The sequence below is a fragment of the Bidens hawaiensis genome, unplaced genomic scaffold (assembly GCF_021521415.1).
Source record: "Bidens hawaiensis isolate Kalapana, Puna unplaced genomic scaffold, B.hawaiensis_p1.1 tig00008125_1, whole genome shotgun sequence".
Lineage (NCBI taxonomy): Eukaryota > Viridiplantae > Streptophyta > Magnoliopsida > Asterales > Asteraceae > Bidens > Bidens hawaiensis.
Window position 1 is genome coordinate 286521 of NW_027491578.1, and position 72089 is coordinate 358609.

Genomic DNA, 72089 nt, shown 5'->3' on the forward strand with positions numbered 1-72089 from the left:
GTAGTTACAATGTTTATAAGGGTATATATGAAATTAATGATTTGTCGAGCCAAGAATGGCATGTGTTAACGGTTCGGTCTGGCTACCAAGTTTGTGTTGTTTTTTTTAGAGAGAACTGCGGTTTTCGTGCATGTGGTTTGTCTAAATATGCGGTTTTAGTCAAATGGTTTCAAATTTGCGATTTCGAACATGTGGCTTCATTTCACCTGCAATTAAACCCGACTCCACTAACCTTGTTAAGTCTGGTCGTTAAACTCATCGGCGTGCCCCTCACGTGAGGGGCAGTTTGTCCTTTTTATCCCCAAATAAACCTCAACCCTAATTTACAAGCCCTCTTCACATGAGGGGCTGGGTTGTATTTGGGAAATAAGGACAAAACTGCCCCTCACGCAATGGGCATAATGATAGGTTTAACGACCAGACTTAACGACGTTAGTGAGATTGAGTTTAATTACAAGTGAAATGAAACCAAATGGACGAAAATCGCAAATTTGAAACTATCTTACTAAAACCGCAGATTTGGATAAACCACAGGCACGAAAACCGCATTTTACTCTTTTTTTTGGCATTCATACTCATGTTAATTTGCATATAAATTAATCTGATAATACTCATATACATTTGTTTTATAGTTAATAAATTTGCTTAAACATATATGTATGATAAGATTAGAATAGTCATTAAAAAATATAAAATCGAACAAACATGTATTAAAGGACATAAACGAACACCTTATCGAGCGTTCACGAAAATAATTCAATGAACATAGCCTCTTTTCGTGTTTGTTCGTATACTCAGTCAAATGAAATTATTTGTTCATGTTCGCTCATTTACTAAACGGACGAACATAAACGAACTCCTCGCAGAAAATTTCACGAATAGTTTGCCAAACGTTTGGTTCGTTTACAACCCTAATTAAACTTCTTGATTTTTTTATCATACTAAAAAAATAATTTGACATAAATACTCATATTGTATTAAATAAAATAGCTTAGAGCTATAGAAGATTTGAAGTAATAAAGCAATATGTAATTTGTCACACATTGCATCATTATATTCATCTCATTTAATTATCACTCACGATAAAATGATTTGAGCCGAACTCAAACAATATTTGTTTCAAGCTCTATATCTAAATACTTACGCCCTCGTAGTTTAGTGATATAGTGTGTCTTTCCACAAACATGACAATGAGTTTAATTCCTTATACATACAAGGTTTGATAGATTTAAGGTGAGCAAAAAAACGAAAATGGCTATATGTCTAAATCTTCAGTTCGACTCGTTAGTAATTTTGAATATTGTCTTGGGTTTGGATCGTTCATGTGGTTGTAGTTTAGTGATCTAGTGTTTGTCTTTCTAAGTGACTATAAATTTAAATCCGTACAGATACAAGTTTAATAGATTTAAGATGGAAAAAAAATGTTAAAAAAAGCTATATGTCTGAATCTTGAGTTTTGCTCGTTAGTAATTTTGAATATTGTCTTGGGTTTGGATCGTTTATGTAGTTCATTTTTTATTTGTATGCATTTGAAAATGGTTTTATATGCACTTATAATTAAAATTTGTTATATATTATAATACATTATTTAGTTCTTTCTATCATAACTATAGCATAATAATATATTTTTATTTAATGTATTTTTTTTATTAAATGTTTATCACGTTAATTAAAAACTGATATATATATAATACACCTTTTGGGCTCCCAATCTTAACCAAGATCGATATAGGAAGCTTGATTTGTACTCGCTCATTAAATAAGCGTCAATCTAGTTTTGAGACCGCTTCCGAGTTCGTCTAAGCTTTGTTATTTACTTATTTATGCTCTTCTATTTTAGTATCTAAGACACGGCCTCTACTTTATACATAGTTCATTTCTAAAATTATCATAGATGCACTTCAAAAGATTTGAATTCACAACTACGTAGTTGGAAAACATACCACTTGTCAAGTTAATTTGATTACATTTTTAAAAGTTTAATAAACTAACTGAAAATATAAAAACAAAGTAATAGTAAAAGTTCAAAAGTAGTTTAAAAATGTTTTATTAGTTATTCTAATATACCAATTTTAGAGTCAATATAATTTACAGAAATATTATTTTTTATATCATAAAAAGATATTTATTATTATTATGAACAACAAAATTATATATAAATGTTTAAAATAAGAAAAAATTGCTTTTTGTTAAATGTTAATAAACAAAAGTAAAAGAGTGGGACACGCCACCACTTCATAGATGTTTGCTTTTAAGAGGCTAAAAATACTGTATGCCAATATACAAAAAAGAAAAAAAAACAGACAATGTGTTTTTTTCGTTAAAAAATATTCAGGTTAATTCTTATATACGCTCTTTGATGTACGAAAATATATATATGATAATCACGAATCGTAACTAAGCTTTAAAAACTAAACAATCTATCATAGTTCACACAAATGGCAAGTGTACCGGTCGCGCATAGCAAAGATGAGGAAAGTCCGGATATCGAACTCAAATATACGTGAGAACGGCTCAGATTATAAGCCCCAATCCAAGTCCTACCTTAATAATTAATTGATTTTATTTTAATTTATTGAATTTTAACTAGTTTAACTAACTTACTTGACTTAATGAAACTAACAAGAAAACTTAACGGCACTAACGGAGCTCTCAAATATGATGAAAGGGAACCACCTAGGTAAGGTATCTTAACGACTATCAATGATGCTCGGGTGACAACGAACACATAAAATCGGGTTCTAAAGGTTATCTAACTAGACAATTATAAGGGAAAATAGGTCATCACGGTCAGTTTTACTAAAGACCCCTAAAAACGCCTAGAAAGAATAATAAAGTACGGTTGATTTTCTAAGTACCCAATTGATTTATTACTTGGTCCGTATCAAAATCACAAATTCCTCTAAAGCTCATAATCATAACAAACCTAGGGAATAAGGGGTAATCCAATATTAAAGATTAAATAACTCGGCTTACAAATTAACCTAATCAACGGCTAGAAAACCGCACGTGGTCTCGCAACGGCTAACTAAATCAACTAAACCAAAGAGATAAACCAACTCCTAATGTCTTGGTTCGACTAAAAGGAGGTGAACTATTGAGATAAACAAATCTAACCAATCAAACCGTATGGTGACATCTACCACAAACAACCAAAAACACCAATAAATTAGTCTAACATGCAATCCTAAACCAAACACGAAACTAATTCATGTAAAGATAAAATCACACAGTGTTTAATTAATAAATTATTGAACAAACTCAATAGCAATTATAGAATAAAATCACAAAAATATGAACTTGACAATAGAAAATCAATTATATATTCGTTACTCAACCCAAAATAATTGTCAAAACATCGTCAATAAACCAAACCTAGGTAGTTCTAACAGGTTTAGCTACTCTTACTCAGAAACAAAACAAAATAATCTTGTTCAATAGGTGAGTTCATAATAAAAAATAGTAAGATAGAACCCAAAAATAATAACGCTTGCTTCCCTTTCTGATTTGCTTATGCCCTCCTTGTGGATGCTGTCCGTCAGCTTGCTCCGGTCCGTCTGTAGGATTCTTTTTCTGTTTTCTTTATTATGACCAGCCCTTCATATATATTATTCTTTCTTGTCGGTTGTCAATCTCAACATATTGTCAAAAAAAAAAACCTACAAATAACTTCACCACATGGGCTGGACTTTTTAAAGACTTCAAACCTTCTATTAATTCCCTACGTAAATGGATAGCATCAAAAGAATATTTAATATCCATGCTATGAATTCATATTATGATGCAAAACATACGAATTATATTTCATTTTTGTTTTTTATTATTATTTAAATTATTAATAATCAAAACTTGTTTAGAGTTTTATTTGTCGACCTTAAGTTTAGTGAAAACACTCTATTTTAGCTCTTTGTCTCATAAAACCTTAAAAACTCACATATGAATCAATTTAAAATAATATTTAATAAAAACCTGGCTCAAAAATACTTAAAAGTGTATGAAATATTTATATTGTTGATGTATATTTTAGGCCACATCACTCTTTCTATTCATTTCTTGCTATATTGCAAAAGTGATATGCCAAAAAGTTAGCAGTTGGTTCAAGATTAACCAAATTTTCCAAGGGATTTGTTAAAATCGTATAGGACGGTTTGGTTATCACAAAAGGAAATTATGCATGATATCGTCATAGCCACGTGTAAAATATATATGAAAGGTAAAGAAATTTGTCTTAAAAAATAAAAGAAAAAAAAATACCCCATTCGTTTTTAGGCCCTATAAATTATTAGTTCTATCTAAGATAAAAGTCAGTCGTTAAAAAAACACTAAGTAGAGTCTTCGACTCCTATCTAGGCTACCAGCCCAAATGGCAAACAATGTGTTATATAACAAGGAAGAAATAATATTTGGTGGTCCATCTCATATGTCACCTGACTTTGTAATCAAAAGTTTGTAATTACCTTGTAAGAATATATCATTTCTCTTAAATGATTTATGTTTTTGTTCACTTTTTCTGACATATTCGTAAGATTTTAACACACAAATTCATATCTATTTGATAACAGTTTCAGATTAAGGAAAAAAAAAGGGAAACATGTGTGTATGTATGTCAACAACAAAAGTTTGAAAGGTGCACATAACCACCACTTAATCGAACCGACAACTAATGAGTTGGTCAACAACCCGAATTGAAACCGAAGATGTTTGAAACCGAGTGTCTAGGAACCGGTGTGGGACCGGTTTGGCATTTGCAAGATAGAAATTGTGTTTAAAACTTGCGGTTCATGAACCAGTTCTTGGAACATGATCAACATAGAAGGCAAAGTGGTTCCGCAACAGCAAAGTCTACCTATTTAGGATTGTTTGTACAAAATGATGGGGATATAAATAGTGACGTAGCACACCTCGTCCAGTTAGGTTGGCACATGCTGAGAGCAGCTATAGAGGTATTGTGTGGCATGAGGTTTCCAACTAAATTAAAGGGGAAATCTTATAGTATTATTGTCCAACTCGCTATGTCATACGGAACATATTGTTATGTCATCAAGAACACAAACAAATAAGTTGGAAGTAGCAAAGAAGAGGATGCCAATGTCGATGTTTGGGCACATAAGATTTGACCAAATAAAAAAATGAGGTTCTTCGAGAAAGATTAGGGATGACTAGTATATTAGATAAGATAAGAAAGAGAGATTGAAATGATTTGAACATGTTAAAAGGAGACAGACAACGATGTTGCTTAGAGCCATGGAATTTTTCACTATGGAGAGGAGAAATATAGGCAGATCCACACTGATTTGGGGTGAGTGGGTTTGATAGACTTGCATCTCTATGAGGATATGATCGAGAATAGAACTTTGTGAAGACGTAGTATTAAGGTTCATGACTTATAGGAGAAAAAAGTGCAGATGTGTCTTAGCAATGATTTACTTGCTATGTGTGAGATTAAACTAGATATTGTTGTTATTGTTGAAGTGAAACTTTAAAATAATCTTTTCATCTATTAAAAAATAGACTTTATTTATGATCAAATGAAAGATCTGATTTGAGGATGTCTGGTATCACCCAAGTAACAATATTAGTATAGTCGCTATAACATTTGAAGTACTCGGCAAAAGCCATCCTGATTCTTATTCTTCATTATTTGAAGTAAAATAAATAGTTTTAAAAGATGGATCTACTATAAAATAGCAGATTATTACGGATAAAATGTAAATTTAATAACTTTTTATGAAGTATTCGATCTTTAGCTCAAACTAGTTAAATTGTTGTAGTCTAACACCTTCTAGCGAGCCCAAGAAAATTATAGAAAGAGTTTGAAACTAAATACATCCGACCCAATCTGCTTTTGCGTGTGAAATGAACTCGGTTATAAGACATTTTGCATTTTATTGACCTGAACTCGAGCCTACATCGTTAAGGGTTGTTGAGCTGTCAAGTTGGGTTCGATATTTACCACTTAAAAGTTTCACCAACCAAAGAGACAGACCGACAGAGTGGACACTGGGTTGCACTTTGGTAGTTTGTAGCCCCATATGAATATCTTGACACTTGGCCAAATTCTAAAGGTCAAGTATGCCATTTGAGCCTGTGGGCACTTGAAACTTGAAAGTTGAATCATCTTTAGACCCCACGCGGTCAAGCCACTCAATTTCTTCAAACAATTATACTTGTGATTTGATGATGTTTCATCACATCATCGTGCATCTAAGACTAGGTGTAAACGAAATCAACTTTGTCAAAGAGGTTCTTTGATAATCTTGTTATGAGATATTAAGAGACCTGACCGATTAATAGGTAATCTCTGAATCGTTCAAAATATTTCTAAAACTTAACTATTAACAGACTTGATGAATCATTAAGAGGTGTGTTTTAGGTGAACCAAAATCACACTCTACCTCTACCTATGAACGATTCAAAAGTAGTCTTTTAATGGAATCAATAAGATGCTACCAAAGAACCACTAAAACTTAGTGTAAACAAAGTGGATTGTAAATGACTCAAGATTGACTTGCTAAAACTTTGAATCAAAAGCAAGTTTAAACCGGCTCATTTGATACAGAAGCCCAAACTCAAGTTATGCTTGTCTAGCTGAAATTGGCATGTGAACAGTGAATCTATCATATAAAAATAACAAAAATAATACATACTAATCAATTTACTATAGCAAATACCATGTTATATATACATGTTATAACTGCAAATACAGATAAGATGACGAAATAAATGATTCAATGTTTTTCTAATAAAATCACTCATACTTCTATTGAACTATAAAATAACTCAATTTTCATTTATCGTTGTTTCGTTGCTGCGAATACGCTTTATAAATGATGATTTAAAAGGTTTAACGAAACATAGATGAAACTTAACATACAAATGAAACTTAATTATTAGTTAGTAACTTTTCTTTTCACAATTACTTCATAAAAATTAAAAAATATTCCATTAATATACGTAACTTTAAAAACTAATTCAACATTCATAGAAAGTTTCATAAGACCATATGTAGTCACAAAGTCCCACCCCTGGGCGTTATGCGTTACGTGACGCCCAGTCATAATTATGGATTTTTACAAAAACATTGTGTAGTCATAAAGTCTCCATAATTTTGTTATTTGTTTTTTTTTTTATTTTTTGTGCCTTCCACCTGCGTTATCTACAAAACGCCACAAAAAAAAACGCCAGGGGGGGGGGGGTGTGCCCCGGATTTATCCACCATAAAGCCATGACCACACTTGGTCTAACAATATACCAATATTAACACTTGACTAGTATTTGTTGTTAAAATTGTGAAAGACCTTAGTGGACTCCTAAAGAAACTAAGTTATTATTATGTGAAATATTCCAATAAAGTATATAAATATATATAATAATTGTCAATGTATATATATATATATATATATATATATATATATATATTATATAGATTAGATCATTAACAAAAAAATAAACAATCCAAGCTTGGGACGAGCTCAAGCTTGAAAAATTGCCAACAGGCCAAGCTCAAGTTCTCTTCAGTTAAACGAGCTAAGCTCAAGCTAAGCTTGAGCTCGGTACATTTACACTGCTAGTGTCAAAAATGTTTAACCAAGGGTAATAGACTAATAGCAAGGTACAAAACGATGGCACGTTGGACCTTTTGCATTGCATATGGCAGCCCTGCCCCGACTCTTAGAAAAAAAAATCGCATCTTATTCAATGCTACTCCATGAAATTAACCCTCATTTGCCGGTTGGAAATAGTTTGATGTCCTAATATATGTACAATGTACAATGCAGGGTCAAGATAAGTAGATTATTGGCAAACACACACTTGAAAATGAAAAGAAAAAAAACTGAAAATTATGGGCATATAGAATAAAGGTTTTATTGTGACAATCCATTTACAATACTAAATCCCAGACCAAATACTCCATTAGAGAATTAACACACACCTGCCAATGATCTTCATAACTTTTATGTAATCTAACAGATATTATTTCAACTGAATCAGCTGCTGATGCAATCTCCATGTCATTACCCCCAAATGCAAGCCCTACAGAAACAAGGCACCAGGTTATATAACTTCATAAAGCTCTTAGTAAGTCAGTCGTCGGTTTTCTAATCGTAACCATATAGACACATAACGTATCGTTAAATCTTAATACAAGGGTCCAAACGTTTTAAACCTATTTGCAAAAATTACAGTGTTAGTGTATAACAAAGTTGTATCTAACTTTTTAATGCATCCGAGTTCAGAAGTTACAAACATGCTTCCCCGTAAACTTGAAATGCTCCTTTTTTATTAGTTTCTTTTCTTTGCCCATTTGACACGTTAACATAACACGCATCCACATTCATAGAACATCTACCAATTAACCAAAATCCACAAGGAAAATAATATACATACACAACAATCATAATAATGTCATTTGACGAGGGATTGCATAAATATACACACAATAAGCAACAGACTCCAGGGAAAACACTCTAGACTTGCTTCAAGAGAAAAAGACACAAGAAAATAAAAATACACAAATAGATATTATTCCCTCAATCTTTATGCATCCAACTTTAAGTCATTTGTTTCCATGATAAGTGGATTGGATAGCTAAATCAATGAAAAATATGCATACAGCTTGAAAGTTTAACGACATTTGCGTGCTAACTTTAATAGAAATTCAACATTAGGTTGAACCAAGCACAAGTGAACAGCTGTCTGTTACTCCGTTATCGGTAATTTACTACAACTATTTTTAGTACTCATGTTTTGGTTTGTTTTGTTTTACGCCACGCCTTATGTTATCTGGTTATCTGAATACTATACTTCACATGTCAAAAAAAGGTTTTTGGGCCACAGGTCTCAACAAGTGCAACCTCTAACAGGTGTCACACTTTATGAGTGGTATTTTATTGAGTACGTTTACGTGTGTGTTAGATTGCGCATATATAATCAAATTAAGTAAAAACTTTAATACTTCAAATTAGCAAAATACAAACTCTAAGAGACCATAAAATAGTAACTGACTTAACAATGCATGCCACTCACACTTAGCGATAAGGAACTTTATCTACTAAAAAAGCTAGAAATAATAACGAGGAACATCGAACACTAACAGAAGCAATGTAAAGCTTTGAGGCAAGGAAGACCAACATTAAGTCACTAACACAGAGTAGGGGTATGTTTGGCAGGAAGCTTTTAGGAGCTTCAAGCTTTTAAGAAAAAGCTCCTACTCAATTGAAAGCTTTGTTTGGTTCAAGGAGCTTGAAGCTTTTAAGTCAGGAAAAAAAGCTTAAAGCTCCTACTAGTAGCGTTTAGAAAGAGCTACAAGCTTTTAATATATTAATTTACTTAAATAACCTCCCAAAATAAATACATTTACTATTATTGTTTTTAGTTATGCCCATTTTAGAAATTTTATACGTTTTATTAAAAGCTCCAGCTACTCTGCCAAACATCGAAATATATCTAAAAAGCTACCAGCTACAGCTTCCAACGATCAGCTAACAGCTTCTAGCTACAACTAGTTTTGCCAAGCATACCCTAGGTAATTAAGCAAAAACATTAATGTGTAACGGTTTACACAAAAAGAGCAACTTAATTAACATGATCTATAAATAAAGATACGAAAAAATATAAAGAAAGTAGATTTAAGGTATTAGAATAACAACCCGAGACTCCCAATACTATTAATCGGTTCCAAAAGCTGTAACTGAAGCTGTTGTTGTTGTTGCTGCTGCTGCTGCTGTTGTTGCGCCTGTTCCGACTGCCCCAACTGCTGCCCGCCAATCCCATTACTCACTAAAGCAGCTGCAGCCGCTCCGGTGGCAGGAGCACCCTTCGCCTCCACCAACCGCCACATATACCACGCCCCAACCGACCTATACGGCCGCCACTTCGCACAAAGCTGCTCCATTTGCGAAGGCCTCGGCAACTCATCCAACATATACAAAACCTGCACCCCTTTCCTAACCCCCAAATCACTTACCGGCAACACGTCCGGTCTATGCAACGAAAATATCATAAACATGTGCACCGACCACGACCCGATCCCCTTAACCATCGACAGCATCGTAAACAACGACCGATCATCCATTTTCACAACCAAATCATCCGACAATATCCCGTTACTATACTTATTCGCTAAATCATACAAATAACTCGCTTTCCGCCCCGACACCCCAATTTGCTTAAGCTGTTGGGGCGTAAGCGAAAGCACGGTTTCCGGAACAACCCCGTCTTGCCCGCCGCATAAATTAACAAACCGGGTGTATATCGAGGTGCCGGCTTTATATGCGAGTTGTTGGTAAAGTATGCTTTTTGTTAATGCCAAGAAAGGCGGTTGGTTCGAGTCGAAGGTGGGTGGCGGGTGGGTGTCGATAAGGTTTCCAAGTAACGGGTCGACGGATCGGAGGTGATCGAGAGCTGCGGTGATCTCGCCGGGTGCGGATAAGGGTTTGATGACTTTGGGTAAATCTTGGGTTGATCGGGACGGGTTACGGCGGCGGTTTCTGGTGGTGGTGGTGGTGGTGGGTGGAATTACGATGGTTTTGGAAGCGTCGGCTTCGGCGATGGTGGATTGAGGGTTAATTGGTTCGATTGATGAAGATGATGAAAGTTTTCTGATTTTTTGGGGGCGAATTGGGATTTTGGAAGGGTTTGAAGGGGTAATTTGGGGATTATTATCGGAAGTGGGTGATGAGTCTTCCGGTGGTGGTTTGGGTGGGTCCATGGGGAGGTTGCGGTGGCCGGAGGAAATGAATGTGGCGGTGAGTGGGTGGTGTGATGTGATGAATCAGGTGCGGTGGTGAATGTGTGTTTTTAGGGTTAAGAATATGAGGATGGTGATGATGGTATTATTCCGTTTATGGTATAAAAGTTTTAATCTAAGTTTTATATAATTTACTATAAAACGATTACAATAAAGTGGCAGGCAAACGGGCAACAAGCTGCGCCGCAACCCCCTTTTGAACAGCAAAGCCAATCCTGCTAAAAACGAAGCTTTGGGACCTAGAAGCTGAAGAGGTTCCGTGTACCACGCGCTGAACCCTACTAAAAAATTTCACAGCCTCTGGAGCCAGAAAACCAAATGTATCAAAGGAAAATGACAGAAAGACATGTTGATTATCTAAACAAGCTTTCTCGTGTTTAACAACTTTGCCCGATTCAGCCTTCAACGCAGCCTGACCCACAACAAACCCACGGTCCCTGAGCCCAACAAGAGGAGACACTCCTGTAAGATCCACACAGGCGTGTTTCCCCCCTGCCCACCCGAACACAAGAATATCAGCTGGTCGTAAAGTAGACCTCCCTTCAATAAGATCCGTGAGAAAGTTAACAGGGGCCTCCTTTTTAGCAGAAATCCCTGCCCGTTTAAGAACATCACACATAACATCCCTAACCAGATCATGTCTGTATTTAAAGCCAGGCAATTCTTTGCAATGCACCGCATGGTCACCAAAAGAATCCAAACAGACCTTGCGACAAATTGGGCAAGGTTCATCCGTCGGGAACATAGGGATCATTAACCGGTACTTAAGGATAGCCCGATACTCCAAACCCGACATACGTTGGCCTAATCCTTCAATGGGGATGGCCGTTAGAAAATCCTGAGCCCGAGGAGCCCGAAGGCATTCAAACACCGCCTTTTGGCGAGGGGATAGATCAAACTTCACTTCTAAACTCTTGACGATTCCACTAAATAAGGCACTCGCCACAACATGTTGGGCTTTAGGGGGGGCGGTGTCCTTATTAGAGAACCCGCTAAGATCAAAATCTGGAAGTGAAGTACGTAAACGATCCATCGCACACCCATAATCAGAGTCCAACTCATAAATATCACAACCCCGAAGAATATGGTCTTGCAAACACCACGACTGTGCTCTCGAAGTCACAAAAGCATATGTAGATACATCCTCGGCCGAACAGAGACCCAACCCCCCATAACGGATCGGAAGTGATGCCAACCTCCATTGGAGATCCCCACAGAACGGACCTCCACAAACCACGATGTCCTCAATCGCCCTTCGAAGACCATTGTCAAATATAGAAACAGCTTCCCCCACATACATAGGTTGGCATGTTCTCAAACCGAACAAAAGCTTGGCGACTCCCATACATGAGCGAAGCAAAAGAAGCTCGCATTGAGGATCCCGAAGTCTTGGGAGACAGCTCATCAGTTCCACAGTTCTAGATGCCTTTTTTATAGCCAAACTGCTGATAAACCCCGCATCCTGGCTTACAGCACCACCAAGGAGTTTCACGCCAAGCACCGGCCTTCCAATCCCACAAGGGAACAACCCCTCCTGTGCCTTCACCCCATTGCATGTTGGCCAAAATAACTCTGTTTTCTTAACGTTTAATTCAAGACCCAAACGAGGCCCCTCGGACCTGATAATATCTAATGCTTTGGCTACCTCTCTAGTATCCCCGATAATCGTGCCATCATCCAAGTACCAAGCATGAAAGAGAAGCTTGCACCGATCTCTGATTTGGTGAACAAGTGGGTGCAAATCTAAGGGAAAAAGGAGAGGCCCAAGAGGGTCCCCCTGTTGAACCCCAGTGGTGGATTTAATGAAAGTATCACCCACATATAACCTAGCCGACTGCCCATATAAAAAATCCACCCAAAGAGAAATGGAAGGACATCGACTCCGAACCTCATGTAGAAGGGTCGTCCTATCTACTAAGTTGAAGGCGTTGGAGAAATCAACAGTAAGCATAGCCAATGACCCATCCGAATGAAACTGATTTAGAAACCTGTTCGCGCTATGAAGCACGGCCTCTACTCCACTGGGGACTCCCACCCAAATTGAATGTAATTTAGAAAACTAACTCAATGTAATCTTCTATGTTTTAGGAAATTTCTTTAGGTAGTGAGAAGTATTTATACGATTTTAATAAATCACGAGTTGAGAAAACATAGATAGACGATACGTTACATAAAGTAGCAATAATGCTCCAAATTGATTGCGTAAACTGGCAAGACACACATATAAGATAGATGATCCGCCCGCCAACTTCACTTCCTCCTCACAAATCCAACACACCATTGATCCAACCATCACACCAAGTTAAGTCAAAGACTCAAAGCTAATAACACTAGTATTCTTTCCATTTCCGCTCTCCAAATCCCCACCTTTTCTTATACAAAATTGTTCCATTCCACAATATAATTATCCCTCAACATAAGAATATGTCCATCTGCACTTTGTTCTTTTTGATCGCAAGTGTATTTTTGCAAGATAAATTATAAGATAACAAAAGATCATATGTAAACGATGTAAACGGATAATATTGCTTTTGCTATTTAAATAGTTTTATAATTCTTAAAACGAAAAAAAGGTAAGTCAAATATACAAAGGTCATTAATATATATTTTTAACTATGTGAAATGGTTGGAGTACTTGGCTTTCTTGTTCAACAACTTTATCATCTTCTACCGTACAATTTTCTTCGTTGATGGCTACTAGCAACAACATCCATACCTTGATTTGGACAAACTTCTTCATGGAGTATTTAGTTTTGCTGTTCAATACAATGTCACCTCCCACTTCCACCTATACATACATTGCCTACTCCATTGACATATTCTCTTATCAAACTTGTTCCTCTTTTTACTTACGTTTTTTTTCTTTCTCAATTTAGATGTTTTTATGTTGTATCCCTTCTCTAAATTGTCATTGCATCCTATGTATATTGGCGTAACTTCCATTGTTTTTCAGTTTCATATCTCTTTCTCTTAATTGATGGTCCACGTATGAGAGCCGGCTCAATAACGAGAGAAGATGATGAAACTAGGGATTTTTACAATAAAGTCATAGCCCATGTATAGGCCATTTTGATCACTTTCAATTAGAACATTTCTATGTATGAACACTTACAGATTTTATGATACGAACCGTGTTCGTTGATCAAATGGTTCAAAAAAAATAGATAGAAACCAGAATAAAATTAAAGAAAGATGATTAGATAATTTTCATATTTTCATTCCTAATCATAAAGAAAACACAAGGGCTTATATAGCCTTACAATCCAACAACTAACCACTAATTACCCAATACTCACATATACTAATTTAAAGAAAATAACCATAAAATAAACTAAAAATATGCATGGTGCATGACAACATGGGTTGAGGATAGGTCCACAACATTTTACTAATGGGCTTGTAGCCAAAATTTGTTGATAGGGTTAAAACCAACAAATTATGTTTTTACAATGTGAAATAAAACATCAGAAAAAATGGGCTTGTATCTGGAACCAAGTTTTTTAAATACCGAAAATTGAGTTTTTCAAATACCCGATTTATACCCGTAAAATATATGAAAAATTCCTAAAAAAGCGCAGCCCATTAAAAAATCAATCTATACCTAGAAAAACCCGAAGATAAGTTTTTTTAATACCCAATTCTATACGCGATTTGAACTCGATGTATAGAGTATGGTTTTTAAAAAAAATACCCAAACCCGAATCTGACATGATTGTTGTCAATACCTGATCATACCAGAACCTGGTTCCATATTTAAAACCGGGTATTACAAAAACCCAATTTGTTCAAATAGCCCAATAAGCAAGAATTATACACATAAAAAGGCCCAATTTATAAACCTCAGTAAGAACTTAAAACCCTTGTACACCGTCCTACAACAACCGCCAACTCTTTCTTCTCGCTACCGTTGTTTCCGCCATGGCTGCCGCCGATGAATACACGGACACCATGAGCTTAAAGGTAGCTGAGATTATGAAGGAAGTCCAGCTCCATTACTCATCTGCAACCACTAAAACCGTTGATGACGTCATCTCATCTATCAAACAATGCATCAATAAGATACCTGAAGATACAAAGGTCCTTAAACCCTAATTCTTCATTTTTGAAAAAATTAATAATAAATTAAGTACAGGAAATTAAATTTAATTTTAATATTTGTGAAATTGGTAGGTTACTGCTGACCTGGCACCGAAATTTATTAGAGATATTGGTGCAGACAAAGTTGAGTTCAAGTTTAAGCGGCCGAAGTCGATTCAAATTGGCGGAAGTTATTCGATTCAGTGTGTTGTGAAACCGGATGTCAATGTTGATCTTTACGTCCGTATGCCGAAGGTAATTTTATATCTTTCTGTGCTGAATTGATTCAATAGGTTCATAAAGATAATATTTGTATTGAATTTACTCAATTTATTGTAGAGATGTGGGCCAAGTTTTTTCAGGTAGATATATGATAGAAGTAATAAATTATTTGATATCCTAAGACTGATTTAGATAAAAATGATTAATTAGTATTGTTAAGGCAACCAAACAATTACTGTAATTGGGAAAATGAAATGGATAAGTGCTAGGGGTGTGCATGAAACCGAAAAATCCAAATCGATATAGCCGAACCGAAACAAAAACAGACGGTTTGGTTTAACTTTTTTGTAGAAACCAAAAATTCGGTTCGGTTTTGCGTGTAACTAAAATCCAAGTGAACAGGAATTATAGGTTTTTTATTTTAGTTTTTAAGTAATTTATAATATAACCCAAATATTTTAGTCTAAATGTATAATAAACAGTTAATTTTTCACTAACAAAATTTAGGCTCTAATTAATTAATTTTGGCTAACCTTTTTTTTTTCCAGCCACAAATTTTCAAAACGAAATGGCAAAACTGAAACCGAACTGGACCCAAACCAAAATCCAAAAAAAGCGAAACCAAACGTTTTTGAAATGGCAGAAACTGACATTTCAGTATTTCGTTTGGTTTCAGCCCAAAACTGAACCGAACTGACCCATGCACACCCTAATAAATGCACAAAAAATAGGATTAAATGTTGATATTTTATATAAGCAGCATGTTTGTAAGGTTGTTTTTCATTTTTATATATTCTTGTTTCACATTCTATGGTATTTGTGTTTGCAGGAGTGCTTCCATGAGAAAGACTTCTTGAATCATAGATACCATGGCAAAAGATGCCTGTATCTCTGTATTATTAAGAAGTATCTGGAATCTTCTTCGGTAGCTGAAAAAATAGAATGGTCTTTCTTTCAAAATGAGGCCCGAAAACCTATTCTTGTTGTCCATCCTGGTCAGTAACTTGAGTTATTAATATATTTTTGTAGCTTTACAGCAAGTTTAATTTCAATACATTTTATTTGAAAAAATATTTTCTGCATACTGTAGTTGTGAAGTCAGCTGGACTTCCAGGAATTTTTGTAAGGTTAATTCCAACAGCAGAATCCCGTTTTAATGTCCAAAAGTTGAACATAGAGCGCAACAATCTTCAAACTTTGAGTGAAGGTAGCACTTATTATTATTATTTGAATAAATCTTATATCATTTGCATTTGAGATTATACTCACCTGATGAATTTATGTGCTCTTAAGGTGTTTCTAAAGCGACCCCTTTGTACAACAACAGTTTATTAGAGGACATGTTTATGGAACAAGGTGCAGAGTTTGTTAAAACAACTTTTATAGGATGGAAGGCATTACAAGAAGCTTTAATTTTGCTTAAAGTATGATAATATTCAACTAAATTTTGACTGTTAATACACATTTCCATGATAATGTGAAATAAGGTTAGGTTTTGTTTTAATAATTTAGGTATGGGCTCGACAAAGAAGTTCTTTACACACTTATGACTCTATAAACGGGTACCTTATATCAGTCATAATGGCATACCTTGCCTCAGAATCTGGTAAAGCTCACCTTAACAAGTCAATGACAGTAATGCAGATCTTCCGTATCACACTGGACTTTATTGGTATGTGTGTTTCCTTGTAACTGTTGTGTTAATATTTGTACAAATTATAATTGCTAAAATATCGTTTTATGGGTTTTGTAGCCTCTTCAAAGTTGTGGGGCAACGGGATTTTCTTTAAGCCTCAGGGAGAAAGTGATATGTCTAAGGAGGTATGTGATTGACACTGCTCTTATTTTCTTGATGTTTGTTATTGTTATCTAGTTTGTAATAAAATTAGTATGACACCCTGCGTGTTGAGGCGGCTCAAACCTACCTAACAAACACTTGAGTGGTAAACAAAAAGCCATAAAAAATCATATTTCCAATAGTTCTTTGTAAGTACTGAAACCATAAATGACCCGTAATCAAATCCGAAACATTAAACCTACTCAAAACAAAATCTGATGCAAAACTGAGTCCAAAACGTTGACCCATTAAGTGCTGCTGAATCTGGTTTTGATTTTCAACAGTCAAGACAGCCACAATTCCTAAAAAGCTTCATATTGTTTCTAAGCACAACCTAACTTCCAGGTAGTTGGGTCATACATAACATAAAAGCCGCGTGCACACATCACATTGTTTTCAATCATGATTGACTCATTGACTGCGTCAATGTAACTGTGTGATGCTACTTCACTCTTGTAATATTCCTGTATTTGCTTGTTTGACCCGAAACAATATGCTTACTTACTTTGACCCGCAATCAAATTAGGCCTGCAATCTGTAGATCCCCCTTTTCAAATTGTTTTTAATAACTCGAAACAATTTGCAGCAAATCAAAAATATTATTTCCGGACTTGCCCTTGATATCAAATCTTGAATTTTGTTTGCCAGGCCTCGGCTTTTTACCAAAAATAAAAAAATAATTCTTGAATTTCCGAATCTGCCCCGTGTACCTGTAATAACAGCATCAATTACATCAGGATTTAACATTAATTGCTCTCCGTATAAGAATTTGCCATTTTTGACCCGTTAACAAACTGACTCGTTTGCCTAAGGTAGGATCAGATCTCATATACGAGAACCAGAAAAAATAGCTTTATTGAACTAAACTTATCTAACAATATAGAACAGTAAAATTGTGGTACTTTGCCCTAAAACACTAAACTTTTCTTCTTTAAGTTTGTGCCTTGCTATACACCTATTTTACAAATGGGGTTTGATTATAACTCCTGTTCCTAGAATTTTACCCCTTTTCTTTTCATCAACCAATGTATTTGTTTTTATAACGTACACCAAATCAGAGCACACTTATGTCAGGTAAATACCACTTCAGATTACATCAACTAATGTATATGTTTTCATAAAGTAGACCAAGCCATAGCACACTTGTATTGGGTAGATAACATTTCGTAAAAAAATGATCATTCAACAAAAAATTAAACCAACAACAGAGAAATTTCATCAAACAGGTTGTGAACACAAAAAAAGTTCAAAAAAAAGAAGAAGCAAACCTATTAGTCTATTACAGACAAGCCACCTAATGCAAACTATAATGATAGACAACCAACATACAATTGCATGCAAGAAAAAATAAACATGGAGGCATTTCATCGAGCAGGTTGTGAGCACAAGGAAAATTAAGCAAATCAAAGCTACTGTAAACAACCAAATAAGATTCATGGGGCAAGAATGATGAACAGCTTGTAACCATAACATGAAGCGTAAGGAAAACTCTAAGCTAATCAACAGTAATTAAAAAACATAAACATTCCAGTTAAGGATGACAACCTCAGAGCAACATAACAACGACAAGCCTTTTCATAATCTGGACCAGCAATATCATTATAAGACCAAATTAGTGCTGAGTCAAAAAGCAAGACATTTTAACCTAAATGACGTCTGTCCAATCAATGGCCCAAAGATAACAAGGAAAACTAAAACCTAAAACCAAAAGAAAGGGGCAGTATCGAACCTGCAACCCACATGCCAGCATGTGAAGGCGACAAATGTTTTAACCTACCCTGCAACACAAACAACATAAAGTACAACACTTCAATGCAGCCAAAGTTGCTAAGTGTTATATATGAAAAGTTACTAATTGTTATATATAATCTCGCTTAAAATTTGACTTTTTTGCAGGAAAGAAAGAAATATGTAGAGTATTATCCAGCGGTTATATGTGATTTATCAGCTCATTACAATATAGCATATCGAATGACAAGAGGTGGTTTAAATGAGGTATCTATTGTGCTTTGCAAAACAGTTTTTTTCCCTATTTTTACTTTAATTTTTTACCTTTTTTAATTTTAGCTTCAAGCAGAGGCTGCTTTGGCACTTAGTTGTTTTAATAAATGTCAAGAGGGAGGCTTTGTTGAGCTATTTATGACGAAGGTTGACTTTCCTGCTAAATTTGACTATTGTATGAGGTAATTAAATTATCAATTTATCATCAACATAGCTTACTTATTTGGAAGATTGTGTTGACCTTTTGTTTATATGTTATTTAGATTGAACTTGAAGGGGAAGACTGAAGTTTCTGCGCAAGGGTTTTGCTTGGATAATGAATGTTGGAGACTTTACGAGGACAGGGTACTTTCTTTGCTTGAAGAAGGCTTAGGAGAGAGAGCAAAGCTTGTACGTGTGACATGGCAGAATACAACATCAACAAGCTGTATTAATGAAGTATGTGATTTTATGCGTGTGAATATAATCATATACGGCATGTTTTCATATGCATTCCAAGTTCAAACTATTGACTAAACATGACATTTTAGGGTTTGTCGGTTCTTGACAAAGAGCCATTAACAGTTGGAGTTTCTGTCAGCTTGCCAGAAGCATATGATCAGTACACGAGGGGTCCCTGGTATGCTAACAAAGAAGAGGCAAGTGTTTTTTATTTATATTAATCTTATAAACTATTGATTGACGCTAATTGTCTTATTATTTGTTAACAGGCTTTGAAGTTTCGGAAGTTTTGGGGAGATGTGTCTGAGTTGTACCAGTTTAAAAGCGGGACCCGGGAATGTGTTTGTAAGTAATGTGCTTTCAATTGTTGTTACTTTTTAGGCTGGTTTGTTTCCTGTAACCAATAATTGATTATTTTATAATTTTGATAGTCTGGGATTGCAAGCCTGAGAAGAGATATCTTATTATAAAAAGGGTCACTGAGTATGTGCTTAAGCGACATCTCTCCTTGGCAGAAGATAAGATTACACACGCGGTCGATCAACTTGATTTTTCATTAGCTTGTGATGGTGGAGGTATTTATAAGAATTTACATACTATATGTGAATTTCTTGGATTTAAAGTAGTTGAAATTCATTACGTGATACAGATCTGGCTTCTGATGGAAGTTTGCTTGAAAGTTTTGGTACACTATCCAAACGTTTACGTCTTCTCAGTGATGTTCCTTTGAGAGTCTCCAGTGTGCAGCCTCTAGACTCAGGTTTAATACTATTTTGAGTAGTTTTATATTTTTGTCATCTTGCCACCTGTATACACCATGCAATACAATTTATATGTATGATCATCAATAAGCTGCTTTTATACCTTATGTACTATTTATATGAACATTTACAGCTTTCCGCCACACATCTGTTTTTCCTCCTCGATCACATCCATTGGCTAGCGGAACCAAATCTGGAAATAGAATCAGCTCAACCTGTATACCATCGATGGAAGTTATGATTCAGGCATGCTAGCTGTTAAAACCTTTTGAAATCATCAATTATGATTATTTGCAGCATTTTATAGACTAATTTTTTTTATAATGCAGTTGGAAGGTTCAGGGAACTGGCCAATGGATGATGCAGCAATTGAGAAAACTAAAACTGCTTTCTTGCTAAGAATTGGTGAATGGTGAGTTGATACATTTTACATACTGTGTTGGTTTGTATTGGGAGTAAGAATAACGTTTCTGATCGTGCTGCAATTGTAATTGATAGCCTTCAGAAGGATTATGGAATGAAATATTGTCCTTCAGAGGAAGGTGTTGATGTTTTCTTGTCTGGATTCGTGTTCCGTCTCAAAATTTTGCATGAAAGGGGCCTTGACTTGTTAAATGGACAAGGTAAAGAATAATTTTTTTTTTATCATTATTTGAATTTATCATCTTTGATACATATTTTTGGGGTAATTTCATATATAACCTTACAAATCTTGAAAATATCATATATACCCATGCAAAACTAAAAATATCATATATACCCAATTCATTAGAAACAATTTAAAAAATCATCATATTACCCTGGTTCGGTTAGATGTGACAAAAGGTTTACAATGCAAATCATTCGATGCGATAAACCTTCGAAGGGTTTGCAATTTTTTAGAAGTGATGAGAGAAGATTTGGTTGTCATCAAAGATGAGAAACGTTGATCAAAGTTAAAATAAAAACATAGGGTTTAAACACATTATGTAATGGATAGGGGTAGAATGGTCCATTCATTAAAAAAATTGGCATATTTGAAAGTTAAAATTTTAGAAAAATGACTATAAAGTGGTCATTTATTAAATTGTTATTAATGAATGTGGGTATTTATGATACCTTAAATGTTTTGTAAGGGCATATATGATATTTTAAGTTTTGTTTGGGTATATATGATATTTCTAATGTTTGTAATGGTATATATATGAAATAATCCTAATTTTTCAATATTAAATGACACTGATTTTTTTTTCTAATGCAGCTGAAAGTTATCAAGTAAAAAGGGTTTCACCAACAGACAAATATCTATTCCTGAGATGTCAGCATTCTAGCATGATTAATGGTCTTTCTGGTCGCCATCCGTTATACGGACCAGTCGTGCAGTGAGCACCTTTTTTGAATTATAAAATTCAATCCTAGTTTTTATCTTACCTCCAAAGACAAGTGACTAAAAGTGAATAATATCCTGTTTTGTTTTGCTTTTTGTTTTAAGGTTGGCAAAACGATGGGTTGCTGCACACTTATTTTCAGCTTTTATAATGGAGGAAGTGATTGAGCTTGTGGTTGCATACATCTTTCAAAAAGCCTTGCCCTTTTCAGCTCCTTGTTCACGAATTTCAGGCTTTCTAAGGTTTCTTGTCTTTTAAGTTTTATTTTATTTTATATGTTTAGTGTTTGTCTTCACTTAGAAAATATATTCTGGTAAACAGGTTTCTGAGAGTACTAGCTGAACACGACTGGATGTTTACACCTATGATTGTTGATATAAACGGGGACATGACATCAGATGATGAAAAAGAGATTAATGTAAGTGATCCCCTAAGTGCCAAACAACTTTCTTATTAATTGCGGGAGAATAAATTAAAATTATTTCAATGTACAGGATAAGTTTTCTTTAAGTAGAAAAGCTTATGAAGAAGGGACGGGAAGTATAATATCTTCAATGTACATAGCTACAGCTTATGATAAGGGATCTGAAACGTGGACCAGTTCAAGCCCAAACATAACCGTGAGTATATCCCTTCATCGAATGTTGCTGCATACTCGCATATGATTTAGTTTTAAGAATATCGTCAACTTTTCTCATGTTAGGAGCTCAAAAGGTTGTCTGCCTATGCTAAAAGCAGCTCAAACTTGCTGACTAGACTCATTATGCAAGGTCAACAAGATTCTTACGTGTGGGAGGTGAGTTTGACTGATTTAATTAACCTTTTAATTGTTTTTTGCAAAAGTTGAATTACTTGTTAACGCTGTTAAACATACTGTGTGATCCACAGTGCATATTTCGGACTCCATTGAACAATTATGATGCAGTCATTCTTCTTCATAGAGACAAACTGTCTCATCCTGAACGTCTTCTCTTTCCATCTGAACTTAATCAAGGTGTAATAAATTTTGTAAAACAAGTCATTGATGTAGGTTATGCATAATAATATTTACTTTAATAGTTTGTAAAAGCAAAAATGAACCCAGATAGAGACAATTAGTTCTAATTAGAACACATGTACTATGCAGGGAAGCTTGTGGCACAAGGAAATGCAAGCAAGAGTTTTCAGTCTTATATGTTGACTAAGGGTAGCACAAAGGATCTTCAAGATCAGTTATATATCAACTTTGATCCATTGAAGTGTTATGTCAAAGATTTAGAGGCAAGTTAAAACATTTCTTGCATAATACTTGATCCGTAGTAATAACTAATCGCTTCATCGTCTGTTGTTATTGCAGAGTGCTTTTCCCGACACGTTCAAGTTATGGTATGATTCTTTAGGTGGTGATTCCATTGGCCTTACATGGGAAAAGGAGAACTTGAAGGTATTAAATAATTTAACCTATTTTCATTATGTTAACTCTGGTTTTGAAGTTCTAGTAATTAATTTTGTTATCGGTTTTTGTGAAGTGTGAAATGATTTTTTTTCCTATATCTGTAGAAGAGGAAACGAGAAGGAGAAGATGAGCACGGTGTGAAGAGAAATGTGACGGATACGCTGAAAGATATTGGTAAAGCTGGAAAAGGTTTTGTGAAGAGTATATATTTGCTTAAAGCGCCAAAGTGAGCAGATATACCATACCACCATCATAACGAATGTTGTACCAGCTTTTAACTTAACTAGAATACCCCCAGTTTTGAGATGCCCGAAGGGGAGGATTATGGACATGTATATTATTTTCTTGTTTTCGGTCTATTTTTAAGAAAATTACTTGGTCCTAGGAGCATGAAGATTATATTCAAGTTTGTGGATCACACAAAAACTGTATTTCTTTTCTTATTATAACCGTTAATTTAGCTTTATTATTATTATTATTTATTTATTTTTTATTTTTCTGTGTGTAACAAATTACATTGAATGCAAACATGCTGTGAAGAAAAGTATATTTGTAATGTAAAGGACATGTATTGTTGTAGAAGGTTTTAATTTTTTTTATCTTGTAAGCAAAATGTAAAGTCTTTGTAAGCTATTATATGACACGTTGAGAGTTTGATATCACAACTTTCAAAATTGTAACCTTTTGTTTTTTTAGTGTACTAAATATCAAACATTAAAAGAGAAAGGGACGGAAGAGGAGAGAGACTTTTGTGAGGTTTTATGGTCATTAGTTAAAATAATGGATAAATATCTATAAAGTAGCGTTTGTTATGCAGTAATGACAGGTGGAATGGAATGATTTATTATGTGAGAATGAAATAAGAGGTGTTTGGTTGCACAATGGAATGAAATCATCCATTACACATGGAATCCCATTCCATCAAAACCATTCCTTCCCACCCGCCTCTTTTTATTCATTCCATTACTCTTTCAACCTACTTTCTCAACAACACCATCATCTAACAACCACCGACACCACCACTACCATAGCCACCACCATCATCTGACCACCACCGCCACCTTCACCACCACCGTCGCCGCCATCACCACCTGACCGCCACTGTCGCCATCACCACCTCCACCACCACCTTACCACCAAAGCTACCACCGCCACCATCGTCGCCATAACCACGGCAACCATTGTCACCGTCGCCACCCGACCATAACCGCCACCACCACTATCACTGCCTGGCCACCACCATTGTCATCACCACCCTACCACTGCCATTACTACTAATGCTACCATCGCTTGACCACCACCACCACAACCACCACCCTCGTGGCTTGACCCCCACCATCACCACCGTCGCCACCGCCGCCACCACCACCACCATTTTCATCTCCAGAGCTACCACTACCGTCACCATTTTAGTTTTTTTTTTTTTTTTTTTTTTGTAAAAATATATATATTTTGGGATAGGAATATTTTTATTATTTCTATTTCATTCCTAAAAAATTTTCCGGATACCAAACAAAAAAAATTAATTATTCATTTCATTCTCATATGTTAACCAAACAAGACAAAGGAATGGTAATGATCTATTTCATTCTTTTGTCCATTCCATTCCTTCTCCCATTCCATTCCCCCTTTATTCCATTCATTTCAACCAAACATACCCTAAGTTGTAGATCTTAGAATTAATCATATGGCAATTGGCCTTCAGTAATATACACTTGTTTGTTATAGACATCTTTCATAGCCCAATGTGTCGCCTTTGGTTGTCTGATAGCCCGCTCGTTCGTTCCGCTTATGATAAGGGTTATTGGTTTTGTTATTTCATATTTTTATGGAGTCACTAGGAGAGCGACCATAGCTCTAATATGTTCGATATGCAAACACTTCTATGCATGTACACGTCTGTAATGAGATCCAAACGAGCCAGTAAACCCACATGTTCAGACACAAAACAACTATCATCAAACATTTAATATGCAACATTAACCCGAGTTCTAATTTTCCTTTTCTTGTCTTGTATTATATGTTTACTTTAGATAAATGAACCTAAAATCAGAATTCATAAACATATATTAGTTAAAATAAAAATCTGGTTTGAAACCTGACTCAGGTTAAGGCTTGGATCTTTGTGATCTCAACATCGAAACTTGACTCAAGGAAGTTTTTCCATAGTGGTTGGTTTCCTCTTTGATGGTGTTCTTGAGAAAGTCAAACCTGAAGCGTCAAAATCAATATGTACGGTTGACATCCGTCTGATAAAGACTCACCCACGTAGGTACTGCTGAGTGAATCCAAACGCTATCAAAAATAAAATTTTAAAAAAAGTCAAAATAATAAAAAATAAAATAGAATTATTATACATTTATTTGCAAAAATCAATTTCTTTGCTCACTCGAAACTGTTCATGTGATTTTAGTTCTTCATAAACTCTTACAAACCTAAAATAATCAAACCCTTTACACCATCGATTTGAAAGTATTGTAATCAGATCCGAAAACCCATTTCTTGGATCCATGGGTCTCCTCAGCATCATTCGGAAGATCAAACGAAAAGAAAAAGAAATGCGTATTCTCATGGTGTATGTTTTCATTTCCCCCAATTATATTATACAATATAATATACATATATCTATATGTGTGTGTGAGTGTGTTGGTGATATTGAATTGTTAAACCAACAGGGGACTGGACAACTCAGGGAAAACAACAATAGTATTAAAAATCAATGGTGAAGATACGAGTGTTATTAGCCCTACACTTGGTTTTAATATCAAAACCATGACTTACGATAAGTACGTATACGCCCGGTATACTTTATTATTCGATTTGATGATGTTATGTGTTTTTTAGTGTTAAGTGAAAATTGTTGAATTGTAGGTATACACTGAACATATGGGATGTAGGGGGTCAAAAGACAATACGATCGTACTGGAGAAACTACTTTGAGCAGACGGATGGATTGGTGTGGGTTGTTGACAGTTCAGATCTTAGACGGCTTGATGACTGTAAATTTGAGCTTGATAATCTATTGAAAGAAGAGGTAAATTTAACTTTCACTTTCACTTTGTATATGAATTCGAATGTTTTAAGTTTGAGCATTTTTTTATAATGGGTAATGCTGCTCATATCATGTGTCATTTTTTGTTACTCGAATTTTATTTTTATCTGTACAATGTACGTCACCGTAGAAAGTTAACCGTGTTGGCAAAATGGGGAGAAAAGAAAAGAAAGTGAGGGCCTTTATAGAGTAAATGTTTTCCTTTCATTGGTTAAGTGAACTAACATGGTCGTTTTACTCGTATACATCATATACTTATTGTTATGGATTTAGCAGTCGTTTGAAAGGTTTAGGGGGCTTAACTGTAGAATAGTCGTAGTGTGAGGGATTTCATAGTTAGATTTGTGATTGTTAACTAACCTCGTTAGTTGGTTGAGATATGAGAAAACGATATTGAATTGCGACCTAGTTCTTTTTTTCTAACTTTTTCTTTGCTAACACGCGCTCTCTCATTATATCTAATTTCACTGAAGCTAACCTCTGCATAAATGGTCAATTTTTAACAAGAGGGAGATGAGTCGAAGTATAGAACGACTTGAGGGAATATAGTGGAAATGCGGAATATTGTTACTTGATCTATCTGTATATCAGTTTTGACGGTAATGCTTAGTCTTGGCAAAACAGGCGGGGTGACGGGTCAGAACAAGCCGTTTAGTAAGAAAATGACCAAAATTGTCATTATATAATCACAAATCTTTACAAAAGATATTAAACTTCTAAAAGTTGTTTGCAAAACCCATATAATCAAAATTGTAATATCAAAATTCAAGAATTACTTTCATATTTTTTGAAAGTGTTTCTAAAGGAAATAGCATATACAACCGCAAACTTAGATTAGTATTAGTCTGTAGTGTATAGAATCCTATCTCACACTCCCTCTAAATCTAACTTGCATTTTAGCTTTAGTCAGCCTTGATTTCGAGAGCAATAATTACTGCTCTGTGTGTGTGTGCGTGTTACCAGATCAAGTAGATCTGATTATTTCTATTTATGTTAGCGAATGAAGCCACTGGTGCCTTATCAAATTAGAGCGTTTTCTTCTATTGGATTATAACCGCATAAATGTAATATCTAAATTTTTACGTTCATTATCAGAGCATGCTCTTGATGATCTTTGAAACCTCAAAGCAAGCACAAGATGAACATGCTGCTCGACTGTCAAATTAATATAGTCAGCCATTTATGAAACTACCGTTAATTCAGATCAGTCATATCCTATGATGGTAGTACACACAAAAACATTAGGAACTATATGTATACTGTTAGTAACATCTCAGTAAAGACCCATTTGACCCAGATGTTAAGATCGGGGCCTGCTTTGCCAGGTCTAGACTAACGCTTAATGTGGTGGACTCAAAGTCAAACCAATCTTATTACTTTCCGAAGCAGGGGATATATTGTTCTTGCAGCCCTTGAACTTGTCTATTGCAGGGTCCTATTTTAGTATTATATTATTTAGCAAAAACTTTATGCGTGTCTAACAACGTAGTGGAATATTGAAACTTGATGTCTCCTTTAAACTCATTCTTGATGTTAATGCAGAGGCTGTCAGGAGCTTCACTACTGGTTTTTGCTAATAAACAGGATATACAAGGCGCTCTTTCACCAGATGAAATAGCTAAAGTAAGTTTGTTGTTACTCTAAAGGCACACTTTCGGGTTTTATATACTTGAGGTGACAATAGACAATATGGGTTGGTCAGGTGTGTTGGGTAACGGTTCAAAGCGTGTTCGGGTTGAAACAAGTCATTTTTAACTCCCGGTTGACCCACAACCACTTTTTGTTTTTTTACAATTTTTATTATAATTATTTCCTTAATTATGATTACAAATACCATATTAAATTAAACTATTTAGGTCGTAATATGCATTAAAGATTTAAGTAACTTTCAATGGTTCTTTTTAGCTAAATTTTTGGATTTGGCTAATCTGAGACGCAACACAACCCAAATCGACCCATTTGTAAGTAATGGGTCGAAATTGAGACCAAACAGTCTCAGATCACACAAGGTGTGTGGGGACCAATGTTCATGTTTAATGCATGATTTGAGTAACAGCTGAAAGTGTAGACACTTTACAATATCTTGTAAATTTGTTTAGCTCCTAATTAATTTACTTAATGCTCGATGATTTTAAGGTATTGAATTTGGATGCCATGGATAAAACTCGACATTGGAGGATTGTAGGCTGCAGTGCGTACACGGGAGAGGGGTTGCTGGAGGGATTTGATTGGTTGGTTCAAGATATTGCTTCGCGTATTTATGTTCTTGATTAGTTGGAAAAAATTTCTGTTATGCACCCATTGCAAGAATTCACCATCTTGTACAACTTTTATATCTAGATTGTGTGATGCAATCTGAAATAGTATTGCATGGGCTCAACTTGATAGGCAATTTGTGTATTATTTGGATTTTTGGTCATTAGTCATTAGAGTCACGTTCGCGGTCATATTTGTGAGTTTCATGATGAAGGTATTAATGTCAAAATCTTTTAAACAGGTATATTTGATATAACTTTTGTTGAGTAGATATTATATTATATTATTAATTTATAGTAATAGTAACTTTTATTTACACTAAAACATCAAGTTTGAAGTCATACTTGGTTTACTATACAGCACAATTATATCTTTAGTGATGCACAAATTCCTGCCAAAGATAGTAAAACAATGTGCAGCGTAAATGTTGTTTTGAGAACTACAGTGGCCAACCTTGTTGATTTGGTTTGCGTACCATGAGTTGATGTGTCTGCGGCTCTTTGATTCATATGAATGAACCGGATCTGTTTTTCTTGAGCTCTGGATAGACCTTTCACATAAGAAAACCGCTATATGGATTGCTTAAGTTAGTGCAGAGTATCAAACCAAATGTCTCAGTAAATAAGTACATAATGGGGAGAGTGATGAAGGAGAGTCAAGAGTGGAAGACATGAATGTTACTATAAAGTGGGAAGTAAAAACCACGAAATGAGTAGAAAGGAGAGTAATTAGTTTAGCTTTCTCATTCTTTTTGAAGAGTTTCTTAATGTTGAAGGATTGCTTATTCTAATATTCGTAATGGGTGAAGGCTTGTTTGAATGTCTTCTCTAAGACGAAGGCTCGAAGTAAGAGAAAATGAGCCAAGGTGGACCTACTAGGTATAACGGGTCCGACTAAATTTGATTCATATCTTGACTCCCATTATCACTATGCTCCGTCAAGCATTGAATTTTTTGCTCCTTTTCTTTTGACATGGTCACTTTTTAGCATGTCTGTGTTTGACTTTTATTGTACTTATAATTTATGTTACCTTTGAAATATTTAAATTTTATTTAGTTTCTTTTCTTATATATGGTCTTTTGTTTATAATTACAAAGACAATAGAGGGAAACTTGAATATGAATTTGGGAAACTTCTGACGACAATTGTCTCATGGTCCCTGATTGATATTTGGTAATGTCTAGTAGTGATAGGCTGTGTAGGTGACGAACACAACTATCATCGCGTCAGTTGGGTTATCTTCTTTTCTGACTAACAATCGAAAATCATATTTGACACTCCAAAATTAATAAATTCTTCTCTTTTCACTTTAGCAAAAAACTTTTTTTCCCTGTGTTTCATACTCTAAAATTCAACTAGTTATTTTTAAATGCCAATAACATTAAAAACCAACGGGCCATTACAAGAAGCAAGGGCCAAAGACAACCTATACAGAGCTATACCATGCACTAGAAACAAACTTTGACAACTTCCGACACAGGCGTATGTGACTCATATAGACTTATATGAGCCTCATAAGCGAAAAGTAATGGTACGTAAACGCTTCTAAACATGTACGAGACCAACCGTCTCCCATAATCGGACGAGTCAGTTATGAAAGCCAAAATAAGGCCTCATTTCCGTCCTAACACCACCAGAGCTCAAAATCTAAACCAACAATCCAACAACAACAATGGTGCACACTGCATACGATTCAATCCAACTCCTCAACGATTGCCCTAAGAAGATCAACTCCATCCAATACTACGCCTCCAACATACTCCTCGCCTGCTCCGACGGATCCTTACGAATCTACGCTCCTCAATCCGCAACACGTCCTCCATCCGCCGATCTCTTTTCTCAAACCCTAGACCTCAGGAAGGAGCTCTACGTCCTTGAACGCACCGTCAATGGATTCTCCAAGAAGCAGGTGCTGGCCATGGAGGTCTTGGCCTCCTTAGGCCTCCTGCTTTCGTTGTCCGAGTACATTGTGTTTCATAGGCTGCCGAATTTGGAGACGCTGGCGGTTATTTCCAAGGCGAAGGGAGCGAATTTGTATGCGTGGGATGATCGGAGAGGGTTCCTGTGTTTTGCTAGGCAGAAGAGAGTCTGCATTTTCAAACATAATGGTAAATTCTCATTGAATGTTAAATACGAAAGCGGATGAACAAACACAAGGATTTATCGTGGTTAGGTTTAAGTTGGCCTACGTCCACTAGTGGCAACTAGGTATAATAATCCAGACTATCACATATTGGCTGATAATAATTCATACTTATATTTTGACCAATGCTGATCCTAACTTTTACTTTTGTAGACGAGCAATCCTGTAGCATAATCATCATACATTTTAGACTCAATTTACATGTGATTTATACTTGATTTTGCTAGAGGTTTCTCCATTTTGTCCATGTTCTTTATTGTGGTAGACTGATAGAAATAGATTGAAGATCAAGTATAAATCTATGATTGTTATGCTACTGGGATTGCTCTTGGTAACAAAAGTGAAAGTTAAGATTATCATCGGTCAAAGGCACAAAGTGTTAGTATGAATTATTATTGGCCAATATGTCATAGTTAGGATTATTAAAATCGAATTTTCCTTCTTTTCATATAGAGGTTACAAAATTAGGATAAGCATGTTTAAAATAAACGAGCTGGGAATGGGCTAAGGCCGGTTGCTGGTAGTCCCGTGTCACTTTTCCTTTTAATGTCTTGTTCGAAACTGGCCCAAAGGCCTACGAGCCCAACATTTTGTTATTAAATTGAGAACAAGTAGATATGTGAACTTGTAACTGATAGATGTATGCTATCTTATTACAGTCTAGAAGATCAAATAGTTGAAATTGGTTTGTTTTAGACCTAACATGTGTGTTGTTATGTAGGAGGTAGGGGATTTGTGGAGGTTAAAGAATATGGTGTTCCGGATATAGTGAAGTCAATGTGTTGGTGTGGTGAGAATATATGTATGGGAATTAGAAGAGGATACGTAATATTGAATACCACAAATGGTGTAGTGTCAGAGGTGTTCCCACCTGGTAGGACTGCTCCACCATTAGTGGTGCCCCTTTTACCTGGAGAAATACTTTTAGGGAAGGTATTACACCTGAAAGATTATGTTGATTACTTTTTTGCATTATCTTTAATACCTGAAAGATTATTATTAGCGTACCTAAGTTGTATTCATGTCATTCTTTTTGTCAGGATAATATAAGTGTGATTGTGGATCAAAGTGGCAAACTGATACCTGAAGGCAGAATTTGTTGGTCTGATGCGCCTTCAGCAGTTGTCATCCAGAAACCTTATGCTATCGCCCTTTTACCAAAATGCATTGAGGTATCTTTACAATTTCTTATTTAGGGACATGGTCATGAGAAAACTCGTTCTTCGTGAGAAGACCAAAAATCTCCATACTACATAATGCAATTTACTGCATATATGTGATATGAAATTTTTTTAGTTTACATTAGGCACTTGTAATTATTAGAATTTATACATTGTACTCCACTGGAGTCTTGCAGATCCGGTCTCTGCGGGCCCCTTACCCACTGATGCAAACTATAGTTATACGCAACGTACATGGTATTCAACAAGGAAGTAATGGCGTGATTGTTTCCTTGGATCAAGCTCTTTTTGGATTGTTTCCTATACCTCTTGGTGCACAGGTTTGTCTCGGATCAATGTAAATGAAGTTATAAAACTGTCAGTCTGTCACTAGGGAATGAATTGTAAAATCCAAATACTGTATATTTAATGCAGATCATACAACTGACAGCTTCTGGAAACTTTGAGGAAGCATTGGTAGTGTGTAAGTTGCTTCCGCCAGAAGATTCAAGTCTAAGAGCCTCAAAAGAGCAGGCAATTCATATTAGGTAAGTATAACTGGACACTTATGGAAACATTTTTATGACCTGCAATTCATATCCTTGTATTCCTTGATAGTAATTATTATTTTATAACTTTTCTTCGAGCCGGGGGTCTCACCGGAAGCAGCCTCTCTATCCCTATGGGGTAGAGGTAAGGCTGTCTACATCTTACCCTCCTCAGACCCTACCATAGCTTTGCTATTGGTGGGATATACTGAGTACGATGATGATGATGATGATGATGATGATGATGATGATGATATTTTATAACTTTTCTAGAAGGCGTGGGAAAATTTTTATGCTTATTGTTGTTATTCAAATGTACAGATATGCACACAATCTGTTTGAAAACGAAAGATATGAGGAGGCAATGGAGCACTTTTCAGCATCTCAAGTAGAAATAACCCATGTGCTCTCTTTATATCCATCTTTTGTTCTTCCCAAGTTGCCTTCTGAATCAGAAAAAAAGGGCGATTTAGTGGAATCTGATGACACAGACTCTTCTCTAACCGGGCTACTGGAATCTGATGACAGTCCTGTTCTTGAACCCAAGAAATTGAACAACAGTAATTTAATGGCTCTTATTAAATTCTTGCTTAAAAAGAGACCCAACATTGTTGGAAAGGCGGCTGCTGAGAGCACGGAGGAGGTTGTTTTGGATGCTGTTGGACAAACCTTTGTCAATAATGAAAGCAGCCGAACGAAGAAATCAACTAAGGTAACAAGTAACTTCCCCGTATATGTTTCCTTAAAAGAATGTTCTTTTAAGTAATATAGTTATATAGATGCAGACAAGTAGTTTTATGAGTTTATAAACTCTTTAATCTTTTTATGTGTTGAATTATTTTCACATGTAATGTAATGTAGGCGTATACATCTTTATGCCTTACAAAACTAGTTTTGAGGTGTTATGATTTTTTTTACATAAAACCAAATGTATAAAAAGCTTATTCCTAAAATAGTATAATCTAACATATCTTGTTTTTGTTTTAAACAGATTTATAATAACTTAACCATATATTCTTTAATAACTAATATTGAAACGAAAAAGGTGAAAAATAATTAGGAGTTGTCGTGACACCCCCCCCCCCCCTTTTTTTTTTCTCTTTCCTTAGATGTTGTCAGTTATATAATTGTAACTGAGCTTTAAGAGCATAGTGGGTTTGATATATCTTACCCATCGTTCAGGAAATTATATATTTGTAAATTAATCAAATGCAGTTTTAATTAATGTAACAATGTGTAGAGCTGGGAAATTTATTTACCATGAAAGTACATTCTATATATAAAGCAAACATGGTGTGGTCTTTTCTGCATATATTTTTGAACATATGTTACAATTTTTTATCAAGCCTTTCACAGCTTTTAAGAGAATCCTTTATATGATTTTATGTTGTAACTGTAGTTTCTTTTGGTTGTTTAGGGACGAGTTAATGTCCCTACTGATTCAGGTGCGAGAGAGATGGCAGCAATATTGGACACTGCACTTTTGCAGGCTATAATGCTGACTGGACAGAGTGCTGCAGCCATAGATTTAATGAGAGGTTTTAATTATTGTGATTTGAATACGTGCGAGGAGATCTTGCAGAAAGGAAATCATGATACCTGTTTGTTAGAGCTTTACAAATATAACTCAATGCATCGTGAAGCTCTCAAGCTTCTTCATCAGTTGGTGGATGATGCCACATCAGATGAACCTAAAACCGCGCATCCCAAAAAGTTCAAACCTGAGATAATAATAGAATATCTCAAAGTAAGTTCTTTTGATATGATGATATCAAATTATTTTTCCTCCTTTTTGTTTGATTTAGCAGTGGCAAAATGGGTGGGTTGGGTAACACGCTAGAAAGAGGTTCAGATCAAAATGTACTGTGAAAACTAGGCCTGTAAACGAAGCGAACAAACACAAACAGGGTTTTCTCGTATTTTTTGTTTGTTAAGAAAATTAATGTGTCCGTGTTCATGTTCATGTTTGTTTATGTTTGTTTGTTAAGTGTATAAATGAACGGCGCACGTACATAAATGAACGAACATTAATGAATATAAATGAGCGAAAATCAATTAAACGTGAACATCAATCTGTTGGGTCTATAAAGTAAAATAAAACTAGACTAAATTGCAATGAACCTAAAAAATTTGAATAAATATATAAATGAACTCAAACAATCATAAACTAACGAACATAAATGAATGTAACCAACTGAAGTTAAGTGAACGAACAGGCATATACGAACTTAGTACCAAACGGTTCACAAACAGTTCACCGAACGTTCGGTACATCTACAGGCCTAACAAAGTTAAAATAAAAATAAACCTTTTTTTAATAAAAAGATTTGGGAGACAAGCATTTGACTACACTTTAGCGACTTCCAAGTTTTGACTCTTTCTTCCAATCTCTACGATGATCCATAAAATGGAATACTCTTGATTATGTTGTGATTTCTGGAATTGTTTAGTGTTTATCATGATAAGTTTATGTAATCTCTTACATAATAAGCTTTGAATTTGTATGGAGCTTATTAGAATGTATCTGAGATGTTGTTATTGTGCAGCCTCTCTGTGGGATTGACCCTATGCTTGTGCTGGAATTCTCAATGCTTATTCTAAAAAACTGTCCAACTCAAACTATCGATCTCTTTTTATCAGGAAATATTCCTGCAGATCTCGTTAATTCTTACTTAAAACAGCATGCCCCGAGCATGCAGGCCACATATTTGGAACACATACTCTCAATAAACGAGAATGGAATGTCCTGGAATTTGCAGAATGAAATGGTAACATTCCCTACATGCTTTTATGTAACTATTGTGTTTGTATTAACTTATAATACTGTGTTTGCAGGTGCAAATCTATCTTTCAGAAGTTCTTGATTGGTATTCTGATCTGGCGGATCAGAAGCAATGGGATGAACAAACTTATACCCCAACTAGGAAAAAACTCATAGCTGCATTGCAGAATATGTCTGAATATAATCCCGAGGCTTTATTGAAGCAAATCCCAACAGATGCTTTATATGAAGAAAGGGCACTTTTACTCGGGAGAATGAACCAACACGAACTTGCATTGTCCATATACATACATAAGGTATCGCCTAAACTTTAAAAAGAGCATTTGAACATCATATTTATTTGTTTTTGTTTTTCATACTAATATTTTTCTTGATATTCCAGCTTAATCTTCCTGAACTTGCACTATCGTATTGTGATCGCTTGTATGAATCAGAAGTTAATCGAAGACCTGAGGGTAGCATATACCTAATTTTACTGCAAGTTTATTTGAATCCTCAAAGAACAAACACAAGAATTGAGAAAAAAATCAAAAGTTTAGTTTCTTCACCGATGAATGATTGGAAGGCTGGTTGGTCAACAATCAAAAGTAAGGCAAGAGGGTTAGGTAAGAAAATTGTAGAAATTGAGGGTGCGGAAGATAAGAGAACGAAGGCAAGTAGCAGTGATGGCGGGAAAAGTGATTTTGATGATGATTTTGATGAGGAAAATTCCACGATCATGCTTGATGAGGTTCTTGACATACTGAAGAAGAGGTGGGACCGGTTTCACGGGCCAAAGGCCTTGAGACTCATGCCCAGAGAGACTAACCTAAAAGTAAAACCTATACTTTCTCTTCTATTCATCAATTTATAATACTGTAGCCACATTCTTTATTTATCTGTGAAATGTATTTTAGAAGTTGCAACTTTATACTTCGTTTTATTGTCATTTTGTGTTTGGCTTTTGAGGCTTTCTTTTTCCTGTTTGATTGTTCAGAAGTTATATCCGTTTCTTGGACCTCTCATGAGAAAAACCAGTGAATCATGTCGAAACTTTGCGGTGATCAAGAGCCTGAGACAATATGAGAGCCTTCAGGTATCTTTTGCAAATGCTATTATCATGATTAATAAATGCTCTATAATTTATATAAAAGGAAAATTTGCAAAGTTGAGATACGTGGTTTTGGTTATAGAATCTACACTAATGGTAACTTCTGATGGGGATTTATCATCTTCTGTGAAACCACGCCTGGTAAATGCATTTTTAAACTAATATGGGATTATGGCGCACAGGTTAAAGACGAACTGTATATCAAAAGACAAGCAGAACTGAAGATAACCGCTGAGAGCGTATGTTCACTTTGCCACAAAAACATAGGAACCAGTGTTTTTGCAGTGTATCCCGGCGGAGACACCATTGTTCACTTTATTTGCTTTCGGAACTCCCAAAATTCCAAAAAAGGATCTTCTCTAAGGAGACAATAAAAATCATATTTTCCAACTTTAACTGATCTGCTATCCTCATGTTCTTTTATTAATTATTTAATTTTTTAAATAAACTTGTAAATTTAATCTTGCCTTGTGAAATTTGTATTTGCAAATGTATTTATTATACTGTTGATATTTATATCACTCATCCTTTTAACCCATATATTTCTAACTACCATCTAAATATGCAACCAAGCTAGTTTAGCAATTTATATTGATCTACGATCATCTGTAACGGGGGCAGTATAGGGGCAAATAAAGCCTCAACCGCCCCCACCCCCTCCCCCCGCGAGCATTGTAGGAGCGTAGACAGACATGGACATTTCTACAATAACGCCATGTGGCATGAAATGGTAACGATTGAAGAGGCATATACCATTACACACGTTTTTGGCTAAAACGAGTGATGATGTGATGACATTAACCATTATTCTGGCCTTATCAAGTTTAGGCTAAAAACACGGCTCGATTGCAACTTTAGCTGGTTGTGTATTGATTAATTGTACGATACAGGTACGAAATGCATATAGAAAGAAAGATATTATCTGAAAACAGCATCTTTCCTTGCAAAACGGTAGACAACAACACCGGTCCTCGACACAGCCGACGGTCCATCTTCATGCACCAAATCAACCCGAAAATACTTTTTCGCCTTCTTAAAAAACCCAGCCTCCTTCTTCCACCTTCTCAAATGCGCCATCAGAAACACCTTCCCACCATCACCATCGCCATTACTACCACCTAACAACAAATACCTCAACGTCTCAATCAAAGGCTCATACAAATGATCATGATACACCACATCCGAACCAATAATAATATCATACTCCCTTCCAACCGCTTCCATTTCCTCAACTTTCCCCCAACTTAACGCCGCCACGTGTACTCTCCCGCCACGTGGCGCCAACACGTCCGAATTCGCGTCGGCATTGAACGTGATGTTTGGGAGCACGTGAGGCAGGTCCGTCACGGTGTCGTCATCGCCGAGAATGGCGGAGGCGGCGATTCCGACGACGCCGGTGCCGGAGCCTAGCTCCAGAATGCGGATTTGTTGACGGTTATTCCGGTTGTTGACGGAGTTAATGGCGGTGGAGAATGAGTCGGTGTTGGAAGGGCTATAAGAGTCAAGGAGGTTGATGAAGGTAGCGGCGGCTGGCCAGAGCTGGAAGGAGAGGCCTTGGGAAGGTAGTTGACGGATTACGACGGCGGAGTTGGTGGAGTTGAGGTGGTAGGTTTGGTGTTCAACTGCTTCAGGTATGTTATTATTATTATTATTATTATTGTTATCTTTTTCGTTTAGTAACAGCATTGTGACGGGATTGATCTCCTCGTCGTCACTATCGGTGGTCATTAGATGATGACGCCGTCGTTTTTAGGGTTGGACGTTGGAGGAGGGCTAATAATATTAAGAAATTATCGTGGGAAGTAGGTCAGGTTTGATTATTTTTGGACAATTTTGCCCCTTTGTCTCTAACAAGTTGGCGGCGTTGACCTGATGATATTGACTTGGATGTCTAAAACTACTGGCCCACCGTTCGCTTAACCTTTCAAATCAGGGTCGTCGTTACAGTTTGATTAGTGGTTAACAAAATTTAAGCATAATTTCGTAGTTATTTATAAATTAAGTTCGATCAAAATAGTAATGAACTAAATAAATTTATTCATATTTTGTTGTATACTTAAATAAAAAAAACTATATTAACTCACAACTCTCTGTTACGTGTTATGATAAATGACGGATCCATGATTTAAACGGGTAAAAAGTTAAAGTGCAAATTTCGGTATTAGTCATTGTGGCTTGCTATAAGTTTTCCATTCAGATGAACCCAGAGGCCAGAAATGTTTTAAGGATCATTTGTTAATTGCAATGCAATAATTTTGTAGTCCATTTCATGTCGGATCACACGTTGATTTTTGTTCAGGTTGATATCAGCGAATTCAACTTCCAATAAACTTATATATTACCCATTAATAATAAAAACCTCCACATCTTTGTTTTCAACCATAAGAAACCAACGTTGCAACTATCACGAGTCATAGTGACAAAACAAAAAAGTTTATAATACATAGGTCACAATATAAACTTTATTATTGGTTGCATATCTTAAAACAAGTTTGAGAACATGTGCTAAGTGTGCAATATTTGATATCTCACATCTTAAGACGTTGTAAACTTGTATTAATTTAACCCTTTTTGAAAACAATAATGCACCCCTAGTACATATTATATATTTTGTTAAAAAGAAAAACTAAATCAAGTAAAAAACTTTAGATTATGCATATTTAAAAAAAGTTACTATTCCAAGCATTATTATAGTATATCGAATAAATGTTTGAACCTAAAAGACACTTAAATTTGTAACTATTATAATAAAATTTAAATTGTTGTACAATAATTATACAAGCAAAGTAAAACTATAGTTGTTAATTTCACTTTATGTAAGTGTACATTCCTCATTCTCATTCTTTTTACTCTTTCATCTAGGGATGAACATGAAACTCGAATTCAATGAGAGTAACTAGAACTTGAAACATATAAATGTGTATAAGGTTGGGTAATCGGGTATGAAATCACTTTTGAAATTTTTCACCAGTATGAGACACATATAAGATTTGATGATATGCACATTTACCGGGATATAACACATTTATCCAAATACACGCCCAACATATTTTCATTTTATGTATTTATTATAAGTGTAGACCGTATATAATATATTAAATTATTATTAGTTCCTGACCCTATGTGTATAAAACACGTGGGGTATGCCTATTGGGTAAGTACTAAGTACCCAACGAGTTTTGGGTCGATTTTGTTTTTTCAACTAGCTTAGACATGCATAAATCGGGTATTTTTTAAACCCGGAACCGGGTAGGAACCGGTTCCAGGTATAGTCAAGTATTTGATCGATTCCTCTGGGATTTTTTTCGGGTTTTGACCGGGCATTTCTGGTTCCGGTTTCACCGGCTCCGGGTCGGTTCCGGGTACAGCCGGGGGAGAAATCCTATACCTGGTCCTATCCACAGGTAGGGTACGGGTAGGAACCGGTTCCGGGTCGGGTCCGGACTCAGCTTTTTTGTGCACCTCTAAACTAGCTGGTATAAATCTGATGGTTGTCACTTGTCAAAATGCATTAACAATGTGCTAAGTTAGTGTTCTAAAAAAAGATTTGTTGATTAAAGCTTGGTAAAAGCTTTAGGGGTTCATAAAAACATGTATTTTAAAAACTTCCTAGTACGTCTCTCTTAACAAATTTGGGGCCTAGTTGGGACGATCCATGAGAAGCCAACGCCACAAGCTTTAAAAATTATTCAAGATACAAAGCATTATCTCTAAGTCTAAAAATAAAGTTACAAACAAAAGCTACAATGGCAAAGACAACTTATGTGCAGGTTTTAGGATTGTGCATCAAATAATTGATGCAATAACTTATTAGCAAAACTTTGCAGTTCAATACAACTGGTAACTTGTTTGAGAAAGACATCCGATTATTTCAATTGAGTGATGATGCTAATACACACGAGCTTTTGGCGGGAAAGTCTCGACCTCGTCATCAAGCGTATTCATGTGAACTGGCCTGTAGTCCAGTCGCACCTTCTCGTTTTCCCAGTATCTGCAGTTTTTAAAAGAAACGCAATTAGATTCTTGCAGTCTTTTAGATAAACACCTCAAACTATAATAAGCCAATTATATTATAACAAACAAAAGCAGAAACTAATGCAAGTACGCATGTGTGTGTTTGCGTATAGCTGAGGTGGCAAAATGTGGGGGGCTTTGAGGGTTACGTGACGATTAAATTGTCCAGGTCAGTTTTGTCCATTTTGAAAGTTATATTAAAGTATTGAATTATATCGTTAAAATAAGAATCTAGTTTTCTTAAATAAAATGATTGTCAAATTTGAGATCAGTTTGGTGTGTAACACCAAGTTTATAAATTGACCCGTTTGAGATCAAATATAACCCAAATCAATCCATTCTACTGTATATAGGTGTGTGTGTGTGTGGAGAGAGAGAGAGAGAGAGATTACCCCATTGTGTGTTTCATCCAGTTCACATCATCTCTTTTCTGCAAACGCAAATAATTTCATAGTTTATGAGATAAAAACAAAAAAAATTATATATGAATATATCAACCAACTTAAGAAGGATATTGAATTAAAACTAACAGTAAAATCTTCACGGGCATGAGCTCCTCTACTCTCTTTCCTAGCTTCTGCTGAATGCATGGTGATGCATGCGTTAATCAAAAGGTTTTCCAACTCTATGGTCTCCATCAAATCCGAATTCCTAAATTACAATTTCAGCTAAATAAGTCACTGAAAAAAAGTACTTGATAAAAAAAAGTAAAAAACTAATGTTAAGATTCACCATATCAAGCTTCGGTCTTTCAATTTAACATCATGGTAACTCTCCCATGCTTTATCAATCAGATTGCAACCTGCAACACTCAGAAAAGTGAGCAAATATGAATAAGAGAGAATTAAGTTATGTCCAGAATGCTTTGCTCTTAATCTTCATCTAATAAAGAATGCTATGAAAGAACGAAAGTGTGGTATATTTGCTATTTCGCTTTAATTTTATACTGATAAAAAATATAATTGGGTAACAAAAATAAACTTAATACTTTGATCATGTTGGACTCGTTTTGAAGCTCACAGTGAGATTTCAATAGGGGTTAACTTAAATACTTTAATGTTGAATATCTATCAGTACTGTGAATTAACATAAAATACAAGAAGGGTATAAATTAAAAGGTTTTTAATTAAAGAGTTAAAACGAAAGATGAATACTTGAAATCTCACTGTGAGCTTTAATTTTATACTGATAAAAAATATAATTGGGTAACAAAAATAAACTTAATACTTTGATCATGTTGGACTCGTTTTGAAGCTCACAGTGAGATTTCAATAGGGGTTAACTTAAATACTTTAATGTTGAATATCTATCAGTTCTGTGAATTAACATAAAATACAAGAAGGGTATAAATTAAAAGGTTTTTAATTAAAGAGTTAAAACGAAAGATGAATACTTGGTAATTGGTATGATAATTATGTCGCACCAATTGGTGGCAAAGATGAATGTTTTATCACACCAAAGTACCAAACTAGGTTGTCTTGGTTGGAAACGATTTTTACACCAAGACACCACTTTGGTGTTAATGAAGATGGTCTAAGGGGAACATGTATTGTTTCACAAAAACAAATCCATTTATGTGGGCCCACAAAAGTAATTTTGATGTTTGGTGTACCTTCCTCTAGTGTCTCTTGTGTGCGAAAAACAGCAGCATTGTTTTGCATAACTCGCTGCATATTCAACCTAATCTTGGAGGTGGGAAGTGAGCCGTTTGAGTTCCTAATATTGTCTAACCATGCAATAGTCGTCTCTCCAGCATCATTAGGCAATGGTTTTTGTTTTTCCCCTGTAAATCAGCAATATTATGCCATATGGACGAATTCTGTAAAATATATGCTTAGAATAGCAAGAAAAACTCACCTGGTCTATGAATCTCTGCAACTCTGTTTGCACATGCACGACCAAAAACAACAATGTCAAGAAGAGAATTAGCACCAAGACGATTGGCACCATGAACAGAGGCACAAGCTGCCTCTCCAGCAGCCATAAGCCCAGGTACAACCGCATCAGGATCATCGCCTTTAATGGTAACAACCTTCAACACACAATAATTAAATAATTAGTTGCAATAATGCAGTTGCATCTACCATTTAAAGAAAAATGGTCCATAATAACAGGATCTACCTCCCCGTGGTAATTAGTTGGAATTCCACCCATATTGTAATGAACAGTGGGTAAAACTGGAATTGGTTGCTTTGTAACATCAACACCAGCAAAGATGGCAGCTGTTTCAGAGATACCAGGAAGTCTCTCCTTGAGAACCTCTGGTGGTAGGTGGTTCAAGTGAAGATAAATGTGATCCTTCAATGGTCCTATTGAAATAAAATAAGGATAAAAACTTAACATATAACTGATGCAATTACTACTTTTGGCAGTTAAGATGAAACTGGTTATCAAACATACCTACACCACGACCTTCACGGATTTCCATGGTCATAGATCTTGAAACAACATCTCTTGATGCAAGATCCTTTGCTGTAGGTGCATAACGTTCCATAAATCTTTCACCTTCACTGTTCCTTAATATACCACCTTCACCACGTGACCCTACATAAAAATTAATATACACCAGGTTATAATATGCTTCAATTTATCTTTAATTGACAATGACAAAAATTACACCGACCTTCAGTGATAAGGCATCCAGCACCATATATACCAGTTGGATGAAATTGCACAAATTCAAGATCCTGAAACAATAATTGCATCCAAATGTCAACAGAAATCTATGGAAATTGAAAGAAACAAAACAAACAAACTCCAGTATACCTCAAGAGGAAGGCCTGCACGTGCAACCATAGCATTTCCATCTCCAGTGCAAGTATGAGCAGAAGTTGCTGAGAAATATGCTCTACCATAACCCTAAGAACAAATAAAAAGTTAGATAAGATAATAGTAAGATAGCCTGTACAGAAACCAAGTTAAGCTCAATTAACAAAGTCTCACCCCAGTTGCCAATATTGTTGATGAAGCACGGAAGCGATGTAATGTTCCATCCTCCATGTTCAGAGCAATAACGCCTTGGCAGCTACCTGATAAAAGCAACTTATATGATTAAATTGTTTCTGAAATATACTAACAGAGCACAATATAAAACAAAGTTTGACATACCATCACTACCCATGATTAGATCCAAAGCAAAATATTCAACAAAGAACTGTGTATTATGTTTCATGGCCTGACCATACAATGTATGCAATAATGCATGTCCAGTTCTATCAGCAGCACAAGCACACCGATATGCTTGTCCACCTGTAAATTAACAGAGAGAAAGTTACAGGTGTATAGTTTTTCTATAATATTATAACCCGTATAATAATCTGTAAACCATCATGTCAACCTTTCCCAAAGTCGAGACTCTGACCACCGAATGCACGTTGGTATATCTTTCCCTCCTCGGTTCGAGAAAATGGTAAACCGTAATTTTCAAGCTCGATAACTGCTTTTGGTGCTTCTCTACACATATACTGGATAGCATCTTGGTCACCTATAGAAATGAAAAACCTTTGTCACCATAAGAAATTTAAAAGAAAAAACCATCTCTTGCAACAATATTTTCTAGATAAAACATGAGTTCGAAGAGACCAAGCAAGAAAAAGAGTTGTTGAATCTGAAATAATATATGAACACTAGCACAGGTGAACTGTAGTTCATTTTTGTGATACAGTCCATACGAGTCAATCACTTGTAAAGAAAAAGTACCTAGCCAATCGCTTCCCTTAACTGTGTCATACATGTGCCACCTCCAGTCATCCTCGGTCATGTTTCCTAATGCTGCATTTATACCACCCTGCATGCATTTACAAAATGCAACTCAATTGGGCATTTATAACAGAATAGAATAATATGAACTCACTTAAGATAAGAAATGCAGTCAATTCAATGTAAATAAAATAACTTGTATACCCAACAATTCAAACTTTTCCTTCTCTTACCACAAGTACACAACATCACATTGTAACAGACCATTACTTTTTGCTCAAGAGGCAAAGAAGCTTAGCGCAAAATCTATTATATGTTAATCATACTTTGTAGAGTGTGATCCCAATATATACCATTATGAAAAGTAGAAACTGGTTATCTATTATCATCCAAAACTGTATAAGCACTCATTCCAAAAATTGTGAGACACTCGGCCTCCATCATAAGTTTGTCCAATGCCTTGACGAAAAAGTAGTAATTTATTTTAGCACTAAATCACTTTAAACAATAGAATAAAAATTGATGAAAAAGTAGTCATTTGTTTCATCACTAAATCACTTAAAACAATAAAATAATTTTTATTTACAATACATCCGTGATCATCTCACTCTACTTTCATGTTCCAAAAGCAAATATAATTGCAAAGAGCACTTGTTATAGAAGTGCCATGTTTGTGATTGAATATTGCAAGGAAAAACTGCAGAGGTGAGAACTGAGATATACAACTAAGTATTTGGTCCAAATGACAAAGTGATAGTGGGCCAGATATTCAAACAGTAACAAGAAATACGTGTCAAAACAAGAGTCATGTGATCAATTTTCCTTTTTTTAATTATGTGCCCAACTTTTTTGCTTCTATTCAAAGGCTAAACAAAATCAATTGTTAAAGGATGTTTGTAGAATCACATGAAGACTATAATCTAGATCCCAGCTTCATTCAACAAATTTGCAAACTATTATCAGAAAATACAACCAATTAGTTAAATAATCCAACAAACCTGCGCGGCAACAGTGTGAGACCGTGTCGGAAACAGCTTGGTAATACAAGCAGTATTAAATCCATGCTCAGATAGCCCTATTGCAGCTCGAAGACCAGCACCTCCAGCTCCAACCACAACCGCATCATACGTATGATCAACTATCGTATATGCTGATCCTCTAACCTTCTGTTTACACACATCCATAAACACAATCAAAACATACACACACATCTCTTAACAAACTAAATCTCAAAAACCTAGCACAGTAACAATAATAATAATAATAATAATTAATAAACAATAATAATTAATAGATAAATAATTATAATGTCAACAACAACAACAACAACAACAACAACAATAATAATAGAGTTATATAAAATCAACAATCGGTCATCGATCTATCAATAAAATTGGCAGTTAATTAAGCAAAACTGAATAATTTACATAGAATCAATTCCAAAATACGATGCAGTAATCAAATCAATAGAAAAACCTAATTGCATGATCTAAAAGCTATACAGACGTATCTCTTAGATCCGTGTGAGTTACGTAACAAACCCTAGCTTTTCGATTGATTTAAAACAATAAGTGAAAGGTGGTAGTAGTAGTAGTAATAATAATAATAGTAATAATAATAATAATAATAATAGATTACCGATTCAGAAGAGAAGAATCTAGAGGCGCCGGAGGTGGATCTCCGGGAAGGAATGCGAAGACCACGTGAAACGCACCGCCACATATCTGTCTATGTGTGTATATCAGTGTATCTATCTATCTATGTGTGTGTGTGTGATATAATATATGCTCTGCTATTGGTTTTAAGAGAATGGGGGAAATGGGTTGCTGAAATGAAGAAGATGGACTGTAACAAAAGGTTTGAGTATTATACAAAATGTCACTAAAAAGGTTAAATGAATATCTCTCTTTCTTTGGATATTTTTATTTTACTACTAGTGTTTATCTGTGTAAAATCGTTTATTTATAAATTCACTTCACTCGAAAACATGAAGTCGTCATAATCATCACCTTTCGTGAACCATTAAGGAAAACAAATGAAAAATATATGTAAAAACCTTGAATCATGTACGATGGTTCATGTTGAGAAAGACATCAACAAAATATTAATTCCACGCAACATTCTTTACCGATAACAAAATAAAATAGAAATTCGAATATAACATAAAGGAAAACAAAATAATAAATTTTTTAAAGTTTATAGACTTTAGTTTATTTAACTCTTGCACAATTCATGAACAACGTAATTTTGATTAAAACTAACGTGTGTTTATTTGAAAATTCATGTTATAAATTTAAAAAATAATAAAAATAATCTAACAAACAATCATTGTAAAAATTGAACCTGCGTGGCTTGCTTAACAACCCAACAACTTTACAACCACACCAACTACATTCTTTAGCTAGTAACTTCAGTGTGTGTGCGTATTGAATAACTATGTTGAAAAACTAAAAAAAATCAAAGTTAGTGAATGACATGTGTTTTGAACATCTAAACTTTCAAATGTACAACACTTGATGCAGGTTGTACAACCCTCAAAGCCAAGCATCTCCCAATATGTATATATATAAATTTTACGGGTGCGGGCAACGTTAGACGTCTCTTAACTACTCAAGATTAAGTTTATAATATGAGTTTAAACTACTCAAGCCTTCAGCACAATTCTTTTTTTCAGGTGTAAGTAACGTTAGGCGTCTTTTAACTACTCGATATTAATTTTATAATCTGTGTCTAGACTACTCAAGCCTTCAGCACAATTCTATTTGTATCTAATTTAGTTAAATATATTGAGCTTAGTAAGATCGTTAATCTACACAAGTCCATTGTTTTTATAAACATAATTTTTTTATATTTATTACATATATACGTGTGTGTAAATAAATAAAATAATCTACTATTTGAAAGATAATAAAAAAGTTGAGTATGTTTTATGTATATGACTTAAAAAGAGTTGAACTAGAGTCTAGATGAGCTCAACTAGTTTACAAAATGTATCAGACAGACACGGAGACTTTTGACATAAATACAAATATTACATAGATAAGTAAAAAATAAATAGCATTATAGCAACTAACTTATATCAAATAGTACCAAATTCATATAAAACTATCTCACAAACAACTTTTCATGTTCATATGATCATCCGATTCATAAAAAAAAAATAAAAATAAGTTTAAAATTATATAAACGTGTATATATATTTATGATAAGAATAAAAAAACAAAAAAGATGAAAGATAATTTTGGTAAGGGTGCCTACACAAAATTGGTTGTTATGATCTCGCATTCAAGTATACAAAGTGTTGATTATCTCGTTACATTATTTAACATAAACAATGAAGTATACACGACATGTAATAAATGATCGGCGTATCAATGCCTAGAAGTTAGTGCTTAAACTTGCAACACGTAGCTAACCGTGCAACCACCATTCCAAAATAAATCATCAAATGTGAGACTAGGCCTTTCTTTTATTTTCCAAAACCATGTTTAGGAATTGTTTTCTAACTATGTCAACAAAATGCTCTTCGTGATATATAAGCTATTTGTTTATCTTACAAACTTTATTTTTATTAAAAATATGTCACATGTGTTACAATATTATTGAGTTAGTGGAGATCCAACTCTAACAAGAGACTAACACAAAGTTAATAAAGCGGGCAGCCGCCCACCTTAAAGTTTCTTTTTCGGTGTTATACATACGTAAAATTCTCGAGCGCCTCCCATAAAATTTTGCAATCGCCCCCGTTAAACTTATTAAACCACTGATGTCACACCCCAACCTACGACGGAAATGTCGGGACGTGAGCTGATTGCTCACAACTCTCAAGGTACTACCATGCAATATTTAAAATGATAATATCTATTAAATAAATTCAAATATTTAAACAAGGTTCAAATAAACAAAAATACATAATCCCATAATTAAAAGAAATAAGACAAAATGCAAATTGAAATCTTGTATCTTCTTCTCTAGCATGCAACCCTAAGTTTCTTCAAAAATCCTGATAATCATATCATATGGTGACCCAGGGCCAGCTCCGAGAAAGCAAAAAAAGTTTTGAGCCGAAGGAGAAAAAATTTTCGAGCCTTAAGTAAAAGATGGGTAAATATGCAATAATGCAAGTCCCTTTGGAATAAAGATACTAAAACGGGTCTTTAACGAGTGTTCGGGTTGTTGGTTCGGGTCTTGGTAATTGGTCAAACCCAAAGTCAACTTTCCGGAATAATAAATTTTATGAGATAACTCAATAAAATTAACTAAGACTTAACCAAGTATGTAGTTCAATTGTTTTAGAACTAACAACGCACGTTAAGCGAGTGTTCGGTTTTGTCAGTCCAACTTTGTTATAAGATCAAGTTGGATTCAACATTCCAAGTATTTTAATAAATTATTTAAAATCAGTTTATAAAGTAATTTTAAAGAAATATACGAGTCTTTATAGCTAAAAACACATTTGTGTGTCTTAAGCGAGTGAAAATCGGTTTATTTCAGTTTGGTTCGGTTTCCATCTCGCAATATGTTCATAGATGGTTTCCACATGCCCAAATATCAAAGAACTTGTATTCTGTAGTCCGTTAAAGTTCGTTTATGTTAAAAAAATTGAATTGTGAAATCAGTATGTTGTTAGTTTGCTTGGTTAGATGTATATAATCAGTCAGTTAGTTGTATAGTAGTTTCGTTTATTTAGATGTTTTGTAATAAGCCGGGTCGGATCGTTTAAGCTACTTAAATATTTCCCTTCCATACCCTTACACCTGGCCCCGTTACAACCCTTTTAAAGACCTCTTGATTTGCATTTATGCCAAGCAGCTTGATGGATTAATACCTGTTTATAAGATCAAGATGGATTAATACCTGGGTATGACCTTAAACTTTACTAGTATTAATAGCGATAATCTACATACCTATAATGGAGGTTGATGTTTGCTTTAAAGTTTTGCTTGAAGACAAGCAAAAGATAAGTGTGGGGATGTGATGGTCGGTTAATTTGTATATGTTTTAGTTCGTTTATTATTTAGTTTTAACCGTTTATTCTAGAACTATCGATAATTCATACGTGTATTATTGGATTTCAGGTCACAGGTGTTAAAGTATTCACAGGCGTTAAACCTTACTAGTATTTCAGGTCCAGCACGCAAAACGATGACATTTGTTGAAGATTGCGGTAGCAGAACCCATCGCGGTACGGGATGGGTGTGTTGAAGATCCCATCGCGGTACGCGATGGGATGTTAATGAAGTTTGACTTGTGGTCAATCGCGATACGCGATAGACTCACAGAAGGCCCGTCGCGTACCGCGACGGGTGTGCAGACGGGAATTTTAGGTTTATATCATCTTTTTCATCAATACATAACCCTAACTCCGTTTTTGAAGAATAAAGGCGATTTCCAGCAGTTCCTATAGGCGATTTCACCATCCTAGCTCGTGTCAAGACCATATCTAGGATCCATATCATCCGTATTGAAGATTCAATGATGTCGCGGCTCGGCTAATCTCCTAGAATCGCACACGGGATGTATAGTTTGTAACCTTTTACAGTTTTTCTCATGTGATTAAGAATACTTATGTTTTGTTATTGATGATTAATATATGATTATTGATGTTTGGTATTTCTGAGTGTTCGGTCGGTTTAGGTTTACGTTGGTCTGAACGATCTGTTACCAGTTGCTAGATAATTAGTCATTTAACTGTTTGGTTAGATTGAATACGATAAAACATACAATTACTCTTAACTGAGTCACACTGGCAAGGACTGTTTGATAACCAGTGACGTGTGTAAAGTAATTGTTGATGTCTAAGGTTTTGTCTGATTGATCAGTTTTCAGTTAATCGTTAATAATTAATCTGTTAGGTTGCATGAGATATTGTTGGTTGCTTACTGAATTCCTGGGTGTGATTTGTTTTGTTAACTGTTTGAAATTCGTTTACTTGTTCATTGTTAGTTCTCTACATTTACTAAAAATTGCTTGTGTGATCAGCACTAAAAACCAGTCACTTCATAATATTAAATCTGTTACACGAATTGCATTGACCACATACTCCTTGTGATACGATACCCTACTTGCTCTAACTATTTAGAATAATTAGGTTTTTGATTGACTCAAACGACGGTCATCAAAATGGCGCCGCTGCTGGGAAGTTAGTGCTCTTAGTGTCTTTCGTGTTAATTGATTTTTGGTGTTTATTTTCATTTTCATTTTAATTTTAGTTTTATTTTTAATTTTTATTTATCTGTATTTTACGCGGGTTGTGTTAGTTGTGCAGATTACAGGTTTATGCGCACCCGCCATTCGGGCCGACAGTCTCCGTTAGTTTACGAGCCCGAAATCGAGAGGTTAGCTCGGCAGAACCGAGTACAAAACAGAAACTCAGAGATGGAAGAATAAAACCAGAACCATAACCAAAACGAAAACCAGAACCAGAACAATAACCAAAACCAAGATCCACTTCCACAAACCAATATGTTTCACCCAGACAACATACCTGACCCACCAAATTTCAATAACCAAAATAATCAAAATAACTCAGCTCGTGCCTCCGGAAACCGAAACATAAACCGAACCCTATTTGACCAAGCCGGACCATCCGCTCCAAACAATAACCCCAACCGCCGAGTTTGAATAAATATTGATGATGTCCGATCGAGTGTTCCGACTGAAGATGAGGATGAGGGTAAAGATAATAATGGAAACGAAGGTTTTCGGGCAGCTGATGATGAGGTAGATCGATAGGTTAGCTCGAGCCCGAGAGCAAGGTTGGTGAACCAGAGATTGAGGGTGATAATAATTATGAAGATGAGGTGGATGAGCCAGTTAATCGAAGACGGGCTGAACCAGTTAACAGACACGGAAGGGGTCGAGACAAGGTGAATCGGGCGGAACGGCCCGAAAGAGTTCGTGGTATTCCGGTTAACCGGGGCAGTATGGGAAACCCCGAGGGGCAGAGGAGAAATTACATAGCCCCGGCTCATGGTGTTAACAGTCGGTTCAGACCGGCTATCTCAGACGGAGCATCCACGTTGGTTCCACAGGAACGAGTGCAGGGACAACAAACTTTTAAGTCCCGACCATCCTACATCAACATCGTTCCTCACTTCAACGAGATGGCTTCGAAATACCCGTACTCACACTTAACTGATTTTTCGGTTATCTGCGGGACTATTGGTGATGGTACGTTTGATCAAGATGAAATTCGGTTGCGGTTATTCCAGTTCTCGTTAAAAGACAAAGCAAAATTATGGTTTAATTCGCTGCCAATGCATAGTATCATAAATTGGGCCGAGATGCAACAAGTTTTCTTAAACGAGTTTTATTCACAGTCGAAGACTACCGAGGCCTGTTCAGACATTAGTCACTTTTCACAGTTACCTGGTGAGTTATTTCATGAAGTCTTTACCAGATATAAAGACATGATCAGGAAATGCCCACATCACCAGATCGAACTGTGGGAACTGGTAAAGTGTTTCGTTGATGGTTTGTCATACGAGGACCGAAAGCATCTTAAGGCCTCGTGTAATGGTCAGTTGTTGAATCAGCCCGAGGAAGATGATTGGGAATTTTTAGAATTTATGTGTGAAGATTCCAAGGCAGAAGCAGCAGCTGAATGACGAAGACGTGGTAATTCATCAAAATCCGTTAAGTTAGTCGCGAGTGAGTCCGCGAGAATTACTGAGTTGGAACGTGAACTGGCAGAGTTGAAAAAAGGTAAGAAGAAAGAGGTCGGGAAAGTTGGTGTTAAATTCCCGGTCTGTGAAGATTGTGGTGAACTCGGGCATAAAGCAGAAAATTGCCCCGAGTTTTATGATGATGAGGAGGATGATACCGAGGAAGTCAGTTATGCTTACGGGGATTCCAAAGGCCAAGGGTTCAATTCAAACACATATCACCCGTGCCTGAGGAACCACCCGAATTTTCGCTACGGGAACGCGTCTTCTCAGTTGAACCCGAACTTTCATGGATCGAGTCAGAACAGATCGCAGGGTAATTACCGCCAGAGCGGTTATCAGCAGGGCTCGAGTAATCAGAATCGGGGGTACAACAGAGACGGTAACCAGGGGGGAAATTTTCCGGGTAATCAGGATCAGCAGAAACGGTCCTCGGGTAATTTGGACGAGTCAGTACACTCGAAGTTGGATGCGCTATTGAAAGTTATGACTGATCAAAAGGCTGAGACGAAGCAACAGTTCGAGTTACGGGATAAATCGTCGGAGGCAATGATGAATCAAATTGGTCAGCTCGCTTCAGGCATGGCATAACACCCCATCGCGGTACGCGATGGGGTTAAAACCCTAATTAACTAAATTGGGCGGCGGTACGCTCCCAATCTGATTTTGACCCATCGCGTACCGCGATGGGCCTTGGAGCTCCGCCGACCCGGGTTCTTTATAACCGGTCCTTCTTCTTTTTTTTTCTTTCTTTCTTCTTCGTCTTCCTTCCTTCTATCTTCTTCTTCAGGCGAACACCTCCAACCACCGTCCTCATCCATCTCCTCCACCCACCACCACCACTTCCCCACCCTGTCACCACCGCACCACCGCCTCTTTATCACCACTGTCCATCGTTGCCGACCACCTACGTCTACCACCTAAACACCCACCGTCTCCGTCCAGCCACCACTTCCAATCCCCACCACCAACACCTACCCCTCCGTCCCTCCGCCACACACTGTCACCACCCACCACCAACACCTACCCTCGTCCACCCTCATCCACCCTCACCATCATAACCACCACCCACTGACCACCTGCACCCAGCCGCTGCCATCCACGTCGGTCACCAACTGCCGTCCACTGTAGCATCAACGTCGGTAGTACTCGATTCACTTTCGTTGGTCGACTTTGAGGTACGTTATTTTAATATTATTATTTTATTACATCGATGTGTAGTTTGCGGGATTAGTGGGGTTTATTGGGGTCGCTGTGGTTGTCGGGTTATTGTCGAATTACTATAGGGTTAATTTGGATTTGTCGGGGCGATTGGGTTTGTTGGGATATTGGTTCGGGTTACTATTTGTTACTTGGGATTTATGGTTGTCGGGTTGGTCGGGGTGGTTATTCGGTTGGCTAATCAAGATTGTTCAATGTGTCGGGTCGGGTTTTGATATTCACACCTAAAAACATTATTTTATTATAAAATAAATGATATTGTTTGTTCGATATTAAACGATTTATGTGAACGTATTTTTAAAATATTTTATTAATACTTCAAAACCCAACTCGACATATTAGTTGTTTGCTATGCACGTTTTTCGAGATAGTTGGTCAGTTTGTGTCAAGTATGTTAGTTTGTCTTTTGTTTTGTTTGGTTGTGTGTGGTTAATCGAGTTGTGTCGAGTCACCTTCGTTTGTGTTTTGTTAATCGAGTCTCGGGGATACGTTGATAGTTTGAATTGTTAAGTGATTACCCGCCCGTACTCAATCTCCATTCGGGCGGGTTAATCTGGTTTCTAGATATACGCACAGGGTGTCCCCGAATTTTTCGTCTTTATTTATTTTTATTTTAATATTTTATTAATATTTTAATATTATTTTATTACATAGGACGACCGCGACCGAAATGCTATACGGTCGTCGCCATATTAACATATCTAACTTGCTTGCTTGAGTTTGCAGATATGGCTGATGCACCAGCGCCTGCACGACGCAAGAGGCAGTGGACTGACCCTCGTGTCATCCGCTATGACAGTGACGAGGTGCAGGATTGTCGAGGGCATCGAGCCAACAGATATTATGGGTGATGGACGTATTCCTCATCAGGTTCTCCGATTTTACTTGACTACTGATGAGTATACGAGATTTCAGCGGGTTCGACAAATGCAACTGCTTCATCACCGTTCGTTTTATTGGACATTGCTGCGTGATCTGGAGATTGACGACCAGGTAAGTGCTTTATTGACAGGTCCGTGGGCAGCTGTGCTCGCGTGTGACTCGCGTTCATATGTCGAGCTTACACGTGAGTTCTACTCGACCTTTGACTTCGCGCCCACAGACTTCAGTGGGCCACGTGCGGTATCATTCTCACTGGGACGACAGCTGTACGAGATGTCAGTCCCAGATTTTGCCATGGCCATTGGATTTTATACGGCCGATGAGGTTCAGGCGCCTGCATTTCTGCAGAGTATACGAGGTTACACGACACATGCTCAGGCGCCCCGTGAGCACTGGCTCACGGAGACCCAGCTCAGCCAGTATTAGGCGGAGATCGCCGACGGGGCCCACTCCAGCGTTGTTGTGGAGTCGTCTATTCGGGACCCCGTCCATCGATACATTCACAGGATCGTTGCCTGTACTATCGTCGGCCGACATTCGGGCCACGAGAAGTGCAGCAACTTAGATCTGCCGTGTTTATATTCTATCATTGGCCAACGACCGGCCAATGTGGCGATGCTCCTGCTCACATCATTCGATCGGGGTAGCAGACTTCAGGGATCCTCGGCACACTTACCCTTAGGGCTTTATATTACGAGGATCGCTGAGCGACTTGGGGTATTTGAGCGCTATCCGACCAGATATTTTACGTTGGGTCCAGCCACAGGTGTTTTTGGGATATTGGAGGCCCGTTGGGCCGGGATCATTGAGGAACATGATCCACTGGCTTTAGTCCTGGTTCGATAGGGTCCACAGGCACCACCACCAGAGGGATCGGAGGCTGCAGTTTCTCTTCAGAGAGGTATTCCGATACGTAGGCAGCGTCGTCCGACTCCACACATTGAGCGGCCTCATCAGCAGCATCCGCTGAGACAGGCATCAGCGTCGTTATCTTCACAGCCGCAACAGCCAGTCACATTACAGATGATATATCAGCGGCATTCGGAGATTCAGCAGGAGCAGGTGGCACAGCGGGCCCGTTATGATGATTACTTTCGATTATTATTTACTGCTTTTCAGGTACCACTCCCAGACTCTTTGACTACTACAGAGGAGCAGCCTGTAAATCCGCAGGACGAGGTAGATGATGATCCGCTAGTACAATAGCTTTTTGGTTACCCTTTTTTTCACTTTGTTTGTTTTTATTAGTATCATGGTCTGTATTATATTATATTTTGGGGAATCATGTTTGGGTAACTGGTTGGGCTTATATGTTCATATATCTTTTGATTGCTGCTGTGTTTGATTTTATTTGTATATTTTGTTGTAATCGAACTTTGTGGGTGTAGTTCACTATAAACCCTCACGAGACCCCACTCGTCCTCCCAGGCTACCGGGGGGTTTACAGGGCTTGTTGCATACGCTAAATGCAATCGTGATTCCTACGAAAGTGAGTTAGGTCTTTTAACGTTTTTAACTACTTTAACGGAATTTATTAGGAAACGAATTAATTTGGCTCGGTAATTGTTTTAATAAAATTAACAAATATTCATTTTCATAACTCTTAAAAGACCTATGTCTTACACTTGTGAGAAGCTTGCTTCTACACATCTCGAGATTTTGCAGGTTCGATTGTCAGTTCGGTAATTGGATGAGACGAGAGTATACGAGTGTTATGAGAGTTCACGAGCCGACTGGTCCTTCTCCAGTCACGTTGATATCAGGTGATTTCAGTTTCATAATTTAATTTTGTTTTTATTACTTTAAACGTTAAAAGTGTAATTGTATAATTGTTAGTAATACCGCCACACCTGAACCCCGAAATTTTAAAATTGCTTAATAGTCAAAAAGTCAATTTCAACCCCGTCCCTCAAATGTTCATTAATCGTTCTATCATTTTTAACTTTGAGGACAATGTTAAGTGTTCTTTCATTGAGGACAATGTAAACCTCAAGTGTGGGGATGGGGAAATTTGAAAAATTTTAGCCCGATAGTACCTCGAAGAGTGTTCAGAAACCAAAGTTGTTAACTGTTAATTATTGTCATTAATGCCAAGTCATAGGTTTCTGGTCATGGTTGGTTTTTCAGCGTCTCATTAGTCTTACTCACAAATGTTTTTATAACGAGAAGTTGAAAATGGGGTCGTTTAGGCGGGGATAACGAGTCATGGGGACAGGTACACATGTTTATATCGCCAACCCTATTCCTCCGGTACGTGTGCGAGTTGACCCAAATATATATAATACACATATAATATATAGTACACACAGGTCATTTGAGTGCTTTCACTGATGTTCATGGATTACGGGATCACAGTTGGCAAAATGCAAAAGTGATACAGGCAACTAGGTTAAGCCTCGTCTGGATGAGCGTGAGTGTGGATACTGGGGGGTTGGGGCCTCATACATTATACATATGAGGATGGTTTATGTGAGGGGCGGGTGGTTGGGTCCCTTAGAAAACATTTCTTGGACTTATTTTTCGTTTGTTTAACCTCGACATTATGTTACGAGACGATCGGGCTTACTAGGGTTATTTGTAATTGTAATTGTATTTGTTTTTGTTTTGTATTTGTATTTATCTCATTGTTAAGCATCGCGTTATTATGCTTAAAAAAAGATGTCTGTTTATATTCAGTTATGTATTCTGTAGTCCGTTAAAGTTTGTTTATGTTAAAAAAAAATTGAATTGTGAAATCAGTATGTTGTTAGTTTGCTTGGTTAGATGTATATACTCAGTCAGTTAGTTGTATAGTAGTTTCGTTTATTTAGATGTTTTGTAATAAGCCAGGTCAGATCGTTTGAGCTACTTAAATATTTCCCTTCCATACCTTACACCTGGCCCCGTTACAACCCTTTTAAAGACCTCTTGATTTGCATTTATGCCAAAGTAGCTTGATGGATTAATACCTGTTTATGAGTGATACTGGCACATCTTTTGCTAGTCCATATATTAAACCGAGAGGAGAGATGTTATATTATGAGTGGTATGAGCATGCGTGCCTTAACCGGAAACAAAGTACACCTGTCTGGGCGGCTCTATTATTTTTATTATAGCATTTAATCGTATTTGTGAGATGTCAATCTAAAAACAGTGTCAGTATGGGAAACTGGGTATAACTTAAACCTTACTAGTATTAATGGCGATAATCTACATACCTATGATGGAGGTCGATGTTTGCTTTAAAGTTTTGCTTGAGGGCAAGCAAAAGATAAGTGTGGGGATGTGATGGTCGGTTAATTTGCATATGTTTTAGTTCGTTTATTATTTAGTTTTAACTGTTTATTCTAGAACTATCGATAATTCATACGTGTATTATTGGATTTCAGGTCATAGGTGTTAAAGTATTCACATGCGTTAAACCTTACTAGTATTTCAGGTCCAGCACGCAAAACGATGACATTTGTTGAAGATTGCTGTAGCAGAACCCATCGCGGTACGGGATGGGTGTGTTGAAGATCCCATCGCGGTACGCGATGGGATGTTAATGAAGTTTGACTTGTGGTCAATCGCGATACGCGATAGACTCACAGAAGGCCCGTCGCGTACCGCGACGGGTGTGCAGACGGGAATTTTAGGTTTATATCATCTTTTTCATCAATACATAACCCTAACTCCGTTTTTGAAGAATAGAGGCGATTTCCAGCAGTTTCTATAGGCGATTTCACCATCCTAGCTCGTGTCAAGACCATATCTATGATCCATATCATCCGTATTGAAGATTCAATGATGTCGCGGCTCGGCTAATCTCCTATAATCGCACCCGAGATGTATAGTTTGTAACCTTTTACAGTTTTTCTCATGTGATTAAGAATACTTATGTTTTGTTATTGATGATTAATATATGATTATTGATGTTTGGTATTTCTGAGTGTTCGGTCGGTTTAGGTTTACGTTGGTCTGAACGATCTGTTACCAGTTGCTAGATAATTAGTCATATAACTGTTTGGTTAGATTAAATACGATAAAACATACAATTACTCTTAACTGAGTCACACTGGCAAGGACTGTTTGATAACCAGTGACGTGTGTAAAGTAATTGTTGATGTCTAAGGTTTTGTCTGATTGATCAGTTTTCAGTTAATCGTTAATAATTAATCTGTTAGGTTGCATGAGATATTGTTGGTTGCTTACTTGAATTCCCGGGTGTGAATTGCTTTGTTAATTGTTTGAAATTCGTTTACTTGTTCATTGTTAGTTCTCTACATTTACTAAAAATTGCTTGTGTGATCAGCACTAAAAACCAGTCACTTCATAATATTAAATCTGTTACACAGATTGCATTGACCACATACTCCTTGTGATACGATACCCTACTTGCTCTAACTATTTAGAATAATTAGGTTTTTGATTGACTCAAACGACGGTCATCAGTTTTCACGTGTTACACATTCATTAGCAAGAGAGATTACCAACATACTTGTACATTATAATAAACACCTCAAAATTAAATAAAACTTACATTATAATGTCGACAAAAACAAGCACGTCACTATGGTAAGTTCGCTATTTTTAAAATATAATATATTAAAAGATATAAGAAAAATAAAAATTTAAATGAATTTGTCAATTAAGTTGTAACATCCGAATTTTGTTATAATAATAAGAATATTATTATTAGGTTTTATTTAAGTTTATTATTTAATTTAAATAATAAATATGGCTAAGTAGCATGAATTTAAAATTTATGGGCTTGAAGGATAAACATGTGCTCAAGGTCTATGTGGAAGAATATATAAACCCCATCACAAACCTTACACACCTCATATTTTCCACAAACACCATTTTACACCATTCTTTTCACACACGAAGCTCAAAATTTGAAGGTTTTCGTTTTAGTAAAGAACTCAAGATTCGACTTCATAAACATGTAGATCTATGCTAGACTAAAAGAAAACGTGAAGGAGCCGTCATCAAACATCGCATACCATTTCGGATTTAGACTCGTTAAGGTACGCTTTAGCTAAAAAAAAGTTTATGTAATTGATGTCAGATAGCCCTAAAAATTGGTAGGATGTTAGATCGGGTTATAATAAGTATTAAAGTTGCAAACTTGATCATGAATGAGCTAATTGGTTTGGTTGGTGTTAAACGAGTAAAGTTTGGTTCGTAAAATGATGGGAAAATGAAGCCGGTTTTACATGAAATTTAGTATGCCACTAAATCGTGATGGAACACTTGTTAAAGTCTCAAACTTTGTAATTAATGAGCAATTTGGCCTAGTTCGTGTTAAGCAAGTAAGTTCGGCTCATAAAAAGAATGGGAATGCTCATTTACAAAGAGCATTCCCATTTACAAAGAGCATTCCCATTTACTCTTTTAAATTTTAAATGAATTTGTCAAATAAATGAGTAAAAATAAAGAGGTAATTTATAAATTAACAAAATTTGATTAAAGTTTAAGAACTAGCTTTGTAAATATTTTTTAAAGTAATAAAGTTAACCATAGATGAGGTGACAAAGATACCATAGTACCCCTAAAATCTTAATATTTTATGCATTTTATGTTATAGCTCGGGCATTTATAGTTATACTTACACCTCTTAAAATCTAAAACGTCCTATTTTGTTGTATGCATAGTATATAATATAGATAGTATATAGTATTACAAAGGTTCATACCAATTTTCAATTCTCTATAATCATTGTTTTTCAATTTAATATAAAACATACTAAAGTTTAGTATTTTATATTATATTTAAAATAAATAATTTATTAGTTTTGAAATAAAATAATTTAATTTTAATATTCATAGTAACTTTTGTTATTGAATAAAAGATAACTAAACTTGTATTTATTTAATAAAAGATGATTGGGGTTAGTTTGGGTGGGTTTTGATAATATCATGTCCATTTCAAACCTATCACAATATTGGGATCAACTATTGGGGTATTTGGGATTGTTTATTTTAGCAAATTTATAACTTATTTTTTGAAAATAATAAGGTTTTTATGATTGCTTTTTGTATGAGGGGAAAAGTTGATAAATCACACTTTTGTAACTTACTATTTTTTAGAAAAGTACAAAGTAGTTAAAATAAAGAATCCCAAACACCCCTGAGTGCAACATGAAGAATTGAAGATGGGGCCGTTTCAAATGCATCCGGTCACCGTCACAAATAAACCATGTTTTCACCACTTTCCCTTTTTCAATTATCCCCAAACTCACCTCCGATTCGTCCTAAAACTTGATCACAAACGTCAACCTAACCCTAATTAAACACATGGTTACTAATAGCTCATCTGATTTCAACTACGGACTTGCCAATCTCTCTACAATGGTACCAGTTCCATTTTTCATATTACTTTATGGTAGCCACGTATGTATGGTTGTACGCTCTTAACACCGATATATTGCAATATTTATCATGATGGGAGTTGTTGCTCGTCAAGCTATAATTTTTCTTACAGTTTATCATATTCGTTCAATAATTTGATTTTTTGATAAACGATACATGACATTATAAAGTGGTCAAGTCCCATAGTGAATAAAATAGTGTAGATCTAAAAAGATGTTCTAAAACAATTCGGACATGATATATAAAACTGTGAAATCGACATGTTTGTTTCCAACATATCATATCTTCATTGATTCCACACTATTCTAAAACATGATATAATTTATTTTAATCCCATACTTAGTTGTCAAGTTTTGTAAAAACAATTATTTGAAGGCATATACAATCATGTTAAAAGCGGATTTTATAAAATTTAAATTATATGTTTTTAGTATTACGTGACTATGCAACACACAGAGGATTGGTGTGTATAACACACAACCCATTTTGTGAAATGACTATTTGAAAACAGATTGTTTAATCTTACTACCCAAAATATAATAAAGAACTTTTTGGTAAAAAAGATGTCACAAAATAGTAACCAAGTATTGAAAGTTAACTTAATTTGAACACTTTTTAAACTTGGTTAATAAGTTACCCCTTTCAAGTTAACTATATAATAGTAGTATATGCATACTGTTTTTTAATAATTCAAATTCATGTCTTTAACTATCCAAAATCAATCAAGAATTCATACATAGATTTTTCAAAGCGAGCAATGTGTGAGTTTTTTTATCTTGAATATAATATGGGTTTCCTGATTTTATAAATTGATTTCTCGAATGAGTTTTCCTATGATCCAATTTAATTCTTGGTCATTCAATTTGTTTCTTGATTAATTATGGTATTTGTATGAGCGTTAATATATGTATAATGTATCTCTGGGTTTCTTGATTTCATAATTTGACCTGAATTGATTTCTTGAATGAGTTTTCCTATTATCCAATTTTAATTCTTGATCATCTAAATTGTTTCTTAATTAATTCTGGTATTTGTATAAGCGCCAATGTATAATGTATCTCATATTTGAAGTATATAATTTGCGCTTACTGTTATTTATTTTGTTGCCAATAATACATGTTAAATTAATTTTTGCAGCGAATAATACATCATGCGGGGCATGTCAATAAAAGCATATCAAGTGCCTCGAAGGTTTCAATCTTAAACCCTACTTTCCCCATGACGAAGCCAAGAAGCATAAGGTGGTTTGTGATCAATGTAAGTCATTAAATGTAAAAGTTGAAATCTTCCTAGAGGGCATAGATGAATCTAACAGACAAGCAAGGATTAATCAAATCGTTAGAGATGCACACTGATAAAGCTGTAGCATGCGCCACATGTTGGTCGAGGCATAAAATGTGCTTTGGACAACTGCAAACTTAAACCATACCTTGCCCCCGACGAATGCAATAGGTATAAAGTGGTTTGTAAGCATTGTCATTTGTAAAAGATAAAGGTGGAAGACTTCCTAGAGAACCTAGAATGATCTTCCACACAAACACAGATTGATGAAATTCTTGGAAATTAGGAGAACCACCGTGCTGAACCATCCACCCGTGCCGGACCATTTACTCGTGCATCAATAAACGATGAACCTGCTAAACCATCCTCTGATAAAGCTGTAGCATGCGCCTCATTTTGGTCGAGGCATAAAAAGTGCTTCAACAAATGCAAACTTAAACATTAATTTACCCCCGAAGAACGCGATAAGTATAAGGTGGTTCGTATGCATTGTCATTCAAGAAAAAGTCAAAGGTGGAAGACTTACGAGATAACCTAAAGGAATCTGCAGACAAACAAAGATTGATGAAATAGTTGTAAATCAAGCAAGCCATTGTACCAGACCATCCACCGGTACTAGACCATTTACCCGCACATTGGTTAACAACACACCTGCCAAACCGCCCACATATAAAGTTGTAGCATGCACCGGATGTAGGTTGAGCCGTAAAAAGTGCTTCCACAACAGCAAGGTCGAACCGTACTTTGCCCCTGATGAACGCGATAAGTATGAAGCGGTTCGTAAGCACTGTGATTCACTAAATATAAAAGTAGAAACTACCTAGAGTTGCTAGATGAATATGCCATACAAGGAAAAAATTGATGAAATAGTTGTAAATGAGGCAAACCACCATACTGGACCATCCAAACTATCCACTAGTGCTGGACCATCCGTGTATCATTAAGTCTTGATGCCCTATCATCCAAACTGCGCGTTAAGTTTGATGGGTTAAAAAACATTATTAAATCTTTGGCTTCACATTTAAATGTACAACTTCACCACCCCTTCCCACCAAGCTAAGTTTTGTGGATGACAACATGTGGCATGACATATCAAACCGTGTAGACATCATTAGAGAGCAACTTACCGTCCTAAAAAGTAATCACACACCGCCACCACAGCCATAGTCAGACCGCCCTACATCTGTGAGTGATGCACAAGCAACAACACCGTTGGACCGCCTTGCTTCCCGGTTGTCCGATCTACGAGCTACTTATACCAATTTACAAGGCAGGCTAGGAAGATTTGCTATTATCTTTGTTTGTCTTAATACACTATCAGAAAACTTCCAACACTCCACTTGGATACTTCTAACACTCCACTTGGATACTTCTGAATACATTGTTTCGTCAAATATTAGAGAAATTGGCAGGTTTTATTGAACACTTGACTGCCCTAAGGCTTTAAGCGTAGATGCAGCAATAACTGTTGCTGCTAACATATGGTTTAGTTTAAAAATTCAGGGAACACATAATATAGATTTCTAAAAAATATGAGTATGATGTAATGATGACCGTGTCGTACCGATCATGTAAAAACCTAATTTTACCTAAAGACAGTGTAAGTAAGGTATCGAATCCAGATGAGCATGTGGCCAATGTCATACGTTTGTTCATTTATTTAACTATATTTACAAAAAAATTATAAGAAACACTTATGAAGTTTATCGAGTGCTAGTCACACTAGCAGGTTTTATTTGGAAGCAAAAAACACTTAAACGAGTTCAACAATTAATGAGAACAAAATCACACATAGGGTTCAAGCATGCAACTAAACAGTAATCTCATGTTATTTAACACATTAGTTATTGATAAACAAATTTGGTTAACTAATTAATCTTTTCTTAGGCATCAACAATCGCTAACACGCGGCACATATTATCAAACGGTCCCTGCTATCATGACTCGACAAAGGGAAATTGTATGCTTTATTGACCTAAACTAAACAACAAACCCTATGAGACACGTATCACAACAATTGGCAAACTAATCGTTTTGATCAAAATAAACCTAAGCCGACTGAATGCTCAACAATACCAAACATCAATGCTCATCGATTATAAATCAATAACTACAATCATTCAGTTTAATACATGAGAAAATACTTAAAAGTTGCAATACTCTACATCCCGGGAATGACTCGAGACGAATCAACTGCTCATGATCTCCGATTGGTCTTCGGCTATTGATTTTTAATGATGAACTATGAACCCCAAGGTGATTGGAGGCGATACGGGGCTCCCGGAATCGCCCATGTTTGTTCCTCAGACGGCTGGAAGTGAAGAAGATTAGGGTTTGTAAAATAGAAGATATAAGTTAAAACCCGATTTTCACGTTTTTTATGTTGATTGCGTATCACGATGGCTGTATACTCATCTGGTCATGATATGAAACCAAATATAACCACATATTTGGACTCCTCTCTTTGAGAAACCTAAAATTCATATATTATGGGTCCCATAACTTACTTTCTAGCCCATGATATGCTTATTTTACTTCTTGATCGCTTTTTGTCAACCGGTATTGTTCAGTTTTAGCATCGGCATTTAGTTTTTCATCCAAACTCTCCCCGAATCCTTCTAACACTCCCCAAGACTTCGATTTATACTCTGGTCTTCCCGAGATATTATTCCATGCTCGTACAAGTCTCCAATTTAGCATCTTTAACGATCAATTATCTGAAATACAAAAGCACGTATGAAGTACCAAAGTTCTAATAATATACTAACACACACACACAAAAATGCACGACCATCATGTAACTGATGCTTTTTGATTACTGAACTGACGTTTTTTGATGAGGGAAGGTTTGAGAGAGAGTTTTAATTTGTTTATTTTTTATTATTATTAAATAAATGTGTGAAATTACAAAACTACTCTCATTTGACTTGCACATGCTTAGGTTTAACTGAATAATATAACTGGATTAGGGCCAAAGAATTTAACGTGAAAGAGATTTGAAACATGAAGTATGTTTTCTGCCATTTCTTTTATTAAAGAACGTTTATTGAAAATACGTTCAAAGATATTTTGCTATTATGTCTATTTATTATAAGAAAATAACAAGAAAGGGATAAAATAAAATATTGGTAACAAAACCCCACAACTTAGGAATAAGAATCTCATGACTCTTAACAAAGCACATCGACCTATGAACAAAATCCACCACCTTACGTCACACCAAATGCCATCTCCACCTTGTATCAGTCAAACAAACAAAATAATGAAATAAAGAAAAAGGAAAAAGAAGAAGACAATTTAATAAAGACTAACCGAACTTGTAACGGTTGTTGTCATAATATTATGATCTCACGTTCTCGTATACAAAGTGTTATCTAGTTACATTATTTAACATCAAGCAAACAATGAGTAACGAACTAATACACGGCATGTAACCAGTAACCGGTAGGCTGTAGGCATACTAAAGTCTGAACATGATGCCTAAATTTAGTGCTTAAACTTGAAACACGTATCTAACCATAAAACCACCATTTCAAAAGGAGGATTCTTTTTTTCTTTCTTTTTTTTTGAAAATATGTGGTTTAAGAAAGTTGTAATGGGTATTAGGTACCCGACATGCTACCGCGCTATCGACCGGTACTGAAATGTTTGGTTTGATACCGGTATTGGCTCAGTAACGGTATTCGTGCAAAATTCAGAAAATACTAATACCATACCGAACCGTACTGATACCGGTACCGTACCGATATTAGATATGATACATATTTTTCTTCAATTTAGCCGTCGGCTTTTCAAATCTTCGCAACATTAAATTATGAAATAAAAGATATCTAGAAAGAAGTTATGAAAAAGAAAAAAAGAAAAAGGAAGAGCAACCACAAACATGTAAGGTTGAGGTGAACATGACACAATTAGGTAAACATGTTTACAAGTTTAACCTGATTGACATTAATTTAAAATTGTTTAAAATAATCTTAAACATGAATTTCGATACATTTTATCATGTCATGTAAGAAATTCACACCCTAAGATATAACTTGAAAAATAATTGAATTCATAATAACCGGTTTCACTCGTTAATATAAATTATTTTATAAATAATTGTATGGTAACTATTCTTTGCATGCATGCCACTTTTAAACAACAATCTCAAATGTCGTATACATGTGGCCAATTTGTATAATGATATTTGACTCAGTCATTTTATCTTAGATGTCTTGTTAATCACCAGCCTGCCCGGTATCATCCGGTCATTATTCTTCTTTTATATGTTTTGTCACAAGAAGAAAAAATGCATGCCATTAAGAGAGAGAAAGTGTATTCCTTCATGGCTATGTGTAGTGGACGACTACAAAAAAAGTGAATAAAATATTATTAATTTCACTCACACCCCGGCGATAAATCTATATTGCCCCCTGAAATCGCCCCAATATCGCCTAGGGGGCGGTGTTGTCAATTTGTCGCCTAAAAAACCCTCCATTTGTCATCCACCGTGCATAACCTTAAATATTGCAAGTCATGTCAGGTACCTAATACCTATAGAAAGTTTCCTAAACCACCTAATTAAAAAAAAAAAGATCTTCAAAAGGAACCATGAAAACGGACACTATGCATTTTTTTTTATTCTTTTCTAGAATCATGTTTGGGATTTATTTTCAAACTATGACAACATGTAACATCCCGAAATTTCCAAAATAATGTTAATTATATTACTTAATAATAGGGGGAAAGTTTACTCGGGTTATCGGGAAATAAATAAATAGAGTAGGAGTTGGTATGGGTCGGGCTAGTGTTGGGTAATGGATGTGGGTTATGGACTTGGATTAATGAAGATGGGTTAAATGAAAATGGGCCTTAGGTCCATGGGATTTAAGGGATATAAATATCCCCTAAAACCCCATACCATCATTCTTTCCATCTATTTTTCTAACACACTCCAAAACACACACACCACACAACATCGCCGGCGGCCGGGAAGAGGGAAGACCGAGATCAGAGAGAGAGAGAGAGAGAGATTAGTTGAGGCTAACAAGTAAACAAGATCCAAACAAGCTCAAAAAGGTATGATTCTTGATCCTTGAAGTTTAAAGATCCGAGCTTTATAGCGTATATACGACCGGAAACGGTTGGGGAACGTAGTGGGTGATGTCGAACCGTAGCAAGGGTGTTAAAATCGCCCAAAATGCTGGTCTGAAACTAAAACAGCGGCTGATCTGGGTAACTTCGCCTGTAACTGGGCAACTTCGCCTTCAAAGCGATAACTTCGCCTTCAAAGCGATAACTTCGCCTGAGGCCAAGTTCGCCTAATTGATAACTTCGCTTACGGCTAAGTTCGCCTGATGACAACTTCGCCTAGAGCTAAGTTCGCCTGAGGCTTAACTTCGCCTAAAGCCAAGTTCGCCTGATGACAACTTCGCCTAAAGCTAAGTTCGCCTAAGGTTTAACTTCGCCTAAAGCCAAGTTCGATTAGGAAATAAATTAAAAACCTAATGAAAAATGTGTTAAGACAGTTAATGGAAATAAAATTTTTCCAAGCTGACCTGGCAGCTCGACCCCAGCCAGGGGCTCTGCCCCTTGGACCCTGCTAGGGGCTGCCGCCCCTAGACCCCGCTGCCAGGGGCGCTGCCCCCGGACCCCCGTTCGTTGTGGGTAGTAGTTAAGACTAGAAAGATGATATGAGTAGTGATAGTTGTTTGATATGTATACTTGTTATACAGTCAGCCGTGCACAACTGAAGAAAGGGATTACGATTAACGGTGAACGTAACCGTGTTCAGGTGAGTTTCTAGCCCCATTCCTTGTTATGTTTTCGGGGCTGTGTGCATACTCGATGTGTTGTTAATACATTTATCCTAAGTGATAAGTGTATGCCATATGTGATACATGTGATGGATATGAATGATTACTTGTCGGTACGCGAACGATCTTCGGATATTGCGCGTACTGTCAGGTTAAAAATAAAGATACGAATATTATATATCGAAGATGTATGAACATTACAAATGAATACTTGTCGGGGCGTGAACGATCTTCGGATATTGCACGTATCGACAAGGGGTATGGTTGTTAAATGAATGATGTAAAGAACGCCTAGAGTGTTCTTATGCTATAATGTAATTATTGTATATGTGAAGTATGTGTATACAGGTACACGAATGGTATGTGAGTTCTACGTTCGACATAGTAAGTTAGGATGGCAAATCCCTCTAGCTTCTATCGGGCATAGACTCGGCTGGTGATGGCGTAGTTAAGGACTACGAGCCTTATACGTGAAGTAGATGATAGATGTAAACGTAGATAAGGACTGCGGACCTTATACGTAATGTAGATAGGCGTCAGCATAGGAAAGGACTGTGAACCTTATACGTGCTGTATTTGTAGCATAGGGGAGGACTGCGAACCTCGTACGTGCTATGAATTAGGTTGCAACATAGGGAAGGACTGCGAACCTTGTACGTGTTGTGGATGTATTTCAGCATAGGAAAGGACTGTGAACCTTATACGTGCTGATTTTGTAGCATAGGGGAGGACTGCGAACCTCGTACGTGCTATGAAATAGGTTGCAACATAGGGAAGGACTGTGAACCTTGTACGTGTTGTGGATGTATTATGGTATAGGGAAGGACCGCGGACCTTGTACGTACCATAAATGGTGAACATAGATAAGGACTGCGAACCTTGTACGTGTTCACGACCTTGAGTACAGGTATAGACGGCGGACTATGAACGTACTCTTGGTAGACTGAGGTTAGTGATTGTAGATATGTATGTATGTATGGTAGTAAGTATGTATGTAGAACAGAAGGGTAACTAGTGAAGTATGGATATGTATCTTCGGATATGTATGTATGTGTGTGTATTGTATGGCGTTCGTTTAACTAGAACTCACTCAGCGTAGCTGACTTTTAGTATGCACGCAGGTAAGCTGATTATAGAGTTAGCATGAGGATGGCACATGGCATGGATTGAACGGCTGGCATCTGAAGAAAGAAGAAAAGATGTTTTAAATATGAAGTTTTGTGTTATGGTATCAAAGAAAAGATTTAATGTTTTGTAACAAATGATTGATGTTTTACATTCCGCGAAAAGTTTTAATAAACTCTGATTTGCAGAACTGTGTTTATGAGTAAATCCGACGCTAAAGTAAGGCTACCGGTGACGGGGCCTTACACAACAAAATGTTCTTCAAAACATATAAGCTCCTTATTTTATTTGAATATGTCGCAAGTGTTAACATTTTCGAATTAGTGAAGATCCAACTCTAACTCAAACTCTTCACCTATCAACACGGACAAATCCGAGATCTCCGCAATCCCAAACCGTCCACCACCACCAACATTCACTGTCCCACCATGTATTTCCGCCTTATCGCTTGTACATAGAGCACAACTAGTTGTACTCGAAGCATTTTCCAACCCAATAAACGTCACCTTTTCAATTATCCACTTTTGACTCAACGCGAAATTTTCATTTTCGACACTCGATCTCAATGTCACTTTTTTTCCCACAACTTGGCTAGTAAATCTCACAAATGTCGACTTCCCTTCTACCCCACCAACCTCGGTTTCCTCCCCATTATCCAAAAACACCTCCCCGGTGCTATTGGCATCGCTACTAACCGCAACCAGTATATGAAACGAGGTCAACCTAGCTTCTTTAGTAGTCAAAGCTTCTTTTTGTAAAACCAATATATTCCCTTCACGAATGTGAACATTTATATGGTCAGCTGGTGCTTCGAGTTTAACACGGGTCCCTGGGCCCACACTGACCACATTGGAATAGTTAAACAAGTCAAACCAGTTTCCAGATGGGAAGTACGCATCAACTTCAACTGTTTTTGGCGTCAAAACCGGGGACACTAACACACCTTTGCCAATTAGAAACTGAGTGCTAATGTCATACGTGTTGGTGTCTTGTGGGAACGAGAAAAACAATGGTCGCGCTATTGGAGTTCCCTTTAAATGTGCGGTGTACATTAACGTGTACAAGTAAGGAAGCATTTGGTAGCGCAATCCAAGCACCTTTCGAGATGTTGCAGCCACCGAATCCCAAAGATAAAGTTCTTGTCGTGTCGTTGCTTTATCCGAATGGTCCCTTGCGAAAGGATAAAAGGCGCCTAACTGATATTTAAAATTTTAAACAAGTTAATGAGATTAATAACAGTTTAATAAATACCATCATATTAATAATGTATACCTGAATCCATCTTTGGCAAAGTTCTTCAGTAGTATTTTCAGAAAACCCGCATATATCAGCACCAACCATTGGAACACCAAACAACCCGGAATTCAATATGCTCGGGATGGAATACGCCAAGTCATCCCATGTGGCAGCATTGTCCCCAGTCCAATGTGCTGTCAACAAACCAGACCCCACAAATGTCGATCTAGAAAGTACGAACGGTCTTTTACCAGTTACTTCTATTAACGCATTCTTTGTAGCTCTAGCTTCCAAAAATCCATACAAATTATGTGTATCATAAGCAGTGATATTGCCAAAGTGCAGAGAACTTGCAGGCACGGTTTTATCGTTAATGGGCCTTTGGAAACCGGCATTGTTAATCTTGTAAGGTGGGTTATCAAGTTTAGATGATGGAAGTGGAGGTGAGGATATGAAATTTGATACTTCATTCATGTCAATCCAAAGGCCGTCAAATGGTAAAACGTCATGAAACCTTTTGATCTCGTCGCCCCAAAAGATTGCTCCTTTTGGGTTTAAAAAATCCGGGAAGTTAACAACACCGGGCCAAACCTCACCTATATAAGGTTTACCGTCACGCTTTATATAAATATCAGCTTGCAGTCCTCTTATGTAAGTTTCATATGTTGTGTTTATACTAATACCTAAACAAGTAAATTAATAACAACAAATTATTGTATATATAACAAATGTGCGCGCGGGAGAAAATGGTTAAGATGAATACCTGGATCTAATATGATCACATATTTCTGACCATTTTGGTGAAGGTTTTGAACAAATGGTGACATTTTCGACAGCGGGAAGTTGACAGGGTCTAGTGTGAAATCTTTGTAAGCATCCATGTAGTCGATATCCGTCCACATAACCTCTAACGGGATCTTGGCTTTCGCATAACCAGCAACAACACCTTCAAGATCTTGAACGTCTTTGTAACCATATCGGCATTGATGGAATCCTATATACAAATAAAAACATATATTAACTTCAATAATCCAAATCTTGAACATATATTATCAAATTGAAAATAGAGTAAATTTCGGTTTTCGTTCCCATGATTTGTCCAAATTTTAGTCAAATAGTTTCAAATTTGCGATTTTCGTCCCTGTAGTTTCATGCACTTGCAATTAAACCTGAATCTACTAATCTCGTTAAGTTTGGTCGTTAAAAATCATCAGTGTGCCCTGCACATGAGGGGCATTTTTGTCCTTTTTTCCCCCCAAATACACCCCAGACCCTCACGTGAGGGGGCTTGCGAATTAGGACTGGGGTTTATTTGGGGAGAACAAGGACAAAACTGCCCCTCACGTGAGGGGTATGCTGATGGGTTTAACGACCAGACTTAACGATGTTAATGAATTCGGGTTTAATTGCAAGTGAAATGAAACCATAGGTACGAAAATCGCAAATTTGAAACTATTGGACTAAAACCGCAGATTTAGACAAATCACGGGGACGAAAACTGCAGTTTACTCTTAAAATAAAAAAGGCGGTAAATTGCATATGAACTCACCGAATGACCAATAAGGCATGGGAGTCGGCCTACCGATGAGTTGAGTGTACTGATTCATGACTAATTCCGGTGACGGTCCAGCAAAGAAATAGAAATCAAGAACACCACCAATTACTTTGTAAGTAATACTATCACCACTATACACAACATCCATACCATTGCTATTAAGCAGCAACACTCCATGAGTAGTTCCCGCCAACACTTTACCATCCGAATCAGGCGATCTAACATCCATATAAAATGGATGCGATCCATACAAATTAACATCCAGATTCCTACTTCCAATATCAGCATTCCAAAGAGTAAGGGTCTGGTTACGTGTTAACTTAAACGAACTTTTCGTATGCTCTCCAAAACCGTATATAGAAGACTGATAACCAGGTACTGAAGATGTTAGTTCAAGGTACTGGTCTTTGAAGACAAGAACATTGGTAGAGGTATCGAATAGTATATCGCCAGTAGAGTGACGAGCGACTGTGAATCCGAACTGGGTGGTGTTGTGGAGCGTTAGAACAAGATCGGAGATGGGATCAGAGAGAATGAGGTTGGCTGGGTGATCATGATCAGATTGTTGTGGTAATGTATTATAAGGTTGTGATTCGCGTGGAAGAACCTGGTTCGGGATTTCCCATCTTTGGTTTTTCGCATCAGTTATTCGAATCCTTAATCGATCACCTGTTTCATAGCTTCAAGAACAAAAATTTTAACATGTCAAATTCTTTTTACTTTTTTTTTCATAATCAATTAATAAAGAATTAAGTATTAAGTGAATTACATAATTGTCCATATGCCTTGTTGATATAGTAAAACTGGTTTATGTATTTCATCTGTCTCTAAAACAAACACTATGGCATATCTACACAATTTGATTTCTTAGTGTTTTCATTTTTAGAGAGTTTTTTCATAATATTTATATTGTAACAATTAGTTTATTAAAGATTTTAGAATGATGAGAATGATTCATGGTTATAATAATAACCATTAGGCATGTGTCCAATATTTTAATCAATTGGAATAAAAAAAAGTTTGCTAAAAAGATCAAAATAACTACAACTGACATTAAAAGGGAAGTGAAGAGAGGCCGTGAGGTTCAAAGTTCGAATCAGATCCCAACCAGGTTATACTACAGTGGGTGTTTCTCCATAACTAGAGACTGTGTGCTTGGGATGTCCAGCACTGTCTACGATCACTGGCGTATGTGATCATCTTTTGTCACTGATTACCCCGGGTAGCTGAGCTTTCTTCGTTGGCAGATAAAAAGTTTACAACCAACGACAACGACCTTGGTAGAATCGGAGACCTGAATTTCGTCACTTGGTGACTCGTTTTAATTCTCCCCTGAGAGTTTATTTTATATATT

General features: G+C 36.2%; 7 protein-coding genes across 8 annotated transcripts in view; 3 read left to right on the plus strand and 4 right to left on the minus strand.

The window, feature by feature from the left end:
* Nucleotides 1–7809: 7809 nt before the first annotated feature.
* LOC143637136 (DNA-3-methyladenine glycosylase 1-like) lies at nt 7810–10869 on the minus strand. The gene is made up of 2 exons (XM_077104584.1): nt 9651–10869; nt 7810–8034 (listed from the first exon to the last, which is right to left on the minus strand). The coding sequence occupies exons 1-2, from the start codon at nt 10709–10711 to the stop codon at nt 8016–8018; spliced, it is 1080 nt and encodes a 359-aa protein (XP_076960699.1). The 5' UTR covers nt 10712–10869; the 3' UTR covers nt 7810–8015.
* Nucleotides 10870–14644: 3775 nt separating this feature from the next.
* LOC143637137 (uncharacterized) lies at nt 14645–23212 on the plus strand. The gene is made up of 26 exons (XM_077104585.1): nt 14645–14827; nt 14921–15082; nt 15879–16044; nt 16140–16256; nt 16343–16473; nt 16562–16721; nt 16803–16870; nt 18783–18881; nt 18954–19069; nt 19151–19325; nt 19418–19525; nt 19598–19673; nt 19760–19903; nt 19978–20088; nt 20223–20335; nt 20419–20501; nt 20588–20712; nt 21330–21450; nt 21561–21698; nt 21778–21874; nt 21951–22076; nt 22160–22252; nt 22345–22450; nt 22583–22716; nt 22793–22879; nt 22996–23212. The coding sequence occupies exons 1-26, from the start codon at nt 14669–14671 to the stop codon at nt 23119–23121; spliced, it is 3141 nt and encodes a 1046-aa protein (XP_076960700.1). The 5' UTR covers nt 14645–14668; the 3' UTR covers nt 23122–23212.
* Nucleotides 23213–25289: 2077 nt separating this feature from the next.
* On the plus strand, nt 25290–28412 carry LOC143637102 (ADP-ribosylation factor-like protein 2). The gene is made up of 5 exons (XM_077104553.1): nt 25290–25466; nt 25567–25677; nt 25763–25925; nt 27486–27566; nt 28080–28412. The coding sequence occupies exons 1-5, from the start codon at nt 25402–25404 to the stop codon at nt 28215–28217; spliced, it is 558 nt and encodes a 185-aa protein (XP_076960668.1). The 5' UTR covers nt 25290–25401; the 3' UTR covers nt 28218–28412.
* A 1426-nt stretch (nt 28413–29838) lies between these two features.
* LOC143637139 (vacuolar sorting protein 39-like) lies at nt 29839–36494 on the plus strand. Of its 2 annotated transcripts, none has more exons than XM_077104586.1 (12): nt 29839–30307; nt 31064–31275; nt 31383–31514; nt 31700–31843; nt 31938–32050; nt 32372–32762; nt 33468–33797; nt 34597–34818; nt 34886–35128; nt 35215–35646; nt 35809–35907; nt 36105–36494. In XM_077104586.1, the coding sequence occupies exons 1-12, from the start codon at nt 29872–29874 to the stop codon at nt 36294–36296; spliced, it is 2946 nt and encodes a 981-aa protein (XP_076960701.1). In that variant the 5' UTR covers nt 29839–29871; the 3' UTR covers nt 36297–36494. The 2 variants fall into 2 exon arrangements, with proteins under 2 accessions (XP_076960701.1, XP_076960702.1); XM_077104587.1 differs by lacking the exon at nt 29839–30307 and adding an exon at nt 30674–30982 and having other exon boundaries at nt 36105–36490.
* A 248-nt stretch (nt 36495–36742) lies between these two features.
* On the minus strand, nt 36743–37824 carry LOC143637103 (uncharacterized). The gene has a single exon (XM_077104554.1). The coding sequence runs from the start codon at nt 37648–37650 to the stop codon at nt 36841–36843; it is 810 nt and encodes a 269-aa protein (XP_076960669.1). The 5' UTR covers nt 37651–37824; the 3' UTR covers nt 36743–36840.
* A 1754-nt stretch (nt 37825–39578) lies between these two features.
* LOC143637140 (succinate dehydrogenase [ubiquinone] flavoprotein subunit 1, mitochondrial-like) lies at nt 39579–45484 on the minus strand. Its single transcript, XM_077104588.1, has 16 exons — nt 45274–45484; nt 44634–44801; nt 43636–43723; nt 43274–43420; nt 43045–43185; nt 42880–42965; nt 42703–42795; nt 42560–42623; nt 42337–42480; nt 42058–42245; nt 41794–41968; nt 41549–41719; nt 40669–40738; nt 40467–40587; nt 40329–40366; nt 39579–39913 (listed from the first exon to the last, which is right to left on the minus strand). The coding sequence occupies exons 1-16, from the start codon at nt 45355–45357 to the stop codon at nt 39811–39813; spliced, it is 1881 nt and encodes a 626-aa protein (XP_076960703.1). The 5' UTR covers nt 45358–45484; the 3' UTR covers nt 39579–39810.
* Nucleotides 45485–68254: 22770 nt separating this feature from the next.
* The window catches only part of LOC143637141 (alpha-glucosidase-like), a 4514-nt gene continuing 679 nt past the window's right edge, over nt 68255–72089 (minus strand). Inside the window, exons 2-5 of the mRNA XM_077104589.1 lie at nt 70730–71415; nt 69944–70174; nt 69217–69863; nt 68255–69140 (exon numbers count right to left, since the gene is read on the minus strand). Of these exons, the coding sequence (XP_076960704.1) occupies nt 68265–69140; nt 69217–69863; nt 69944–70174; nt 70730–71415 (2440 nt within the window). The 3' untranslated portion in view covers nt 68255–68264. The remainder of the gene's footprint in view (nt 69141–69216; nt 69864–69943; nt 70175–70729; nt 71416–72089) is intronic.

Bases quoted from the DNA above. Each gene is read 5' to 3' on its own strand.
- LOC143637139 (XM_077104586.1), top strand. From the start codon at position 29,872: ATGGTGCACACTGCATACGATTCAATCCAACTCCTCAACGATTGCCCT. The intron at 31,844-31,937 runs GTTTGTCTCGGA...TATTTAATGCAG, and splicing joins CTATACCTCTTGGTGCACAG to ATCATACAACTGACAGCTTC. The intron at 33,798-34,596 runs GTAAGTTCTTTT...GTTATTGTGCAG, and splicing joins TAATAATAGAATATCTCAAA to CCTCTCTGTGGGATTGACCC.
- LOC143637103 (XM_077104554.1), bottom strand. From the start codon at position 37,650: ATGACCACCGATAGTGACGACGAGGAGATCAATCCCGTCACAATGCTG.
- LOC143637102 (XM_077104553.1), top strand. From the start codon at position 25,402: ATGGGTCTCCTCAGCATCATTCGGAAGATCAAACGAAAAGAAAAAGAA. The intron at 25,467-25,566 runs GTATGTTTTCAT...TTAAACCAACAG, and splicing joins GAAATGCGTATTCTCATGGT to GGGACTGGACAACTCAGGGA. The intron at 25,678-25,762 runs GTACGTATACGC...GTTGAATTGTAG, and splicing joins AAAACCATGACTTACGATAA to GTATACACTGAACATATGGG.
- LOC143637140 (XM_077104588.1), bottom strand. From the start codon at position 45,357: ATGTGGCGGTGCGTTTCACGTGGTCTTCGCATTCCTTCCCGGAGATCC. The intron at 42,966-43,044 runs GTATGTCAAACT...TGCTTTTATCAG, and splicing joins TCTAATCATGGGTAGTGATG to GTAGCTGCCAAGGCGTTATT. The intron at 40,367-40,466 runs GTTAGTTTTAAT...TTGCGTTTGCAG, and splicing joins ATGCCCGTGAAGATTTTACT to AAAAGAGATGATGTGAACTG.
- LOC143637136 (XM_077104584.1), bottom strand. From the start codon at position 10,711: ATGGACCCACCCAAACCACCACCGGAAGACTCATCACCCACTTCCGAT.
- LOC143637137 (XM_077104585.1), top strand. From the start codon at position 14,669: ATGGCTGCCGCCGATGAATACACGGACACCATGAGCTTAAAGGTAGCT. The intron at 19,326-19,417 runs GTATGTGATTTT...ATGACATTTTAG, and splicing joins CAACAAGCTGTATTAATGAA to GGTTTGTCGGTTCTTGACAA. The intron at 21,699-21,777 runs GTTTCTTGTCTT...TCTGGTAAACAG, and splicing joins CGAATTTCAGGCTTTCTAAG to GTTTCTGAGAGTACTAGCTG.